Below are 53,515 nucleotides of genomic sequence, written 5' to 3'. Positions count from 1 at the left end.
ACAATAAGAACAACTGAAGGCACCATCTTAGGCATGTATGCACAGAGCAGAGCAGAGCTGGCTGACTAGGTATTCCCATTTCTGTCAAAGCTGCTTCAAAAGAATGAGTTGTCATGGGACCTGATGTCCTGAACGTCCTCTGAGTTTCTGGAGGAGGGATGTTGAGGAATGACTTGTGATCTAAACTCACTGAGGAAGAAAAAAATTAACTTCAAAAACAGCAGTGTATAAATATTTAACCAGTTATCTTTATTTAGTGTGATTGGGGGCTCTGTTGTATGATGGCTGGCAAATATTAAGATAGTATGTTTATAATCTGAATTAGGTAAACTGAAGGAAGCCAGCCTAGGGTCTACTAATTGGAAATCAGTGTAAATTGTCTGTGACTTGCCCAAGTTCACACATGAAATAAGTGGCTGAGAAGAAATATAGCACAGGTCACCCAACCCACTACTTTAACCACAAAACTGTCTTTAAATCAGTTTGTACAGCCTTTCATGAATTCCCACCCCCCACGCCCCCCCCACACTTTCTAATCAGAAGAGAGGAAGAAGTTTGTTTAGATGTGGAAACAACCTTTTGGTACATGAAACCATCCTGGTACTGGAAAAAGTCATACTCCTGTTCTTAAATGTGGCATCTGGAACTGTTGAGGCCTTTGCTTCAGGTTTTACTGTCAAAGACTGTTTCAGACTTCCCTCCTTGAGTTTTGTGAACCTAATTTTCTGATTAAGTGTTTTTGTGGCCAATTTATATCCCCCTTAGTTTTAAGAAAGTATTAGACTTTTGCTTAAATAGCTTTTATATATGCGATGAGGCATCTAACAGTCTATTATACTCATTCCTTCTGTTATGCCTGTAAAAAATAATAATAATAAAGTTTCCACACTTGTGGAGTACATGCATCTGACCAAGAGTTTGTGTGGCCTCTTACTTTCAAATAAATGTCAGGCTACTTCTCCAGAAATTTTCATTTTGTAGATGCAGTGGCACCTGCATAGCAAGAAATGCATAGCATAGCTGAAATAATGTTACTGAGGCAGTTTTTCGAAGTTGCAGAGAGAATCTAAGCGAAGCAAAGATTTGTTGTGAATCTTTGGTATGAAATGGTCATATTAAATCCTCTAGGCACTGAGGTCATTATATCTACCGACTTGCAAGTAAAATAAGGGAAATGGGATATTGTCTTTACCACCTGTGTTAACAAAAAAAAAAATTCTTTATACAAAAATAAGTTCCACATACAAGGATCATGGCTTTTCTGGTTTTTTATCTCAAAACTTCTTTATATTCAGGCACTATCCTTTGAAGCTGTCTCAGGCTTTACTTTATTAATACGTCTCACTTCAATTTTTGACAGCTCTGCTTAATGAATTGTGCTGGACTCCACAGTACATGCCTTCAGTTGTGCTTTCACTCAAAAGAGCAACTTAGGCGTGGGGAATAGCATGTGCCATTTTATAATTCCTTTTGTTGAAGTAGAAGAGATGCATGAAAACAGGGGAAGCTTAGGAAATGGTTTGCTGAGGTGGCGCTGGGAGCAGATAGTGCACGTTGGTCTCTTCCAGCAATGGCTCGTGTTGCCAGTTTCTGCAGGTGGCTCTCCTTAGTGCTCACACTGGGAACTGGATGATGGGGAAGGCACTCGGGCAGTACTCTTGTCCACAGCTTGCTCACAGCTGTACAGATCAAAGCCTTGCGCACTGACGTCAGTCTAGGGTAGGTCCCCGTAAAGATGGCTTGCTGTTTTTCATTCATTCTGGTGTGGAGATAGCATGCAAGCCATTAGGTGGTTTTGGCTTGCTTTCACAGAACGTGTGAGGTATGTGAGTACAGTCTGAAGGTAAGAAGCCTCTACAAGAAAATTTGGCTTCCCAAATAGTGAAAGGAAACTGCTGCTTCCCCTGCCCTTTGCTACAGGTTCTAACTGCATGATGCAAGTGATGAATACGGCAGGGCTCGGAGACTTCAGGAGGATGTGCTTCAGTGCCTGCAGGGCACACCTGTGGTTTCTGGCAGTTCTCTCTGCTTTTCTTTCTGCTATTGGTGCCTGCCTAGGGGCAGGTGAGAAAATGACAACTAGTTGTCCCCTGTCCCTGGGCTGTAGCATTACCTGCACTGTGTTAACAAGGTTCTGAATGCATTGATTAGTAGGTGTAACCCACGTCTTAATGTCATCCACAGTAACTGAAGGGAAAATGGGAGTGTCAGAGTGTATTTTGCAGCATTTTGGCACACACCATTAGAGCAGTTGCCTAACATGACCCTCTGGGAAAGCTAATAGAGTGAGTAAAGCCAATTTAAAGAGTCTTCTTCCATCTGTGTGAGGTAGGTGAGTCAGCAACACCTAATGACAGGTTGTTAACAATGTGCACAGATGTTCTTGGTCATCGTATCAGTCTAATTGTGCCATTTCCATGTCACCCAAGTGTAAACTGCAAATTTGCCAGATGATAAAAGGACACACTTAAAACATTATGTATTTTGTCTATGTATTGTCAAATGGCACTGGATACAGCTTTGTCAAAGTGTTTGTGTGTGTGTGAGAGATTTGAAAATGGCGTGTGCAAGAGAAATAAAGCCGGAGTACAGAGATACCATAGCATTCATGAAAGACCAAAACGTAGAAGATCTTTTATAGCAGGAATCGTTATTATAGTGCTGATTGTTACCCATTCAACACAATGGATGGTAATAGCTTCTGCTAAATATTTTCCAAATGCAGTTGTTGGAATTAAATGCAGGAATATCCAGTATAATCCTGTTAGGAGCTTAATGCTACCTCCTGACCTAGTAACTTCTAAAATGATGGGCAGGAGATGTTGGGGGGGTGGGGGGGGAAATACCTCCTGGTTTTTTTGTGGGCTTTTTTGTTGTTGTTTTTAAGTTTTATAACACAGTACAAAGATGCCCTGAAAGGCTTTTGTTTTTCTCTCAAAGATTTCTGTTTGCTTTTTCTTCTAGAAATTCAGGCTCTAAGTAGTGCTGCAAAACGTGACTGTATTGTAGAAAACTTTTTTCCTCCCCCTCATCCCCCAGAAAATTCCTTCCCTTGGCGAGAGCTCTGGCATCAGGGCTGCTCTCAAAACAGTGAGACTTGATGACAAGGTTTATAAAGCACAGCAGTAAAAATCCCAATAGTGATCAGTGTCTTCTGTCAACTGGCAGGCTCATTGTTGCCACTCTTAGCTGAGCATTAACATCTAACCCTTGGAGCAAGGGGAGCTTAGCTGAAGTACGGAAAAAGTATTAGTATCATTAACATGTCATTGCTCATCCAAGCTTGCAAGGTCTGGTTCATGTCAGGCCTTCTTTTACATGGTGGTGATGTTTTTAATAAAGGGAAAAATGTACAAGGTTTAATGCTGTGTAGTTTGTCTTTGATATGGCAAAGGTGATTTCTGTTGCTTTTTGTTGTTAGTTTTAGTGTTGTGCCTATACTCTTTTGCATCTATCTACTGTAGTTGCTTTGTTTCATGCTATGCAGTGCAAAAAGCTCTCACTAAAGTGTCTTAGGCCCTTTGGGGGTTAGGTGGAAGGCAGACTCTTTTAACAGTCTTTCAAAATGACCTGGAAAATGGGGTGGAAATGCCTGCTAGGCTTCATCTTTTTTTTTTCTTCCCCCCCCCCTTTCCCCCCCCCTTTCCCCCCCCCTTCCCCCCCCTTCCCCCCCCTTCCCCCCCCTTCCCCCCCTTCCCCCCCTTCCCCCCCTTCCCCCCCTTCCCCCCCTTCCCCCCCTTCCCCCCCCTTCCCCCCCCTTCCCCCCCTTCCCCCCCTTCCCCCCCTTCCCCCCCTTCCCCCCCCTTCCCCCCCTTCCCCCCCCTTCCCCCCCTTCTTCTTCCTTCTTCTTCCTTCTTCTTCCTTCTTCTTCCTTCTTCTTCCTTCTTCTTCCTTCTTCTTCCTTCTTCTTCCTTCTTCTTCCTTCTTCTTCCTTCTTCTTCCTTCTTCTTCCTTCTTCTTCCTTCTTCTTCCTTCTTCTTCCTTCTTCTTCCTTCTTCTTCCTTCTTCTTCCTTCTTCTTCCTTCTTTCTTTTTTTTAAACTGTTATAACATTTCTATCTTGTACATAGAAAGCCCAGAGGGAATTTGTAAAGGATTTTACTTGGTTTGTTTTTTCTCCTAGAAACTCACTTTTTTTTTTCCTCTTAAGCACAAGGGCAACATTGATTTTTGAATTGTTTAATAACATGACCTATATCCAGCTCCTCTCAACCTGCCTGCTGGAGTGCCCCAGTCTGCTGAGTCCCTTTATTAGCAAATTAAGAACACAAATTAAAAACTCTATTCCATTTCCCAACATACATACTGCTGTGTGCTGCAGAACTCCTGGTTTCAGCTAGATGACATTCCCAGAGTACTTTTAAAGAGATGCAAACAGGTAGGCAAACCAGTCCATTTTGCATCACATATTGACTTTGCCTAGACTAAGATAGGCTGGTAATTTGCCTTGAAATTCACTTTGAGTTTTCATGTTTGAAATAAAAATTGAATTTTGGTCAGTATAGGCTTTGACAATAGTAACTTGTAAAAACACTACCTGTCTCTAACACATGCAAATAATCTGGTCTGCAAACATTAAGGGGCTTGTGGCTTATGAAGTGATCTCCATGCTTAGACTATTTCTTGATGCAAACAGCTTTAAACTCCACCCTTGTGCAGAGACCAAAGGAGACTACACAAGCAAAACCACCTCCTTGGCTTGCAGGAGGAGTTCAGTTAGGACTGTGTTAGAGGGCAGACCAAGAAAAGGACTTGATGTGGTAACGAGCTTCCACTTTCAGTTCAGCTGGTTGGCTTACCCCATCGCACAGCTGTCTGGGTGACAACAGTGAGACCTTGACCTTCAGGCAAAACCCTGTGAGCATTTCCTTCAACCTGTCAGGAAGAGTGCCAGAGACCAGGAGGAGCTTCCGTACAGGGCTTTTTTTTGTTTTTTCTTTTTTTTTCTTTTTGTCTTGTCCCTTAGTGTCCCTCCTTGTCTCACCTTTGCAATAGTTTGGCTTAAGTATAGGACAGCTTGCTGTGCTGTCCTATGTGCACCTAGAAAGGGGGTGAAGAGGAAAGTGTTTTGACAGGGTGCTGAGTGACTACAGGGCCCTCCAGCACCGCGGGACAGTTCAGCAAGATGCCGCTCTCTTCAGGGAGGAAGACGGACACAATGCTGGGGGCCCGTCTCAAGAAATTACAGCCCAGGACTGCGACTGTGGGGCAATCCTTCGGCCCCCGCTGTAGCCCATGGCGCCGGTGCCACCCAGCAGCACAGCGGCTGCTCCCGGCCCCCTCGCCCTGCCGGGCCGCGGCCGCCGCGCTCCGCCGTCCGCCCTTGGCCGCGCAGCCGGCTACCCCTGGCGCGGGCGAGCGGCGCCCTCCCCGGGCGGCCGTTACCGGCCGTTCCTCGCGGCCCGGCCCCGCCCCGCCCCGCCCCCCGCGGCGCGCCCCTGCGCAGGCGCCGCCGGCCCGGCGCGCGCCTCGCCCGCGAGCGCCGGCGCCGGCCCCGCGCGGCAGCGCCGCCTCGCGCAAGGCCCCGTCTCCTCCCCCACAATGCACCGCGCCAGGCAGCCTTTGAAAAAGCGGCGCGGCTCGTTCAAGATGGCGGAGCTGGATCAGCTGCCTGACGAGAGTGAGTAGCCGCCCGTGCCGCCGCCGCGGCCGCCGCCGCCCGGCCCCGCCGCCGCCCCCCGCTGCCGCCCGGCCCCGCCGCCGCGCCCCGCCTCCGCCCCGCGGCGGGCGCTGTGCGGGGCCGCAGCCCGAGCCGCCTCCCTGGCAACCGGGCCGGCCCGGCCCCCCCTGCCGCCGCCCCTCCCGGGCGAGGCCCCGGCCCAGCCGGCGGCGGCGGGAGGCGAGTGCCGCCGCCGCGGGGTGCTGGGCTGCCCCGTCGCGCCCGGGCGAGGCGGCGGGGGGGCCGGGCGGCACCTGCCGGGCGCGGGGCGGCGGCCGCGGCGCGGGCGGCGGGAGCCCCGCGGGGAGGGCGCGGGCTGGGGCGGGCTGCCCTGGCCCGGGAAGGGGGCGAGCGGGAGGGCGCCCCGCTGTCCTCGGGCGGGGGGAGAGCGGGTGGGTCCCCGCGCGCACTCCGGGCAGCGCCGTCGCCGCGGGGGGGCGGGGGGTGCTCGCTGCGTCTGGGGGGCACTGGCACATGCAGAGGGAAGAGCTCGGAGACCCCGTGGGGGGGGTCCTTGTACAGGAAGAGAGTGCGAAAATACATGTTTGTACACGTACAGACCTATATATCCATGTAGGTTTTGTGTGAACACAGTTTTTAACATGCCGGGTGCACACAGGGGTTAGGTGAAAACTCGTTTACAGTTGAGGCAAAAATACACTTGCTGTATATGTGGATTCATGCGCAACATACTTGAGTATTGTAAAGGGGGAAATGATTCAATGTAAAATATACCTGTAAGAAGGCATGTTAATACAGTGAGTAACAGATGCAAAAGAACTTGGGAAGACATTAAAAGTTTCACAAGTAAATTGATGAAGATGCAAGTATATCAAAGTGAAAACGGGAGACCGTAAAGGGGATGTAAAGGAGAAGCTGATCGTGGTCTAATGGACATGCTTTGTGCCACTCTTCAGTGGCATTGGAAGTAATCAATGGGGCAGTTTCTGTGTGCCGTGAATTCCACCTTGACTGTAACCATGTGCCACAAGACACCTAAGCCACTTGCTGAAAGAGAAAAGTGAGAATTCCTTGATACCCAGCAGTGGCTGACCAAAGTCCTAAGCTGAATTAAAAGGAAAAAAAAAAATGGTTTCAGCCCTTTCCATACTGCAGTCTTTCCTCCACCCTGTTACAGGCGTTTTGGAACCCTTTTGCTTCTAGCAATGCTATAAGCAGGAGTTGTGATTCTCAGTCTGAGGAACTGCAGGACAGAGAAAGCATGAAATCAACAATCAGTGTTTCTCCTGGGCTCTCATAATCGTTGCTATGTTTTAAGTTCTGGCAATCAAAGCTGAAGATGGACTGAAAGTAATGGAGATTCAGAGCATGACAGAAAAAAGGATTTGAAGGTTTTTGAGGAAGGCCTTTTGGAAGGCTAAGACTGCTTATCTTAAAATGGTACATAAGATGGAAATAATGAATAAGGTGGAAAGAATTAAGCAAGTGTGAAGGCATCACTTAGAATGTAGGTGCACAACTGCACAGCAATACGTCATGCATATGGATACTTGCAGAAGTTACTTGTATACTATTGTTTACACAAATATTTGACCAATATTTTGGTTTGTTTACATGATATGGCATCGCTGTTACAGGTTTCTGTGTAGCACCTTCATCTGCTCCAAAACATGCGCATCTGTGTAGCATTCACTTACAAGATACTCATGTAATATCTTTGCAGGCTTACATGTCATATTCATGACAGTATATACAGGAGGATTCATGTACAGATCAGTCACTACATGGTGCATTTTACAATATACTGTACATCTGCAGTCACTTATTCACATGGAACACAGCCCTATATATATTCCATTAAAACTGAACAAGTACATATTGCAAATAAATCACTTAATATGGCAAAATAAATGCTACATCAAATAGCTCCTGTTAATACCAAATGGCAGTCATTTTGACCTGCATTGGTTCTATGAATTCACTGTGGTTATTTGGCCAGCTATTTCAGTAAGAAAAAGGCAGTGTGTGAATACGCACCTGTATATTCACAAGAGTTCTCTGGAGAGCTATACCTCTTGTCAGAAGTGACTTATGGAGTAGGGTAAGATCTGGTAGAAAAATGCCCCTCTATTAGCTGTTGGCCTCTGTTCTTCTGAGAGGAGAAAATACATTTTATTGTTGTCGCATGAAGACTTCACTTTAACGATTTGTGCGTAGAATCCATTGTCATTCACTTAATTAGGATGTAAAAGGATTTTATTGGGCAAGGGGATTCTCCTCAATGGTTTGACCCTGTAATCTTGTAGATTACATTGAAAATTATCTTAACATAGTTAAATTTTTATAACGGTTCTCAGCTTAATAGTGTTAAGTCTTTATAGAAGGGATTACATGAAATTATCCACAGTGATTGAAAAAAAATATAGACTAATAAGCATTTCTTTGTAAAAGGTAGTCTGATTGTTGGTTTTCCTAAAACTCATTTTCTGGACTTCCAAGAAGTTTAAAATTTCTTTCCAAATCTGTCAGTATCTGTTGTTTTGTATGCCAGCTGTAGCAGAGCAGTGCTGAAGTGAAGCACTGTAAAACTTCAGGGGAAACTGCAAATAAGGGCCAAGCTGAAACTAGTGCATTTAGTAGCCTCAGTAAACCTACATACAAAAGGGTAGATTTTTGCTCTTAGTGACACTGTTTGACACTATTTTGTGCGTCATTATGCAAGTTCATGAACATACTAACCACTTCTGTAACGGAAGATTATCAGAAAGAGGTGACTTTGAATTTGAATCTTGCTTCTAACTACTGCATATAGATCTTTATTACAGCTCTGACAGCTGTCAGGTGAAAAACTAGTTAATATCCCTATATATCCAGCACTATTGTTTTAACCAAAGATATTTATGAAGGCTCATCGTAAATTAAAGATAGAACTGACACTCAATTTGGTACAGTTTAGTCATGTCCACTGTGCCATGTTAGACACTGATTAATACAAGTCACGGACGAACTGAGAGAACTCTAATTAATTAGAAGCATTTTATTGCTTACTGGATCTATGCTCCCCATTCATAAGAATGGACAGTGTGTAAGTTACTGTTCCTACTTTTGCCTTACCAGAGAAGGCACCTGTGCTCCAGAAGTTACCTTTAAGTATGAAAAATAAATTTTTTTTCTACTCTTTGCCACCTTCATACTGCCTACAAGGATGTAAGTAAGATTGAACAGGTCTCTTTCTTCTCCTGTAACAGATACTAGAACACAATATGTTACTGAGTTTTACTCAGGCTTGTGCTGTAATGCCAACTCTTGCTAGTAGTGTCATTGTTCCAGTATCTGCTTGACTCACAAAGCAGACCCACCTTGCGGGTATTTATGGAGGTGGTATGCTTCTGCTGTGCTGACATGGCCCCTAGGGTTTGTATTTATTTAAGTTTGGTGCAAGTAGGGGATGTTTTGTTTCTTTCATCAAATAGGGAATAACAAGTTTTATGTAGTGTTGGTGAACTGCTGGAAATGTGAAAGTTTCAAAAAGTTTGTCTTGTGCTCCCATGCCTATTCTTTCCGGTTTTGGTGAACTGGATATGTTGTAATTACACTGCAACCATCACCATATGTAGTTTATTCTAAGTATAGGACTGGAAATGAAAAAAGATATAAACTTAGACTTGATTGACACTGACTTCATGTGGATTTTTGTCTGCAACTTAATTTATAAGGGGGAGTAACAGTAAGCTTTGCAAAATTATTGTTGGAATCTTCTATAGTGGTGTAAGAATAAGTTTATAAAAAAGTTGGACTAGCTCTTGACTACCAGACTTTCAGACTTATACATAATCTCTGCGAATTTTCTCTAATATAGCATATAGTAAATTAGTAGACCATAACTCAGTTATCACATTAAAAAGTTTGTAATTAAACATAATATACTCAGTGGCAAAATAACTGAAACTTTGTAGTATGGTAGGAACTATACAGTAGTTTCACTTTCAAATTTGAAATTTGAAGAAATGGAATTTGCGTCCGAGTAGTTTGACAGTACCTGCTTGCCCTCTGACAACTTCAGTAATGCAACTGGGCAGTGAATATTCCTCAGCCTGGGAAGGAGATGAGTGTAAGGCACACGATTGCCCCTCAGAATATGTGCTTATTGTGTCTGCTAAATTTATTATTGTTACATTCTTCTGTAAAGTTGGTGTACCATCCTGTTGAAATGAAGAAGGGAGTTCACAATGACAACCTAAAATATCAAAGAGATGGCAGTATCTAGGTTTATATGCATTTCCTATAGTTAGGGCCTTTTCCCACTAGTGTTGGAAGGGAAGAGGGATATCGTCGTCTTGTATGGAGCAAAACTCGGTGAAGAGAGAGCCAGTCCATGGCAAATCCTGTAACCAAAAAATCACGGAGTATTAAAGGTCCCAGTTGCAGAAGTTTTTTAAACACTAATCATTGGATTTCTATTCTGGAGACAAAATTGTTTATGCAGACTTCACACCCAATGCGTGACTAATTTTAGTTGATGCATTCCCCACCTCCCCCCTTATCTCCTGGTAATTCTGCAGCGGAGGTAAATGGTGGGCTGTTTTACTGCTGTAAACCAGATGGCTGTTTTTCCCTGTCTCAGAAGGGAAAAACAGTTGATTGCATTGAAGTGTGCATAGTGCTGTCTTGTCGCTTCCTACTAGTAATAGCAATCTTATTTGTGGATTATTTGGTTGTAAAGTACATGGAGTAAAGCTGAGGTGAGACTTTGATAAAAACAGATGGCATGCAAATTAAACCAGAAGACTGTCATTGCAGGCATGGGCAAAGCTAAATCTATGTATTAGTGTGTTCTTTTGCACAAGTAACTCTCAGTGAGGAGGACCAGTGGAGTCAGTTACAGGGAAAACGGAGTGCAATCCCACCTTTGATCGAAGTGAAAGCATGCTTAGCTAGTTAAAAGTTCAGCAGCATGGGACCACCAGCAGGAGTAAAGCACTGAGCTACTAGTGAATGGATTATTTCCATGTTATATGTAGGCATCTATCACATGTATCAACAAGTGACAGGTGAATCAGGGAAAGAAGCTGGAATGTAGTAGTGATAGGTGGCAAAGTGTTAACCTTTTACAATACAGATAACCAGCAATATGCTACGCTTTTTAGTATTGTATATTGGTAGATCTTGCTAATGCTTTTTCTAGGGATTTGTTGTGTTTTGGGACAGGCAGAAGAAGGGAAAGGGGATGAAGAACCTTCTGCGTGCACTTTCGTCCCATTGATGGAGGCAGCAGCGTAAGGAAGGCACTTCAGGCAGAAATCATCTTCCTTACCCCTAGCACAGTCCCTGCTACGGTTCACAGGCACCCTCCCCTTGCATAACCAGTTGCTCTGCTCTGACGCTTCACTCAGTAGATGGAGGGGAGATGTGGCCCACCTCTAGCTGCTGTGGTTTTCCACTGCAAGCACAAAGGGGCCATGGCCATAGCACTGCCCTGCTCTGGACGTTTGAGGCGAAAGGTCGGCAGAACCATATGAGATTCAGCACACAAGACAGTACTCAGTCTTAATTTCATGGGTGCTAAAGAGTACTCACAGTGAATACTTCTGGCATCATTTGTACTGCGTACCTTTAAGACTGTAGTGTTACTACAGTATTAGTATATTGTCCATCATGAGAATGTAGTGTTAGAAAAAGAGCATTTCATTATTTTGGTTATTGTCTGCACAAGTCCTGTAGCAGAAATCATAAAAATGAAAAAATCGACTTCTATCCAGTAGTTAAATCAGGATTTGGATTTACATGAATATCAGTCCATTAGTGGGTTCATAACATAAGGGAAATGCTGATCCATGCTTGAAGTTAAAAGTTATTGTTCTCTCTCTTTCTGTTTGTTTGTTTGTTTAACTCTTCAGCAAGCCCAAAAGTTTTGAGGGAGCTTAAATGCTGCCGCTCAGTTTTTCCTATGATGCATGCTGTTCTCTTTCTAAGTTTCCCTGAATTAGCTGTCCTTTTAATGGCCAGTCATTTGAGATGCTTCCTCTCTGCTAAAGCAACTTGTGCCATGCTTGTGCAGATGAGTGATCTCTAGCAGGGTTAATGACTCAATATGTAATAAAGGCTTATGTTTCTCCTTCCTTCTCCACGAGTTTGCTCTGTCATGCCATTTTAGAGCCATCCGTGTAGTTAATTACATATGTTTTTGAGGTGTAGCGCAACCAGTGTTAAAGTAACTGATGATCTGTGCAGAATTTAGATAAAATAGTGTAATGATCTGGAGAAGAAAGGTTTTATTATTACTCATCTGAATTATACAATTTCCTATATTGATTTCGATATGCTCTTATGACACCTGTTTGTGCTCACACATTAGTAAAGTCAGTAGCTATGGAACTCCCCTTTAGTTATTTGTAACCTTCATTTTCAAAATTGTGATTAGTTGTTACAAATTTTTTATTTAAAAAAACTGAAAAATCTTTCACAATTATAATGTGTGTGTCGGTATTCCTGTTTAAATTTTAAGATCAGCTGTTGAGAAGCTGTGTTTGATTTTAAACTGCTTTGTTTCATGTTAACACTGAAAATATACATCAGGGCATCCATAACTGCCCATGTTGAACCGCAGTAACACTATCTCTCTTTTGTTCAGTTATGGTATTTTCAGATGGGGAGGAGGAAATGGATGCTTATTTTTGAACTTATATGTGACTTTAATTTTTTTGAATAGAAGAAAAGATTTTGAATTATTTTTCCTGCGCCTCAAAGCCTTTCTCCACATAAGAAATACTTTTTAGAGAAAGAAATAGCAGCGTTTCTTTTCAAGTCTGTTCGTGTTGCTCACAAAGCAGTTGTTGTAGCTCATCTTCCTGGTGAGGCTCTACAAGCACTCTCCTGCGCTAGGAGAAGGCGACCGGGGCTGGAGAGGCAGCGGTGCTGGAGGCTGCGCCGGTGCTGCCGGGGCAGGAGTTCAGGACTAGCGGAGCTGTCCAGCCGCCACCCCGCGAGGAGCGGCAGCTGCAGCAGAGCAGATTTCTGCCTAGTCTAGCCTGAGAAAGTCGTAGTCCTCACTGTGTGTGACTTGGCCCACTGAACAGTATGTTAATGCTGAATTTTTTTAGTTCAGTTTTACATGCACCCCTTGAAAATCACTCCTTGGTAATGTTATAAAACATATAAATACGCTTATTCCTGTCCCCTAGGTACTAACAGGCTTCCTCTTATCATGCTAGTAAATGCCTCACAATCTCTAACACAGTTTTTTTACTGCTCGTGTTGCATGTATTTTACAGATTTTAAGGCTAGAAAAGGCCCTTATAATCCTCTTACCTGACATTCCGCTTTAAGCATGCGACAGTACTTGTATCTGTGGAATTTCTGTACATCAGTTCCACATTTCCTGTTTCAGCTATAGTTTTCTCTTTAAAAGCATATGTGAGCTTGATTTGACTTTGAATGATAGGGAGCTTGTCATGCCCTTTCTTAGTATAATTAATATAAAAAATACTGTTAAACTCTTGCATTCCTTGCTAACCTGAACTTAGCCAGTATCATCTTCAAACAATTAGATCATGTTTTACCTTCTACCTTGTAAAAAAAAACAGATGCAGAGCTATTTACTATCTAAATTATCTTCCTTTGTAGATACTTGTGATCAATGCAGATCTTGACCTTCTTTGGGAAGAACAAGATTGGAGTGTCTTGACTTTCTCGTAATAAGGCATGTTTTTAGATCTTCAAATCTTTCTCCTAGCTCTGCTCTGAACTTTCTCCCAGTTTTTCAAACTTTTGGTCCAGTGTGAACACTGTGTTGAAGTAATTTATTTACTAACACTATACAAAAAGTGGAGCCCAATAGATACTAAAACAAGACTAAGCCGCTTGTACAGTTCACTTCGGAATACTGTGACAGAGCAGGTCCCAGTATACTATATATATTGCAATAGCAAGTAGGCCTTGTAATTCCTGAGCCACTGCTGTAGTGACTAGGCTGTACTTCCCCAAGTCGAGCTTTTTACTCTTAGTTTTAAGAAAGTCACCTCAATGACCCTCTGAATCTTGAAGCAGATTTTGGTTGTAACATCCTAAGTGATGCGCAGACCCTGTATTTCTTCCTTTCCATCCGTTCCTTTTAATGTGTTTGATGTCTGTAGCAATGAAATCTGTGTCATTGTCATAATAGGTATTTACATTCAAGCATGTGTATATATTTTGCTTTAATCTCTTTGTTTATAATTAAAATGCTGGTTAAAAAGGCTGTCTATGATTATATGTTTGTTGGTCCGAATGAAAGTTGTATACAAAATTACTGGTATTTGATGTGAGGCTGGGATACTAGTAAACCAATAATTATTTTAATTAAAAATTAGGATAGTTGTAATAGACTTAATCTATCCTGAATCACTTTGCAATTTTTTATAGTTTTTCAAATACTTTTATCTGTATTAAAACTTGGTTGTTTTTTATTTTAACCCATTATTTCTCAGAAGATCATTCTAGCTTCCATTTATGTGGCCCTGGCTGTACATAAAGTAGTGCCAAATTAAACAGAACAAGTGAAATGTTCTATTTTTCTTAAGGTTTGCTGTTCTTACAAGTAGCACCTATGATCAATTTAATTGAACTTGACAAGAAAACCCATGATATTGTTGCCTTTAAGGTAAAATTAAGTTTATATACATCTCCATTGTCATTTTAATATCCTACATATATTCTAATGTTTTAGACTACAGAAATATAAGTTCTGGTAATTTCCTGCAACTTATTACATTAAAATAGCTTAGTTTCACTACGGACATGCCTGGACAGGAGTTTCCTATTTGAACACTGATATTCCTGAATAAAGATGCTCTTTTCTGGTTATGTTACCTTAGTTGCAGGTTAAGTGAAAATAAATGAGCACTCTTATTCTGGCATGCGTGTTGAGGATTGTGGTTTGGGGGAAACTTACTGATTCATAACTACCCCATGCAGACAATACCTTAGCAGCTAAGGCTGTTTTGGAGTGTTAATTTTACAAAACTAGAAGGTAGCGCAGTAACACTGCTATCCATCGCTTCTCTCTAACCGGTGTTTCTGTTGCCAGTCATTTAATAGGCTGCTCTGCTGCCCCATCAGCAGTCTCGCAGATGAAGCATCCGAGTTCGATGGTGAGCAAAGCATCTCGGGCACTTCACCTATGAAACTAAACCCCCAATATAATGCTTTGCGGCCTCTTGCTGAATCGTTAGGTTTTCGTTGTTGTCATGTTCACCCTTGAATGAGTTCATTGAACTTGATTTATCTGAGAAAGAGGGACAGCAAAAGAGGGCGTTGTTCAGTGTTATAGATGGCGTGCCTGAGATCTTTCAGGATAGCGATCCATTCTGGAAAGCCAGCGTTTCCTCCATTTGACAGTCCTCATGATACTGCTTCTGCCTGTCCATCTTCCCCATATTTTTAAATTGTGTGTACTTGTTAATCTTGGCACACGTCTCACTATCCCTTACATTAATCTTTGAGGGAGAAACATTGCTTCACTGGCCATCACATGCCTGTTTCACTTTTCAGGACTGCACTTTTGGTGGATAGCAGGGACCCCATGTATTTATGCAAACGCAGTATACAGTATCTGTATTTGCGATATCGGAGAACTTTGAATTGGTTTCAGTCACAAAAGAGAGCTCATTACAGTTTCATAGTAAGTTGTATAATATATTTGCAACTGCATCAAACAAGCAACTGTGTGGAAGTATGCAGTTTGGAAATAAAGCTTGTTCGGAGCTGACTGCATTAAACAAAAGCGCTCAGGATCTGAAACGGTTTTGTGAATGTGAAACTAAAAGCAGAAAAAAGAAAGTGAATACGCTTTCAAGGTTTACTGGGTCATAGCCATGTAATGCTATACCTACTGCCATGGAGAGCGTACAGGGTTCATTCATTCAGCTGTGAAAGATTTGATATTAAATTGTCCTTTCTGCCAAAGAATTAATTAAGAATACATAGACTCTGCATAGGTTGTGTATTTTGAAATATCTTATGATTTATGTGGACTTTCTGATATATTACAGGTTCTTCAGCAAAAGCACTTGTGAGCTTGAAAGGTAAGAAACTAATGTCTTAATTTACTGTTGTAAATCTGAAAGTCCAATTATCCCTTTCATTTGTACTTGAGTTTCTGGCCTCAAAAGCTTCAACAAAATAACATTTATTAAAGAGGGTTTTTTGTTAATTTTTTTTTTTTTTTTTGTGGATATCTGTTATTTCAGTTGACTGATGCTCAGAGATTGAAACCACATATGTTGTGGTGTATTTAGACACTGTTCTTTTGGGTGGCATTTCTGAAACGTGTTTTTTCTTTTCAAGTACTGCTTAGGTGTCAGGTTTGATGAGAAAATTGAGTTAATCTTTCCTTTCTTGAGGATGAGATAGGAGAACGATTCTTCATGCAACCTGTACATGTGACAAATTACAATAGGAAGGAAATTCATAATCTCATTGTGTCTTCTATCAGCAAGTAGAGGGAGAACTAAAAAATCTGTTTCCTATATTCTTTCTTTGAAATTATTTTCATGAATATTACATAAAAATTTTGAATGCTTTTACTCTGCCAAATAGTAGAAGTTTCTTTATAAATTGCATTAAACAACAAAGAAGAAATGGTCTGCTGAACGTGTTTTAACCATTGTAGGTTTGGTTCAGTTAAATTTGATTTTTTTTTTTCTTTCTTTCTGTTGGAGTACATCCCCTTAAATCATTTTTTAGAGCCAGAAGGAGGCCAGGACTTCTAGAGCTTTACCTTCTTCAAGATTCAGTTACAGCCATGCTACAGCTGTCTAGGTGTTTGTCACCTTGGCAATGGAAGTAATAGATTCCAGCAAAGAGGGATTTCATGAAATCTAAACTTTGTGTCATGAAAAAAAGCTTTGTTCTTGGTCTCCCTTTTTCTGAAAGCCTCTTTCAGTTTTTTTTTATGAGTGTTCAGAACAATTTAATAAAAATACTGGTATCTAAAATCCATTCATAGTTGACTCAAAAGAAACCATTGCAAGTAACAAAAATATATTAGTATTTGACAGTATTATGCTAACTTTTGGATAGTAGTTATATTTACAAAAATAATATTAATGACATGAACTCTTCACAACAGAGGGAAGTTTATCCAGTACATGGAATGAAAAGTACAATTCTCTACAGAAAACACCTATTTGGAAAAGCAAGAATGCCAGTTCTGCTGTGGAAATGGTAAGAAGCACATATGTTTCAAGAAGCAAAAAAAGACACAATTTTAGGATGAGTAAAATACCATAAAGTGAACCAAATTTAAGTATTGAATAATTTGCCTGAAATTTATAGTTTCACATTTTCAGAGCATTAAACTATATCCTTCACAAGTACTCTACTCAGTTCCAGTGTGAAATGAAGGCATATTTTATAAATGAAGAAACAAACAAATTAAATTTATGACTTTGTTCAAGATAGCTCTTAGTCATTTTCTCTCTTTTTTGTAAAGCAAGTGCTGTGTGGAATATTTGTATTGTATCTACCATGATGAATATAGGAATCATCATTTCTTATGAACTGTTTGGTCTATCTCATGAAATATCTCATTTCGAATTTTGGCTAAGAATTGATGCATAAGGAAAAGGAAGGAAAAATGTCATAATACACTTCCATCCTTGTGCCTTCTGAGGGGGGAATATTTTATTAAAAGGGAAGGAATGGCAATGAGGTGTCCTGCAGTATTCTGAGAGCGCTCATAGGAGACCTTAAGTTAAAGAACTGCTCTGGGGCGGGGGAGTGAAAAGTAGGCACCCCGCAGCCTCCAAGATCATGTTTCTGTTCTTTGGTTTGACCATTGCTCTCTCGCTCTCTCTCTTTGAAACATTCTGTTGTCCTTTCTTTCCTTATCACATTCAAGCTTTTCTTCATTATTCTCAACCTCCTCTGCCTGTACGTAACTATTTTTGTTTTGTTTATGCTGCCAGCTGTATCACGCCCAGTGCCTTGTTTGTCCGCATCTGTAATACTGTGTGTTCTTTTCTAATACACCCTGGTAGATGGCATACTCTGGATTGCTATGCAGACCTTCTCTCCCACACTCTTCTGATGCCACCTTCTTCCACAGTAATTGCAGCCAACTTTCTAACTAGTCACCTGTTTTGTATTCAAATCATTATTTGTTTATTTGTAGTAAGCGCATTGTTTATTTTCAGGGAAGTGTTATGTTTGAAAACTCTTGCACTTGCCTGCTCTGCACATAATCAAAATATCTGAGCAGCATCCAGTAGCGCTTTAAGCAATGTGACTAACATCTGTCATATGTAATTTTTCTGTGATCTTCTCCCTGTAGAGAGAAATGTACACAGAAAGGGGCCTTATTTTGGTAGGATTCATGCAGATGTAGGTACACATGTTGCTAGTGCTTTTGCTAGAGAAGACAAGGTCTACAAAATGCAGTTCTAGACAGTAGTGATCTTTGTGATGGCCCTTAGTTTCTGTGGGGGTTCGAGTCACAGTTTCCAACTGCTCACTAGGGAAATTCATCTTCTCACAAAAAAAAGCTCTAGCAGTAATTTAGAAGATTGCATGTGCCAGAGGATAGAAATCACTAACCGTAATATTTATGCCAAAACTTTAAGTATGCTGACTTTAAGTATTGAAAATAAGTAGTGAGACTCTGAATTTGATTCAGTATTCTGTGGGAAGCTGGGGTAAAGAACAGAGGATAGACTGATATGTGTGCAGAAGCCCATGCTGCTGATAAGTGGCATGGTCTTCTATACTAGTTTGAGTTTCCTAAACACCATAAGTTTTGAATGTATGTTGTACTGCTGATTGAAAAATCTTCCAAAAATGCCCAACCTTTTTAGCGAAGTTGGATGACGCCTCTTTGCAATACTTCTTACTTTTTTCTGGTGCAAGGCATAGGCAATCCAAATTGATGAAGCCGTTTATCAGTTTGGATAGTTCCTTGGAATAGGTTTTGGCAGCTTCTGTTGAGGCTTATAAATCAGTCTTCTTGGCCTGTAATATAGCCTCGGCGTAAGGTTGAAGGAATTATGTAAGTTTTGTCTTGTTTGTTTGAGCATTTGTGTTCCTGTGTTGGCATGTGCTCTTCATCTAGTACAGTGTCAGAAAATCAAGCAGACCTATGTAGACATTTGGGAGAAAGAAGTTATTCTGGAACCAGCACCTCAAATATCAAATTTAGGATATAATTATGGAAATTCAGTAGGAACCTGACTGTTTTCCCTGTGAGCGGAATGCTGTGATAAAAACAAATTTGGGGAATTTAGCGATATAAGAGTCTTTATTGTTGAGGCAGGAATGTGGATCTGCTTTCTTGCTCAAAAGTTAGAAACATTCTCACCTTTTCTTTTTAAGATAATGGTTTGTCCAGGACATCAGAGAGGGTATAAAAGAGCATAAAGACACCGTAATTGAAATTTAAATTTGCTCTTGAGGCAGTGTAGTGAATTGGAACATGGGGAAAAAAAGAACTCTATATCTTGCTGAAGAGAGAAAAACATCCAGAACAATTAATATGATAAACTAGTTACTGTGTTAATATGGTATGGGCACCATTTGACTACCGTTCTAATATATAGTTCCTCTATTCAGTGTGTCTCTTTTTCCTGGTTTGTAATCTCTTCAAAGAATGGGCATTTTCTTCTTGTGTGTGTTGAATATACCTGGGTGTCCAGCACCACTGTTACTTAACAGCGCACTTGTTGTGTAGTTATGGTTATAAATATATATAATGTTGAGTAAGAAAGACACACTTCCTCAGAAAAGTTCCAGCTGGTCTCATGAAATGGAATAGACAGATTTTATTTTTTCTATCACTAATTAATTCTATAGGGACTAGTTTTTTCAAACATATTAGATGTTTTGATCAGCCACAAACTTATTTAATATCTTTCTTAAATGTAAATACTTATTAGTGAAGTTATATTTCACTTTGTTGATTTATTTTGTTTCCAACTGCTATGAAGGACTTCTCTTTGTCATTAGTATTCATCACTTTGTGGGTGTCATAGATTTCATACCCATGTCAATTAGTAGCTTTTCCCCCATCTGTAATGACAGAAGCGAAATCTGCATTTGTTCTGCCTTTCTTCGTCACCTTTGTAAATAGTTTGACTTACAAGGAGTGCTGCAGGATGCAGTCTTGGGGCTCCACAAAGGAGAGATTTCGGTTGTGGCTGGCTCCTGTGCTGGGCCGCAGTGTTCATGGAAGGAAGACTTCTTGCTGTCAGCTCTAATAGCCAGTCGTAGGTTGCTGTTTTGTCCTCAGGCTTTGTGCAAGCTTTTAGTCATAGGGTAAAATCTTGAGGTATAACTAAGCAGAAGTATTTGAAAGGGATTTTTTTCATGCTGTATATTTGCAATATGATTTTTCATTTTTGGTCAGCTTTTTAATTCTCTTTGAGCCATAACATCTTAGCATACAAATAAATTTTAATCAGCATAAATTCTAAATTCGTCTCTTATCTGATATTTTTCCGTAACTTGTTAGAGTTTTAGTTTCATCGGACTTTAGCTTCTTAGCATTTTGCAATATAGGCACTTTCAGCAAGTTTAAAAAAAAAATAAAACACTTTAGATTCATAAGAGATCCTTGCAAGAAATTTTATATCCAGCTAATTTTTTTCTATTGAGAACATACCCAAATAAGCACAGTTTGAATAAACCTTTTTAAAAAAAAAAAAAAAAACAGAACAAACTGTTTAACAGATGTGCTTATAACCCAAATAAATACTACATTTAGCTTAGATACACAAGTGTTTAGACACCTAGCTCCCCTGGAAACAAGTGGGAGTTAGGTTCTAAATACTTCTGTGGATCTGGGCCAGCAGTGTAGTACTGGGTTATAGTTAGCATTGGAAAGCCTGGAATCTTAAATTCCTTCCTCTCTTCTCTCAGCCCTTAGATTTGTAACTGCTAGGAGGCTCTATTTATTGTGTACCATCTGTCTTAAACCAATAGGTGGCCAGGGAGGAAAAGGCATTCCGTTTCTCTCGCTGTCAATTCTGTGCATGAACAGAGAAATCAGGGTTTTTTGTAATTCATTGTTAATTTTGATACATGCAGCCCTTCAGAAATTCAAAACGGAGTCGACTCTTCTGTGAAGAAGATGACAGACAAATAAACACAAGGTCACCCAAAAGAAATCAGAAGGTTGCGATGGTTCCACAGGTACCTACATGTATGCAGATATTTTTACCAGAAAGGGGAGCAAGCCTATCTGTGTTAGTTGAAAATTAGGATCCATTTGCTTTTCAAGTTGCATTATCAATTTAGGAATATTTTTGTGAGGAAAGCTGTTACTAGGGATAAGCCACATTTCAAAATACATTTATATTTTCTTCTCACAACTGGGTTCCTCAGCTTGCTTATGAGAGTACCTGTTCATTTTGATCCTGGACATAAGCATACAGAACTAGGAAGGATTCCAGAGTAGTTGACTATCTTGCTACTGCAAACAGTCATGTCCTCTAAACTGCCTAAATTTGTTTAGTTTCAGTTAAAAACTAACTAGGTTTCTTGCACTGACTATCTAATTTAGAAGACTGTTACAAGACGTTGCCATATTCCAGTAGTTAGGAACTTGCTCTTGTTTCCTAGCCTAAATGTATTCGTGGCCAGCTATACCTACTTATTCCTGTAATGATACTCTTCTCTAATTCAAATGACTTCTTTTTCTACTCCTCCCCTTGAGTATCTACTCCTTGTTATATCACAAAATAGCAGCAATAATTTCCCTCAGCCTTTATTTGCTCTGCCAGACAGGACAGCATTTCTTAGTCTCTGATAATTGGCTCTCTATTCCTTTTGCCATCCAAATCACTTTTCTGTACGTCACTGTTGGAGCCTGTGATATGCATTTGCATTACTACTTTTGAATTTGCCGTACTGAAGAAGTAGATATGTTTGAATACTGCTCTTATTTGCTTTCTCAGCTGTACTGTGCAGTGTAGTATGGGGAAGACTTGGCAATTTCCATTTTTCTGGATCCATTTTGTCAGAGATAAGGGCCATGACATCTCTCTCTATTCATTGCCATGATTTCTTAACAGTAGAAAGTCCTGAATAATGTTCTAGGTCCAGCTGGTTTGTACTTACATGTCTGGTTCAGGAGATGCTGTGATTACTGGGTAAACATTTGTGAGGGACTCCAGCTGCTGTTGCTCACAGATCTTGCCGTCCTGCTAGGCCTTGTTTCCTGGAGTTCGAGTGGAAGAAAGGGGACCTGTGTCTAGAAGGTAGTGGTTAAGCCCAGCAGGAGCCAGCAAGGTGCCTACCTTACGCTTTATCCTATTGCTGCTACTAAAGGTCAAAATTGTGTTGAGCATTTGGGGAGGATAACAACTAGTTATGGCTTGGGGACCCAGTTAAACTAATATTCTCACAAAGCTGAAATCTTTTGTAAGCAACTTTCTCCTTGTCAGTTAAGACAGCCATCCCTGGAACAAAATTACGGAATTATCTTTCTTCAGTCTTGTTTAAACACAGTTCTATGTATTATGCATGGGATCTAAGACAGTGTCTTTTCTGCGGTTTATAAAATAGTTTTCAAACATAGGTAAAACTTGATTGCTTATGTCCGTGCTAGGTACTCTTGCAGTTTGTTAAAAAAGAAACACTCTGCTCAAGGCTTTGACTGTATTACATTACTGTGCTAATTTCATCTTAAGTTTAAGAAGAGTTAGCAAGAGCAGAAGAACTAGTGCAAATGAGGCAGTTGGTGTTGCTGGCATTTGAGCCTCCATGTCATGTATGCCAGTCTGAGATAAAGTTCAGTAGTGCCTCAAATTTTTAAGGTCTGTGTATGCTTTAGAGCCCGTACTGTTGTTACCAATAATTTAGTTTCAGTGTTGGAAAATGTTCCTATTAGAAGAGCCTTGTATGGAGATAATTTGTGGCACTGATCCCACTAAAGTTTGCCATCTGCTGTTTGATTTCATTGTTAATATAACATGGTAAGATTTATTATACATCTGCAACAAAAAAAATTATCATGAAACAATGTATGTGATTAAAACATAGCAATTATTAATGTACAAATTTTTATCAAGAAAATGAAGTTTAATTATTTGAACATTGAAGAACCTTAGAGGGCTGTGTTTAATCATTCCTTTATTTTACTGTATAGAAGTTTACTGCAACAATGCCGACACCAGACAAGAAAGCATCGCAGAAGATTGGTTTACGGCTTCGTAACCTGCTCAAACTTCCCAAAGCTCACAAGTGGTGCATATATGAATGGTTCTATTCAAATATAGATAAGTATGTATTTTTTTAATGTAATTATCACTTATTAGCATAGAAACAAGCATTTTCAGAAATCGAGCTGCAAATTTCCATGTATTGGTTAGACACTCTTAGGTTTAGTCTTAAACTTTTAGAGCTTCAAAATTATTTTATTTTATTTTTTTTCTTTTTGTCTTTTTTTCTTCTTTATGATGAGCAGCCTACTTGGGTATCGTCTTTAGTCTTCTATGGAATGCTTTCCTTCATGGAAATAGTTTTCTTTTCTCTGACCTCTGCCTCTACCAGATACAAGATTTTATTCATATGTTTTAACATTTTAAGTATGAAATTATCAGAACATCTGGACTTTTTTGAACCTTTGGATTGATGTTGCACACTGGAGATGGGAAGGAGACTCTTTACTACATAAGCCATTACTTACATAAAAAATGTAAATGTTGGTTTCTGATATTTCTTCCCCATCACCCTGTTTTTGCTGTGATCACTAACAGAACTGTGGGTTGTAACTATTCACCTCTTCCCTGGATACTGGCATCCTTCCTGTATCACCTAATCTACCATCCAGACTGTTTTGGCAATCTGTGCTTCAGGATAGTTGGCCCTTGTTTTGTTAATACCACTAGTAAGGTGGGATGAATCATTTAAAAGAACCATTTTTAATTAAGTCCCTAATCATGAAGAACTAAAACTTCTAAAATGTAAAAATCATTATTAATACATGTAATCTTAAAGCTACACTGATTGGCTAATGTATGAAACATTTTAGCATTTAGTGTTCTAAAGGATGGCTTAAGAGTTGACAAGTACTCTTTTCTAGTATTTATTCATAACAAAATAATTATGGGCTTTTTTTCTTTTTTGATCAGGGCTGTTTTCCTTAAACTGAGCAGGCAGTTCTAGCAATAAAAAACACATTTTAGGATATGCCTGTCACAAGTAGAAGAATTACATATTCACTTTAGTTTGTTTGGACTTCCTTGTTTGTAGGATTTAGTTCTTTTGAAAGAAGTAGTCTTTGCATGCTTTTCTGATTTTGCTGAAAACAACTACTTATTCATAGTAATAATTTTAATGTGTGACATACGTGACAATAATTAGCATTTTTACAGCTGTCCAAGAATTTTTAGTTTATTCCCAAATAATTGTCTGTATAGCTTTTGGTCGGTCAGTAAACTAGAATTCAGTTTTAGTAGATAATTCTGAAAAATTCTTTGATATAGTTTTCAAGTGTATGTTTGTAATACTAGTAAGATATGATCATGTTAAGATATCATAAAATAGTTTACTAAGAAATTACAGAACTTTGAAAGATAAATTTTGATTTATGTGGTTTTGAATGATGTGATCTAGACTTAATGTGAAGCATAAAAAAGTTTAAATAAGAGCTAACTCCATCAGCTGAAAAAAATCTCACTTTACAAGTCTCAAAATATTTTAATCAAATTGTTTTATTTTAAATTGGCTTCATCTATGTAAATGTTATAATTTTACTGTAAGTTTTAAAAATATTTTTCTCTGCAGCTATCATCTGTGATTATTAGAAAATTATTGAAGTTGTTTCGGTTAGATTCTCACTAGACTGCTATACATGGGACTGTTTTCTGTAAAGTCCCCTTTTTCCTGAGTAGATCGTGGTACAGTCTGCTCTGACATCTGACACACTTCAATGGTTCTAGGTATCTACTTATCCAGTTGCAGTTGTAACTTGCTCACACTGGTTCCCAGAGCTTCTCGTCTTGTGGGTGCTGTAGTTTTACAGTTTGCCCATTTAGTGATAGTAAAAGGAATCACCTACCAAGTCTCTTTCTCCAAAAGACAGTTGTTCTTTGCTGTAGCTAACATAAGATATCTATGCGTATCTGGATAAAACAAAACTCTTTTATGCACTTCCTTGCCTGTTTCCTGCCCACCATTGTTCATCCTTTGCACATTTGGTCAGGGTCCTCAGCAACTCCTGAACCCCGTCCTAATCTCTGTTTTCCTCCTCTGCAGTTTCCTTTTAGTTCATCCCACAGTCGCAGATCCGTCTACTGCAAAAATATTCTATTCCGTTCTTGCCTAAGTTTCCTTATCCCTGTGAACCTTCCCTTTCTCCTGCCACCCCGTACTCCTAGTCGAAAGCTATGTTGTTTCCAAGATCCTTTGTTATGTGCTCAGGGAGTTTCCCCTATAAACCTTAGCACCCTGCAGAGTTTGGGGGAAAAAAAAGTGGCTTTATCTAGGATGCAGTTATTCTTTTGTTCTCACCAGGTGAGATCTGGTTCAGTTGCACGTAGTCTTTAATGATTAACCTGCCATTAGACAGGCATATCCATTGCTGGTCCCTTGTCTTCTCAGCACAAGAAGAATGTGGTACTACAAAGTAAAGGGCAGTCATAAAACATAAGGATACAGACAGGTCACAGCATCAAACAGAAATTCATAATAAGTAGGTTCTCTGAACTGTCACTGCTGTGACGCTCATCCTCTACTTTCTCATGGAGTCGTGGAATGATATAATAAAAGTTTCTCTTGTATAACTATAGAGAATGATAAGTTGGTTCAATCTACTGCATTTTTGGAACCTTTTGTTGAGAATCTGGGTTATAATTGAATGAACTGGTGAAAAAGGTACAATTTTTTTCTATGTCTTGCTGGCACATTGCATACGATTATTGTCCCTTGCTTTGCTCTTAATACCTCACTGCGCCCTTATGGTTTCCTTCAGTGAGCTGCAGTATCTTCATGGCGCTTCACTGGTTTTACTGAGGTTTCATTTGGTTACGACAGTGCCTTTGCATACATTGCAAAGCAGGATGAGTGTTTCCGTGTATTAACAGGAGAGGTGAAAATTGCTAAACATTATAGACTTTAAAATCACACAGATTGATAGTAAGGCTCAAATACAACAGTAGTCCCGGAAACTTTCTTTGTTTTTTAATGGAATTGATTTCAGGTTAAGTTTTCCCTTTGAATATAAATATCTTGTTTTTATGGCTTATCCATACTTTTCCTTTTTAGTATATTTTTTACACGCTGATGAATGCTTTTTAGAACTTTGTGACGAAAGTTTACTAAGTGTATTTAATAGAGGACCAATTATGTTTTAACAGACCACTATTTGAAGGAGATAATGATTTCTGTGTATGCCTGAAAGAATCCTTCCCAAATCTGAAAACTAGAAAATTGACAAGAGTAGAGTGGGGAAAAATCAGACGACTAATGGGAAAGCCACGAAGGTAATTTTTTTTTTTCCTTTACAATTAATAACTACATGTACAGTTTTATGACTTTATGGATTGTTCTTACTAAAATCACTTTGTATGCCAGTAGTAAAGCAAAATAATAGCTGAGAGCAGAACAATTTTTTGTCGTTTTTGAAATGTTTTCTGCACTTAATCCCCTTCCACCTTGCTATTACTTATTTGGGTATGTCCAGTCCATATGATTCTCGTGAGCCTTTACTTGAAATGTTCTCTTCCCACTCGTGATAACTGATCCTCCAAGCTAGGATATGTTGAAATTATATTAGTATCTTCCATGCTACAGTGCTGCCTGGCATGGAAGACAGGCCAGCTTTCCACTGAAGTTTTTTCTGGATTTAACTACCCCTTGACACAGGAAAGCAAATGCATCTTATGGTCTCATTTGTTTATTTATCTTTAACCATTTTATAGATCCTCAACTTTTCCTGGCTTGGCTGCCAAAAAGGAGACAGGTGAAAGTCATCCATAGAATATTGGACATTGTAGGCAAGAATCCAGAATTGAATCAAGGGCATAGTTTTTCCTTCAATTTAGAATTCTTAACTTCTAAAATCACTGATTCAATTCAGTCTTTTTACAGAACCAATACAGTCCTGTAAGATCAAGGAGAAAAATGTGTAAGGAGCATTGCAGAAATAACTCTGTTATTTTTAGAGTTTAAATACTGAATATGAGAACTAAAGCACTGAATACATTTCATAGGTTACTGTATTGAGTCAGATTAGATTTAGTCTGATGTAGGCTATTTCATCTTCTGTACCTGTAAACAGATTTTCATAAAGAAAAATTGCCAGTCCAGGCATGGCATCAGAGCCTCCTTAAAATAGTTCCTTCTGGGAAGGTGTTAGTATCATCTGAACTTTACTGTAACATAACTTTTTAGTTCCTCTGTCATCGTGCTTCCTACTGAGAGGGAGTAAGTGTCTTTGGAGGTTCAGTCATCACTTAGTCTTCATGCTTATTCATTTGACTTTTGCCAAAAGTGGGTATCACTAGAAAAGATCAACTCACCTCAGTGTGCTGCACCATTGATATAACCATTTCTCCCACTTGTGCGTGCTCTCTCTCTCTCTTTCTTTTTTTTTTTTAAACTATCATATCATTAGTTTTTTCAAAAGAGAGACTTGTGCCTAAAGATACACAATTCTAAACAGGCAGGAGGTTGTTTTATCTGAATTCTAAAGTACAGTCTTTTGACTGAATATTGAGTCTTTGTTTTTTTGTTAAGGTTTTGTTTGAAGTCTGTTTTGTTTTTGGGTTTTTTTTTCAACTTAAAACGGGCGTTCCTGTTTGCTTTTTATTTATTTAATTTAAAAAAAAATAGTAACATTTTTCAGTGCCCTTTGGGCTCGGTTCCAACAGATTTTGAATGATTCTAAGTCATTTGAATGCTTTTCAAGACAATTTTCATCTACCTCTAGAACAAAATTTTTTGTTGTTACCATTCTATTAAAAACATCTTCTCTCTGTCCTTATTATATGCAAGTAAGATAAATACCATAGCAATACCGATATCTCCACATGAAGGAGGAGAAAAAATAAAATATTTTGCATCCACAGTGTTGATGGCAGAGGATAATAACATCTCTGTGTGATAGCTGTGCACATGGTTGTCTTTTTTTTTTCATATTGCTTTAACTATATTGTAATATTTTCTTATGTCTGCTGCTACTTTAAATTAAATGTCCTATCACACCATCAACAGTGTGGTTGATTGACACAACAGTATTCTTCCTGGGAGCCTGCAAAACTTGTAAGATTCCAGTAGACTCTGGGGGAAAGATATGCTCCAAGAAAAGGAAGAGGTAATAGTTAGTCTTGTGTACTCTATTATATAAACTTCTCTGGGGTTGTGAAATAGCAGTGGATATGAATTAAATCAGATATGCTTGTCCTGCCATGATATGATGATGATGATGATTGACATATGTTAGTTTAAATTCTCATGACCAAGGTAGAAACCGATTAGCCTGCAACCTCATTACTTTTCTATAGAGGCTTTTTAAGAGGTTGAACAATGTGATCTATCTAGTGCTGTTTTCACCTTTCCTTTTTCACGAGAATGGCACAAAGATCGGACAACTTTTATTAGTTCCATTTTGGGGGGAGGGGTTAGAGTTTTCCTGTAACAGAAGCTAGAAACACACTGCAAATACTTTCTATGTCCATGACCCACTGCATTCTGAAGAGAGTCTTTTTAGTGAAATGTTCTTGCTGTTGTAGGGACCTCCAAGTTTGGCGATTACTGCATTAGCCTTTGAACTTGTATTTAAGACCATGAGTCAAAGAACATCAGACGGTATCTGATGCTCCTGATGCGAGACCTTGGACCTGTCAGAAGGACTGATATTAAAGTCTATTCTTGGTCTGTTTTTTCCTTTTTTGTCTTACTGTGAATAGTCACCCTGTTGTTTACCTCAATGGCATTGAAGAGTTCTGACCTGCATTTTGTTATTTCATATTTACAGCCCATAGCAAGCATTATTTCACACTTGTTTCCCCCCAGCGGTAAATGTGACACAAAAAACATATCTAAATAAGAATTTCTAAACAAATTTTGCATAAATCTCCCAACCACTCTCTACCTCTCTGCCATATCCCTTTCCGGATGTTTTTGAATTCCTAGTGAGGATCACTTAAGCAATATACAACTCCAGGTAAATACATTCCGCTCTTCTGTAAGCGGTGAACTGGTGAGTGGGACATACACATACAATTGCTCTATCTGCAATACGGTTTATACACGATACAAACAGCAGTTATAACTTCTGCAGTGATATTGATTTAAAAGCCTAGTAAAGGATCCTTCAGTGCACTACTCCTCTGATCTGACAGAAATCCATCACAGCCTCAGTTCATTCCTATAGTACCTTTTTTTTTTTTTAATGTCTAGGACTAAGATCTCATTGTTTTTAATGCTTTACACACTGAGCAAAAAGATGGTCCATGCCCCGTATAACTTGTAAACCATGTATAAGACAGAAAACGATTGATGTTTACAGATAGACAAAGGACTATGAAACTGCTGATCAGCATAAAAGGAAATGGTCTCAGCACCCTGGCTGCTTAGTTGTTATCAACTTCTTATATCCATCACAACACAGAGAAGATTTGGAGAAGAATATTGAAATGGTTTTAAGGAACTCTTTCCAAGTGCGGAGTATACAGAAGAAAACATAAGAGTGCTTATTTCAACATATAATAAGAGAGTAGTAGAAGCAGGCTTGGAAATAGGAGTTGACTGCTCAATACTGAATGAGAGATAAATAAGTGAGCGAAATCTTGAAGGGTTTTAAAATAGAAAATAAATAGTTTGCTGCAGTACAGAAAGGGGAACCAGCAGAGGAATTATCAGTGCATGCCTTCTAAAATAACCTCATAAAATAGCAGTTTTAATTGATCAGTATTCAATATATAACTGTGTGAGTTCTACAGGAAATGTTTAAATTGCACCTAACTGCAGTAAAACAATTAACAAAAGTAGTAAATTATTTGATAAATAACTGCTTCTGCAATTAGAGACCTACAGTAGCATCTGTATTCCTCTTTTAAAGGACTTCTTTCATTGACACAAGAATGATGTAACAACTTTTTTTATTTTCCTGATAAGGAACAACAGATAGGATAGAGTCCTACTGGCTCTCTTTGCTTTCAGTATCTTCCTCATGCATCCAACCTATTCAGTAGAGTAAAGGCAAAAATGAGTAAAACCAAGTAAGGGCCTTGGGAGTAAGTCTGCTGTCTTAGATTAGGTATAAGACTCTTTAATAAAAAAAATAAAATAAAATAAATATAAAAAAAAACCCTGTTCCGAGTCTGATGCCTATTTATACCAGTTGGCTTAGTTCTGCTAATAAGCGCATTTAAAAGGGATCTACTATGTGTCAATAAGTGGTGGCAGCCAGGGACCTCGTACAGTAAGCCCTGATCACACGCATTGAACTGACATTCAGGATATGCTGGATGTGGGACCTGCTTTAGCTTTGGTGGGTCCCTATAAGCAGCAAAAGTCCTTTAAAAAAAAAAAAGTACTCTTCTAATATACTCATGCAAACAGCTAGCATTCCTGAATATTATTTTTAAATAAAACTTATCTCAGGAATGGTAATTTGGGGGAGTAAAACTGTCTGAATCTGTTCACTGAAATGCTTCTCTCTTGAACACTTCACCCCAAGCTTTTTTATTTTCTTTTTCTTTCATTGTGTTGTAGAATATGCCTATTTATTTGATGTGTCTTCATATATGTATGTTCTCAGTACTGAATTTAAGTATAGTTTTATTTAATTGTGTTATAGATGTTCCTCTGCATTCTTTGAGGAAGAGAGGTCAGCGTTAAAACAGAAACGGCAGAAAATAAGACTTTTGCAGCAGCGGAAGGTTGCAGATATTTCACAGTTCAAAGATCTTCCAGAAGAAATTCCATTACCACTCGTCATAGGAACAAAAGTTACAGGTAACTTCTTAAAAAAAAGACGTGTTTTGCAAAGATTTTAGTAAACCACAATATGCTTACTGCCATAGGTTAAAATAAACTTTAAACGTTAAAAGCTGTATGTTTTTATTGTTAGCTTATTGAGGAAGTACTTGCATGGGTTAGCTAATATTTTTCAAATAGTGACACGATTCAGAGATACAAATTTAATGTGGTTTATTATTGCTGCTGTTCCAATTGTAGATTTATTCTTTAAAAAATCTAATATATCTAAAAGATTTTGGAGAGCGAGATTCTCAAATACAGGCAGCTGAGTGCTGTCTGAAAGTTTAAAATCCAAACTAACATAAAACTTAAGCTTTAGTTTTCCATAAATATAAAAATACCTCTTTTGAAACAGATGTAGAATGGATATGGCAGAATATTTGGACATGTATATGAAACATGACATTATCTTATTCAAAAACTTGCACATAATTGAGGAAGGAATATTGTTAAAAATATTCCATAAGTTGTATTTAATTTTTTAAAATCTTGAATTCACCTGATCCTCTCTGCTTGTGATCTAGATGTTTTTCACTATGCGCAGTATCTCCTGCTCAAGCCATTACTGTTCATTGCTTTTTGAGTTCTTCAGCGTCACTGTCTGAAATTTCCCTGAAGAGCAAGCATGCAGTCTCTCACACATTTACATCATCTCCTCACACTTCTACAGCAGTATCTTTGAGCTGCTTTCTTCACTGTCTTTTATTGAACATGCAGTCATCAGTGGTAGTGATCAAAGAGAACTGGTGCACAAAAGCACACGTAAATTGATTTTGTCCACAAAGTCTGACTGTCAGAAGCTATTGGATATTAAATAGTATTTTGTTTAGACATAAGTGTAGTGCAAAGGATTAGGTTTAGGAAGTACTTGACTTGCAAAAATAAATTTGTCAAAAATTGGGTTGTATTTCTGTTACATACAGTTCTTTTTCTGGGTTTACAATGTTTTTCATTTAAGATATATTTTCTTCTATTGGATGGTGCCAGGCTTACTTGGAAGAGAAATCTATTTTCCTCATTGGTGACAAGACATTGTAATATTTGGGGCTTTTTTCTTTTTTTAGCACGGTTGCGGGGTGTCCATGATGGACTGTTCACTGGACAGATAGACGCTGTAGACACTCTTAATGCTACATACAGAGTGACTTTTGACAGAGCAGGTCTTGGAACACATACAGTCCCAGATTATGAAGTTCTTGTAAGTATTAATAACCCATTTCTTAAAATAGCTGGAATGCAAAACAAAACAAAAATCTGCAGTTGTATGCTTTAGTCAAAGAGAAGATGATTCAGAATAAAGTCTGGGTGTGTTGTCATAAAGTAGAAGTAAGAATAACAGATATATGTTACATTTACCTTTGTAGATGAGTGCATGTATTTATGAAGCTCTATGTAACTCTTCAGGGAGATGCATCTGAGGGCTGCATTTGACTTACTAGTTTTAGCCCCCTGCTTTCAATTTGTAGTTTCCCGGGGGAATGAGCATCCACTGTTTATGGTTTTACGTAACAGGATAATCTTTTTTGATAACAATATAATCACTCAGGCTGGAATAGTTTACTGGAGCTACTATTATAGGTTATTATAATAGCTTGAGTTTAATATAAAGAGATATAATGACTACTGTAAGATCCCAAAGGAAATTCTACAGTTGGATTCTGGCAGGATTTGTGGAAAATGTTCAAACAAGCCTGTCCCTTTGTAATTTGCCAAAGTCTGGAAAAGCCTGTGATAGCTGGAAGCATTATGAGTTGAATGAATCTCATTTTGAATCTTTTTATGGTAGTGAAACTACCTGTAAGGAAATCTTCTTGGTCAGATAATAATTTGGGTTTATTTCCTATTTGATATGCTTGTGTACCAGTTTATGATCTCCAGGAATTGTTCCTGATGAACAGTTTGCTTTAGATAGCGAACTTTTTAGAGGGGCATGTGTTCTTTTGTATCTCGTGTAGTATTGAATCTACTAAGGGCTCGTAACATGTCTAAGAACTAACCTCTTTTTTGATTCAAGTTTGGAGCTCTGCCAAACTCCTGTACAACCTTCCAGTACAAGTTTTGGAAACATTCTTGCAGTTTTTTGGATGTTGTGCTGTAACGCTTTGCAAACTGCAGCAATGGAACGTGATTTTTGAAGCTCATGCTGGCCTCAAAGCAAATGAAAATTGGAAAGGAAGTCTTAAAATGTAGTCTTTCAGAAAGTTCTGCATTGCTCTAAGCTAGTAGGCCGTTACTCTTCTAATGTTGTTTGGGTTTGGAGGCGTGGAGGGGGAGGGTTAGCCTAGAAATAAATATGTATTCCAAAGGCGCTTAAACTTTTAATTAGACTGACACCTGAAGTATGTTTTTTCCTTTTCCTGTCTTAAAGAGCAACGAGCCCCATGAAACCATGCCAATTGCTGCCTTTGGACAGAAACAACGGCCTTCTAGGTTCTTTATGACCCCTCCCCGATTGCATTATACACCGTCACTCCAGTCTCCAATTACAGTAAGTTATTTATTTTGTCTAATTTTGTAATATTACTCGGTGAAACATTTTATGATACGTGTTGAAGCTGTTACCTTACACAGTTTTGAGATTAATTTTCTGCAGTTATTCAGTAAGATAAAAATTAGAGCAAAACCCTTTAGAAATAAGCTATTAAATAAATCGTTCTTTCTTGTATAGGACAGCGATCCTTTATTAGGACAATCTTCATGGAAAAGCAAAATTTCAGGCACAGATAGTGAAACACTAGGTGGCTTTCCAGTAGAATTCCTAATTCAAGTGGTAAGTGTCAACTACAACTCTTAATTTTGTGTATTGTTCTTTTATATTTATTCTGTCAATTCTTCTGTAGTTAAATGACCTGTTGATTTATGAGAGGTTTGGTGATATCAAAAATGAGCTTTTCATAAGATGCTAGTAATATATTTTGAGAATTTTTTTTTATGCTTATTTTTCTTGCTTGTCCTTAGCTTTGAAATCTGCTGCTCTTATTTCAGACCTCAGGAAGAGGTTATGTCTCCAAAATTGTGTCTCATTTTTCCAACCCTGCCAGTTGGCCTAAAAAAAGATATTATTTCAACCTACAAATGTTGTGCTCTTTTAAAGACACTATTATTTTTTCCACATTTAAAATATATTTGTATTATGCAAAGAACATTTGCCCATGCATGTTATCATACATTGTATGATATTGTATTTTATGTTGTGCCATGTGCCCTGCTCCCTTGGAGAAGAGAAGAAGCACCCTGTATTCCCTGCATACAAGCATATTTGTTATAGATGACAAAACTATCTCTTTCCTTCTTCTTTAAGAAATAATTCCTCAGTGATTTTTTGTACACCAGTTCAGAAGCACGGGCAAGTAATGCTAAGAAGTTGAGATTCATTGAATATCAGAAGTAATCTAAGCAAGTTATTCTTCAGGATGATGAAATCATCGAATTGCTCATATCAGCTTAGCTTAAAATCTTTGGTTGAATTCTTTAGCAATAAAAGCTGTTTTGAACATGCTAAAGGAAATTGTAATGATCTATGTTTAAAGTATTAAGAACTGAGAAATAATCTTGTTAAACTTTTTGAGTTTTAAAGTGTATATAATAGGCAAAAGAATCAAGTTCTGTCTTCAGTTAACATGGGATACACTGATATTCTGGCCATTCAATATAAATTGATTATTTTGATAGTACAACTCATTAATTTTTTAGGGAGAAATTTACTGTGTGAAGCTAATTTAAAAAATGTATATTGGCATCTAGTTTAGCCAAGAAGTTTTAAAATAGATGTAGTTGCTTTAAGGTTGAGTATGTTAAAAATCAAAATCCACAAAAGATATAGGATTTATGTTGCTAAACTGGATCTGCTGCTATTACAAGAGTCACTGGTCAGTGAAACTGTGATTAAAAACAAACTGGGTAACTATGTTTGTTGAGTTTTACAATTTTTTTAGTCAATCAAGCTGATCTATTTGTGATATTTTTTCCTGTGTTTTAAATCTGAAAATTAAGAGATTTCTCAGTCATGATTGGTACTATATTGTTACTCATTATAAGTAAATCTGAGTTTTAAAAGTATAGGCCCCTTGCTTGTATTAGAAATGGTGGCATTTTATGGGATACTGCGTTAATAAGTACTTTTGCTTGAAGATTGCCAAGAGATTTTGCCTGAATAAATTAGGCCACAATTTTTTAGATTTGTTTATGGGAGCATCTTAATACTTTATCCAGGTTTCTGATAAAGGAATTAAAAAGTTTAAAACAACATTTATTGAAGGTCTGTGCATTATTTTTAACCCTAAAGCATCAACATTTTTATTTGAAGTGAAGGATAGTACTGAACTTTGGTTATGAAATACTTGAGATCGGTGATACTATTTATGGATTGCAGAGCTTTCACTAATCCAGGGGTAGTTTTGTGTTAAAGGTGACAGTTAAAGATGTTCTATACATCTTTTTATGCATTGATACAGTAACAAAGTCATTTTTTATACATTGGCGCAGTAACAAAGTCATAGCCATCATTTTGATTTAATAATGATTCAGGAAGTAAATGATCAGAAACTGTTTCAAAGAAAACCTTCTGGTAAGTTAGGCAATTATTTGTATCATGAATAAAGAGTTTCATGGAAAAAGCTTTGTTTTGGACAAAACAGAAAAAAATTGCACCACACCTTGAATAAGGTTTCCACTCAACCTCTTAATTTTATGTTACAGGTTCTGAAATTTATTGGGAACAAAAGGAAGTGTAGCCAGAATCCTTTGGTACAGATGAATAAATGTCAAGGATATTCTGTTTATGTATAACTTGCAGTTGGAAGCAAACATTAGGGCTTGTAAGAACTACTTTAATTACAGTCTTAGACTGGTGGTTCCTAGTTTTTCTAAATCCTTATATAAGCTTATATATGTCTTTGCTTTGGCATCAGAAACTGCTATCCTTTCTGATTTTTATTGTGTACAAAGATACGCTCATTAGAAGAATGGCTCAAAAACGAACCTTACACTATTAAGTTGACTTCATCTTCTGTATTAGGACCTGGAATAAAATCAACAGGAAAAAAATAATAAATATAATAAACTAACAAAAAGAAAAATCTTTCATCCTTACATACAATATGCATCATTAAATATTTCATAGGCTACACTGCAGGTGAAAATTGATAGATCACATTCTTTTCAGAGAGGTCTCTACTTCTAGGCAGTATTAAAATTTGAAGGATATTCTTCCTCCAGAGGAAAGCCTCCAAAGGCTGTTTAGCCACAGCCTTTTTTGTTTGTTTTGTTCTGTTTTGGAAAAGCTTAAATTTAGATTGCAAAGGAAACAATCCAAGACAAAAATGATTTTTTGCAGTGTTGCTGCATGTCCAGTAGAGGGAGTAGGTTAATGCAGCACATTCAGAAAAGGGAATTAGTCTTCCTGATTGATGTGGAAAAGGGAAAATCGTCTCATCTTAAATGCAGGAAGAAAAATCTAAAAATGGATGCTGGGTTTCTGTCCTCTGCTTGTGAAAAGTTTGGAAAATAGTCCATATTAAGAAGTTGTTGCACACTTTACTTTGAAATGCTTTTGTTCTTATAAATACTCTATTGACTCAAAAAGGAAATATAAAGTAAACATACTAAACATACTGGTTGGGCTGTTCCTTCATCTTTACCTTTTGGGGGAATTTTTACATGTGGAAAAGTGTTGTACTAAAAACTCCTTTCCAGTTTAACAAGAAGTATAAACTGTAGGAACTGATGACAGTAAAGAGGATGAGTTGTGCTGAAAATAGAGCTGCTAAGTTACAATTTCTCAAAGAAATTAGAAGTGATCTGATTTAAAGCATTCACTACAGATACTGGTGGAAGAAAATGGAAGTCTATGTATAAGAAGTACCAATGAGAGGAATTTGGTAGACATCATAAATACAGTGGAAGGTCTGAGTTTCATGTAGAAAGAATCAAATTATCTTATCGCTGGAGTATTCCTAGGAATAGGGTGAATATAATATAAAGTCCAAGGTCATGGATTTGAGAACCAGGGCGCACATATCATGAAAGATATATGGACATCAAAGTAGCAAATACCTTGCAAGTTTAGGGGACAAATAAGACACTTCTGCATTGAGTTGAGTGCTCACTGGTTTCATCAAGGAGAAGGACTTAGGTGTATTAGTCAGCTGCAGGATGGTGAGGAGGATATAGCCTGACAAATAACTCTTTGGCAGCAGTGTCAGATGGCATACAATGCTTTCCTTCCTGCCAGCTGGTTTTTGCCAACACTAGCATTTGTGTGGCTGCAGTAGTAAATTAGATCAGGGAGATGATCCAGCTCAAAAGTAACCATTTTTAAACATTTTTTTCTTCCTTTTCTGGATTTGTTGTTCATCGTGATCAGTCCCTGATTGGGTTCTCCATGTAGCTGCAAAAATGTATGTGCTGGCTAAACATATGGGCACTGGGGGACAGCACAAGGACAGAAATGAGCCCAGAGAATTGGAAGAGTGATAACCCCTGCAGTGCCGCCTCTGTGTGTCTGACCATCGCTTGGTATCGGTTCATAAGATGTATCTGGCAAAGTGTTTCTGGTAGAAAGAGGGAAGTGTCGAAACAGTTTTACAGGTCTGGTAAAAATGCTGTCTTGAATACAGATGTGGGCTTCCTGTCACCATCAAGAAAGATGACAGTGAATGAAAAAGGTGCAGAAAGGGCCACAGAAGTTTAGGAAATCAAGAGACTTTTATGGGAGAGGAGACTTGAAGGGCTTGGGTTGATTAGTCTAGTGAAAGAATGGCCAAGAAGAGATACCTTCCCTGTCTGTGAATGAACAGGGAAAAATACAAGGAGAGAAGAATGTATTTTTAAACTGAAGGACAGCTTTGGCAGAAGAACAAATCGCTGTGAAGCGAACAAGAATGCATTTAACCTGAAAATTAGAAGAAGATTCATAGTTAGTTGAATGAGGTCCTGGAACAACTTTCCATTAGGATTTGCGAGGGCAAGAAACATGGCTGCTTTTAAGTCTGAGCTTGAAAAATTGACAAAGGGAATTACATATAAGCAGCTATATATTGAACTAGGAGCTCCTGTCTCCCAGCCTGTGTCATGTTTCTAGGATGCAGCTAACCTCTTTGAAAGGTATAAAACCTGAAATCTGGGCTCTGTTTAAAACAGTAATAAAACTGTTGCTGGTTGTAGTGGAGCTAGAATTTCTCCCAGGGGCCCTAGAGAGTATGAACAGTTTTAAGAGTTATGTGCATGTTGAGAGAGTATTTCCAGTGATTTCTTCTTCAGTCTGCTAGATCCCAAAAGCAGCAGAAACAGGGTACTCTCATTACGAAAGAGACAGGGAAATGGAAAGCCCAGAGTTCTTCCGTATAAAATAGATCCAGCCTCTGTAGCAGCTTTCATTACAAGAGTGTACAAAAAGGACTGGTGCTCCGTCTAGCACACAGCTGTGAACAGGCTTAGAACTGTGTGTGAATGATACAGTACAACAAGTGATATTAATTGTAGGATGTGATGATAATATCCTTAGCTTTCCTTTAGGCTGGAAAAAAGAAGATTCTTTATTTCTTCAGCCTCTTATTGTCCATAAATTATATTAGTCTTCCTGTAGGGTATTTCAGCTATTGGTTTTAGCCTTCTCCAGTCTAGGACACTTGAAAATGCTTTAAAAATCTCTTTAAAAATCCATAGTTTATTTTTACTTAATTTTTATTTCTGCATCTTAATTTGATGAACAACTGAGAAATGTGTTTTAAAATACTGAAAAAAAACAGGCACTTTATTATCTTGCATTTCTATGGCATTTCAAAACTGCTTAAGGACTTGTTCATCCTAAAAATAGCTCCTTTGTTTTAGACCAGGTTATCAAAAATCCTCATGATCAAGAAAGAACACATCAAGCAATTGAGAGAGATGAATACAGAAGCAGAAAAGCTGGTGAGAATGTTCTCTTTTCAGTTCTTAAGACAGCATATGTGTTAACAGTCATATTGCAAATAGATGTAATGAATGATATACCAAAAAAAACGGAGTCTGGATAAAATCTATTTTTATGGCTCGCTCTATATATATTTTTAGACGAGTTAGAGAGGTCAGTTACTTCAAATACAGTTTCACTTTTGAAAGTGTTATGCTTTGAAAGCAGATATTTAAGTTAACATTGGGATAGTGTTTCCTTACTTTGCATGTCAACTGATGATGCTATGTGCTTTGGAAATCTTGGGTAGAAGCTTAAATGGTAAAGCATTTGTCATAATTTTATTTTGCAGATGGTAAGTACTTATTTATTTAGCTTTCTATCTAAAACAATAACTCAACTCAGAGGTTTTTGTATTTAAAGCTCTGAGTGCCCTTGACCTGCATTTAAAATTACAATACTAGAGCAGTTACAGCATAAGTAGTAGCAGCAGCAGCAGAGGGTTTTTTGCTAGGCTTTATCTAATCATCAGTCAGTAAATCAAAATGATAATGTCCCTTCTACTACTCCGGCTATCAATCAACTGCAAGTGGAAAGCTATCAGTCCCAACCTCCTGCCAGCGACTGTTCAGGCAATTGTCTCTACAGTGCACAGAAGGAAGGGTACAGGTTTGTGGAGAGGAAAAGGCATTCTTTTTACTTCTTGAAACCAAAAATGCTGAATTGTTCAGGTAAATATTTGAATGGCGAATGATTTATTGTGGTAAGACTTCCCTCTTTGTCCCTTCAGTCACTGTGTGCACGTGTGCATTCTGTCACTCTGCTTCCTACCGCAAATGGAAGCAAGATTAAAACACACTATGGCAGCCTGTAACTCTGATACTGAAAAATTACCAACTCTTCTTAAAACAAACTAAAAAACTTCTTGTTTTTACTGAGCTATTAGTACTTTTGCATAGACAAAAACAGACCATAGGAAAGGCAGATGTTTCAGAAGCCTTCCTCTGACAGGAATCCAGATATTAACATGGCTCTCAGCTACGGAGTCATAAACTAACTTTATTGTGGAATAAGAACATCAAGAATAACAAAATTGTGAGAGCAAAGAAGCGATAGGGAAGTAGGGGATCCAGGAATAAATGTTAAATTTGATACATTTGAGCTCAGTTGTAGCCTAGATAAGGACTTTGAGATACCTTTGAAACTCTTCCCTCACCTGTTTGCTTTGTAGAGAAGCCATTATAAGCAACTTGTGTTATTCCTCTAGGCTGCCCTGATGAAATGGGGGGACAGGATACCTTTCGAGTGGGTCATATTCTTAGCCTATCTTCTAACCTTTGTCCCTTTCATAATTCCATCTACATTTGTGCCATTGAGTATATGTTGTTTCTCTTTTAAAATGTATTTTCTTTAAACGCAGTCTTTTTCCTGGCACTGATTATACTTGAACATAAATAAAACAGTAGACTCCTTTGAGTTCATGTGTGTATGTTTTAAATATCAGACTTTGATAATCATTCATCAAATTCTGATTTGGTAATTGTTAGAGAAATACTATTGTTTGGTTTAAAGAAATCCTTTATGGTGATGTTTTTAATGACTGATCTAACGTAGAAATAAATGGAGCTGACCAAAATTGGAAGTGTTACTGAATGAAGTCCATTATTATCTGGCAATTAGAGTAAATTCAAAATTATATGGCATAGGGGATGCCTTCAAAAGAACTATTAATACATGAAATTGCACATTTTCTATTTCATTTTTCTAAGAGAACACTTACTAACTGTTGCTTGTTAAGCATTGTGACATGAATATACTAGTCTTGGTTGCAGGCTGTAAACAAGTTACCATGTACATAAAATAGTAAACAGTTTTCTGATAGCCTTTTGGAAAACAAATTCTAAATAAAAAGGAGGATGGATAGTTCATTTTTTCACTTGACCTGTGATAAAGACGATTTAAAGGTGACGATGATCATTCAAGAGAAGCATGTAGATGCTCAGTGACAGAGGTGTTACCTGCTTCCATTTACTGAAAGAGCCAACCATCTTTTATCTGCGAGTTGTGCTGTTTGTCCATGTTTCCAGATCTTCGATAACTCCTGGATCATAAATAGAGCTGATGCTCAGAAGTCCTTCTTTCATCTTCATTGACGCAGAATGCCCTCAAACACCTCTGTCTGATGTGGAATTCACAATTGTCTGTGGCTTTCACGTCTGAGCTGGATTATTGCAGTATGCTCTAGAGGGGCTGCTCACTGAAGAACAGCTGAAAGTTGCAATCATTCCCTTACATTACAGAGTTACAGGAAGTATGTTCAAAATTTATGCTGGTTTCCAGTTTACGTTTAGGTGAATGTTTAAGTTATTGTGTTAGCTTAAAGCCCTATTATTTTGGTATTCAGACACTTAAATCCCTAGAAACCATTTCAGTGGTTAAGTTTAAAGGGGAACTTAATCTAACAGTATAACTGAAACCTTAATTTGGGTTTTTTTAACCTGGATCTTCCTGATGGCAGCTCTTGACTTTGAAACGTGCTTCATGTCTTGATGTAAAATCTGTGGCCACAGGATTGATTGTACAAGGTACCTGTATCTCAGACTTTTGTTGAAAGGGCAGTGGAAACATGTCTAGCTTATCTTGAAAGAGAGCATTTGTGGGGGAAAAATTACAGTATATCGTATGTTTTGTTTCCTTTTCCTATATATCACCCAGACAATGTAGAAACACATTCTGAAAGCAATGGAAGAAAAAAATAGTGAATTCAGGTATTTGTTATGGAAAGTTGTGCTTTCCAATAATATTTATGTTGCCAAATACAAAATCTGGTAACTATCTTTTTTGCCAAGCTCTTAGTTGGAGCAGAAGGTATGCAGCACAGCAGTTGTCCTCAGGTGACCCTCTAACCTGTTAAACAACTCTGCATCCCATCCTGCAGCTGAGGTAGTTGTGGCCGTGTTGTCCCATACAGTTCTCCTACTACAGGATAATTCTGTACACACAGCAGAGAGAAGCCAGTGAGGGGTGCTATAAGGTCTTTTAAAGACCCAGCTACTGGAGAAATTAGCAGGTCTGACCACAGGCCTATGTAGGATTTAGCACTGCTGATCATCATGGCGCTTTATGAAAGAGAATAAAAGCATGGTAGTTACTATACAGTTGTCAATTGGAGTTTTAAATAGTGATGCCAGGTTTTAATATTTTGTATGTTAAACTATTTTTATTAAACATTGAGATTTCAAATACCTCACTACTATTTTCAAATGAAAATTCTTTCTGGTGACTTCAAAAGATACATATGTACAGTATTGCATTAACTTTAATATGCTCTATCTTTTCCACAGAAATCCTATTCTATGCCAATCAGCATTGAGTTTCAGAGGAGATACGCAACTATTGTTCTAGATCTAGAACAACTAAACAAAGACTTAAACAAAGTTTTGCATAAGGTTCAACAGTATTGTTATGAGGTAAGATTTTGCTAGAACCTATATGTTTTTGGTGTTCCTGCTTAAGTACAAATAAATCAGAATTTCCTGGGGGATAGGGAGGGTGCTTGGAAATGAAACTTTCAGCAGCAGCTGTATCAGGTTCCTTTTCTCTCTCAGTTTCTCTCTCAGAATGCAGAAGCTTTTGCTGATGCCAGTGGCCAGTTTTGGAATAGGTGTGCATGTACATAAATGAAGAAAAGATACTGCACGCTATATATCTCTGAACTCTCTTTTGAAATCATTTGTCATTTCATGCATACATCAATTGCAAAGGAGAGCTTTAATCTTTATTTCTCTTTATTATATCTATGCAGCTTGCTCCAGACCAAGGCCTCCAGCCTGCAGACCAACCAACAGATCTGAGACGTAGGTGTGAAGAGGAGGCTCAGGAGATTGTCAGGCAAGCAAATTCCTCAACAACAGGACAGCTTTGTGTTGAAAATGAAAACTTAACTGATCTTATCTCTAGACTTACAGCAATATTACTGCAGATTAAGGTAAAATGTTTGCAAAAAAATGCAGTTTCTCACATAAAATACATGTTATTGAAGTTCTGTCAGTTTCTTTGTGCTGAATTGTCAGAACATTGTTTGTGTTTTCTTCTCCTACAGTGTCTAGCAGAAGGAGGTGACCTGAATTCCTTTGAATTTAAATCACTAACAGATTCATTAAATGACATTAAGAATTCAATAGATTCCTCAAATATCAGGTATTGCTTTTTGAATAATTAATTCTTAATTACATATTTCATACCAGCAAGCAATTCTTACTGTACTTTAGGGATGAACATTGATTATAATTAAGGGTTTTAATCCCATAATTTTTATTTATAGGAACGGTCCCATTTAAAAGGGATCTTCTTAAAGGGAGTTGGAAAGGGAGTTTTCTGTTTGATCCTATCAGCAAAGTAACCTGATATTTAAAAAAAATAAAAATAAAATCCAGCAACACTAAGTTGATAAAGCAACAACTAGATTCTTCCTTGCTCTTCTGTCTTTTACCTTACACTTGGACACCTAATAAGTTATCTTTAGAATATTTTCAGATTTGAACACCTGAAAGAGAGCTATCATTTTTTTCTGCTGGTAAAGGTATTATAAGTTCTTTAAGCCATAGAACAGTACAACTTCTGTATTCTTTTTAGCAGTTATTCAGCCTCTTGTCTGTAAACATCAAAAGCTGGTATATGAGACACTTACCGTTTGTGACCAGCGTGCTTTATCAATATTTTAAACGACCGTATTTGTGCCACATCAAAAGCCCATCTAGTCTAGTATCCTTTCTTTGAGAGTAATCAAAATCAGATGCCTTAGGAAGCATTAAAAAAATAACAAGACTGTAGTGATGCTTTCTTTGAGGATACTGCAGCCTCCAATAATCTCTGAACAGGAATTTTTTATAATTATATAGCTGCTAAAATGACATAATTTAAAAATCTTACCTAAATGCTAAGTGCTTTATTTATACCCTACATACTCTTACTGCTACCTAATTAATGGGAGGCTACAGACATGGATTTTTTTTTTCAAAGATGATAGAGTGTCCTCCAGATTTAAAAAAAAGGTTGAGAAATGCTGTTTTGTAGCACATTTTCATTTTGGTAAATACAAAAATAAAACCCAAACAGTAGTCAAACTTCTCTATAATCAACATTGCAAAAAGCAAGGTTGATAAACACTGCTAAAAAGGTGATAATCTATTTCACTGTGCTTATTTTGAGTATTTTAGCATCTCTTCACAATATATTTATTTTATTAACTCTGATCATGCAAGTCTGCTTTAAAGCACACAAGTCAATGACTTTGTACAGCTATTTGGGCAAATGCTATTTTCATATGTGTCTTTATCAAGTTGTATTAGTATACGCTACCCTCTGACAATCCTTCCAAATTTTTACATTGATTATGTTCATACTTTGACTTAAAAACAGCTGACTTGCACTGTAGCAGTATTCAGCTGTGACTCTTAAATATGGGGTTTTAACCTTTTTTCTTTTCTTTTTTTCTTCCCCTCTCCCTATAGTTGTTTTCAGAATAACGTTGAGATCCACGTTGCACACATTCAGAGTGGTCTGAGCCAGATGGGAAACCTACATGCCTTCGCAGCTAATAACACCAACCGAGACTGAAAACTTTATTTCAAGCATACAGCAAGTAGTTCTGGAAAATCCTCTTCCTTTACATAGGTTTCACCAAATATCCTAACTGCCAGAAGATAAGGGAAAAGAAGACCTCTTGGAAAGGACCCTTTTTAAATATATTATATCTTCTTCTTAAGAAAACCAGCATTACTGGCCAGCATTACATTAGATTTTTTCCATTTGTTATTCACATACAGTAGTTTTGCTAACGGATAATCTCTTAGTAACTGCATTTAGTATAATAAACTTGAAAACGTGCTTTCATATCATTTGAACTTAATTTTGAAAAGTTCAGATTCATTCTGCCCCCTCCTTGCTGTTGGCTCTCCTGGTATGTTAGAAATGATGAAGAGGAAATGGCTCAGCTCGGTCGCCATGTGCAGACCTTTGTCCTTTAAAGCTCCAGTTCTGCAGGCATCCCAGAGTCGCCGCTTCAGCCTTCAGGTAGGGTGGTGACAACACAGGCTGAGCGATCCTGACTACAGCAGCAGCAGCAGCAGCAGGATACGGACAGCGAACAGATGTTGTGAACTTGAGGATGCTGGGCTGGTCTATCAATGGTCACTATCTTGTTGGACCTTCTAATTTATCCTAACTTATATAAGGAGTCTAATGAAGGAATATAAAAACGTAACTGGTAACTTTCCAGGAACAGGTTGGTCACGGCTTTTTCCCTTCACGCAGGGCAAAAATGCTTTAGTTGGCATTTTATATAAATGACTGGTTAAACATTGTTTTTCCAGATTTTTGTTTGTTTTGCACAACTTTTAAATTAGATAGCTGATTATCCAACAATACCCAACATATATAAATATGAAGATTTTTATAATTAAAGATAACCAGTGAGGTAAACTGCAAAAATGAAATGTGGAAACCTGCCTAGGAGTACATTCTGGAATGTTAATCTTGTAAAAAGTGTGTATTGGTTTGTTTAAATAGTCTTGTAAAGCTTCTGTGTAATGAATTGTTTCCAGAATTTTCAGAGATAGCTGTAGAGATGTTTTGATTCCTTTAGATGCCTCATTAAATGAGGTCTTTTATATGTTAATGTATAAAGAATATGTAAACAGGATTATTTTCAATTTTAAAATTTTGTATAGTTTAAAGATGCTTCTGTATTCTGTGTTGGTATTGTGCCACTGCAAAACTTTAGTGCAGAGTTTATATTTAGCTAAACTTGTTCTGTTAATTAAGAAATGCATAAATCTTTTATTCTCAATGAAATTTGTAACTCTGAATAAATTGACCATGAGAGTTGATATATTTCACAAAAATGCAAACTTTTTTGCAGATGGTTTCAGGTCATTTTTTAAGAGAAGTTAATTTAATTCCCGAAAATGAAGTGTTATGGCCTGGAGGACAAGGTGAGTAGCAGTTTTAAAAGGCGTTTGGAAAATTTACAAGGGATATTACAAAATAATATTAAACACTAATTTTGCTGAGTCAGCCATGGAAATTCACCAGTTGTAACTTAATAGAACATTTTAGTGGTCCCTGCAATTCCTCTTGTAATAGTTGCCTGTTATTTTGTGATGTTACCGTCTGTTTGGCACATAGGTTTGGTTTGACAGTGTAACTGAGGCGATCCACAGCTAACTCTGGAAAAAGAAACAGCCCCCTTGCTGTTTGCTTACACCCCTGCCCTTGTGATCTGGTGCTCCTGAAACTGGCACCAGTGTCGCAGTTTGGGGAGCTGTGTTGCTGCAAAAACAATCCTCTTTTTGTGTCTCGTCTGCTTCCTGCGTAGCTCACTGACCTCGCTCGCTGCCCGCCGAGATGGGTGCCGGTGCCAGCCCAAAGGAAATTGCAAAGATGACCTTCTGCAGCAGCAGCTACCTGGCTTGCCGTCGGGACCTTTACACTGCCTTACGGCTTTGCCAGAACTCTGCCTGCACGCTCGGAAGTTAAGTACACACATGAATGCTTTTCCGGAACAGGACTTCCTGACACTGAACATCAGGCAGCCGAGGAGGCTGACTTTGCCCTACTGATAGCAGGGATCCCAAACTGCAGGAGGCAGAGGAGGAGGGAGGTGGTTGTAGATACCGCTACCAATAATGTTATCAGCCGGTATTTAGCAAAGAGAATTTGGGAACCTGTTTTTCATGATAAACATGACTCTTACTGAACACAAAATACATTACAATAATCACAGCACTCCAATCTTAACTCTGATTCCTTAGGTGTAATGGTTTCTACATGCTGATACTTAAATGTGCTCTTTCCAATATTTTTTTGTGTTGAAGTGTTTTTAATCATTGCAGGATAATGTAATATAATAGGAAGATGCACAATTTGTGATGAAAGTATTCATGTGCTTTCATGTGACATTTGGCCAATGCATGTATACATGCCTTTTTTCTTCAAGAGGCTACACATTTCTCTGTGATCACTGATACGTGGGGTCAGAGTTAATGTTGTTGAGTTCTGATGAAATACAGTCACAAATATTACTGTTTCTGCAGAATGTGGTCTAATTGTGGCAGGAATCTCAAGCGCTCACTACTATTACTGTAACTTCAGCTTGCAGGAATGGAACAAGTTAGTTCAGTTTCTTGCAGTCAGTAAACTCAAACTCACCCCCACCCCCAAGAAACAGTTGTCTCATCTTGTGTGTCCTCCTGTAAGTACTTTTCTTCTGGCGGTCTTCCTGACCCCCTAAGGCAGCAGCTCCTCGGGCACCCACTGGAGACCAAGGGAGGTGTTCTGGTTTGGGGGGCAGGGGGGTGGTTTGGGGGGCTCTTTTGCTTTATAGTTTTCTCAAAACAGCCCTGTCTTTGGAGAAGTGCATCTCAATCAACCGTCCTCCACTGCTGCTTAGCCTTGTAAGCTTGCAGTTCAAGCATGGTTCAGCTGCCTCAGATCTTGCAAGCATAGGTATGTTATGAGCAATACTGAAAGATTTTTGTACTGGTAACCTTATTCTGTCAGGTGTGATTCCCACTACAGGTTACTTTGACCAGCTCTACACTGGTCAGTTTTCTTCCAGTGCATCCAAAATAGCAGAGCCTCATGGCGTTCAGCTGCTCTTTCCTAAGTGCAGTCCTACAGCTTGCTCTACAGGGCTCTGCAGCCTCGTAGGCAGAAAAAATTGGCCTCCCCTTCAAAATGGGCATATGCTAATATATCATTCTTTCATAAATTGATGAATTATAACAGAAGCTTCTATTACTACTAACTTTAGTGCTCTCAGAGTTCTGTTTAATCCAAAACCATTTAGCCTACTACTGATCACACAAACAGCTCCAGTGTAGCCCCTACAATTCAAATGCTGGAAAGCCAGAGCGCCTTTACAGTGTTCTCGAAATACTAGTAATTTAATCTAGTTTAACGTTAACAGGGGCCAGAGCAGCAGAGTTGAGGTTTTTGTCCAACTGAGCCCACAGACAGGCTGAGGAGTTTGCTTTTTCTTGTGTAGGCCATAAATTTGTATTTTCATTCAGGGGAAAAGGGCAGTTGTTAAGAACTTAAGCTATGCCCTAACCAGTGATGCTGCAGGGATGGAGGCAGCCTTCGTAACCTGTCCTCGCAGCCCATGAGGGCTCTCGCTCACCCTGAGCTGCAGCTAGGGCTCTCCAGGACAGCCCCCGAGGTGCTGCAACTCCCAGTCACAGTTCCTCCTCTTACTCCCTACCCCATGTTGTCCAAGGTACTAAACCCCTTCCCAGGCATATATGCAACTCTCGGCTCGCGTGAGGGCAGAGTAGAGCAAGAATGTAAACTTTTATTTCTTCTCCTCTCTCAAGAAACCCAACAGACCAGCCAACCGTTCTACTTTTCTAAGACACACAGTTAGATTCAGTTAGGTTAAATAGAAATACAAAATGTGCTAATGGAAAACTTTAAATACACGGTAAAAATATGCCCTGGAGCTGACCCGTATCTCACTTAAATAAATAGGCAGGAGTAGTCGCTACAGGATAAAGTGCAGTAGTCGCAGCAGGTGTGAGGTAGCACGTCGGTGCCTGCAGTCCCGGGCGGAGCGGGAGTCTCCCCTTCGCCCGTCGCGGGTGTCGCTTCGGCTCGCCGGGGCCGCTCAGAGGGCGCGGAAGGCGCCCAGCGCCGTTTCCTCCCACTCGGGGCCGGGCTCGGAGAAGCCGCCGGCGTCCTCGGCGTCCGACACGGGCGAGTACTGCCCGCAGCGGGCGCGGGGCGGCGGGCAGGGCCCGGGCGGCGGCGGCGGCCACTCGTAGGGGCCCGGGCCCTGCTCCGCCCGGCGCAGGAGCCGCGCCGCGCCGCAGAGCGCGTAGCCGGGCGCCGCCGGGGCCGGGGCCGGCGGGCAGCCGGGCGGGGGCGGCGGCGGGGGCGCGGCGGGGCCGGGGCCGGGCCGGGCCGGGCCGCGCTGGCGGCGGGACTTGGCGCGGCGGTTCTGGAACCAGACCTGGGGGAGAGCGGAGCCGGGCGGGAGCGGGGCGGGAGCCGGAGCCGGGAGCCGGAGCGGGAGCCGGCGCGGCCCTGGCGGCAGCCGCCTCACCTGGATGCGGGACTCGGGGATGCGGGTGGCGTCGGCCAGGCGCTCGCGCAGGTGGATGTCGGGGTACATGGTGTCCTGGAAGACCAGCTCCAGCGTCTCCAGCTGCGCCGCCGTGAAGCTGGTCCGCTTGCGCCGCTGCGAGGCGGCGGCGGCCGGCGCCCCCTCGGGCGGCTCCGCGGACCGGGCGGCCGGCGCCAGCGGCGGGCGGCCCCGCTCTGCGCCGGGCGCGGGGCGGCGGAGGGAGACAGGGAGCGAGGGAGGGAGAGCGGCCGTGAGGCGACGCCGGGCCGCGGCCGCCATCCCTCCCTCCCTCCCTCCCTCCCTCCTCCCACCCACCCACCTACCTACCTACCTACCTGCGGGGAAGGCGGGCGGCGGCGGCGGCTCCCCGAAGCGCAGCGCGGCCATGGCCGGGGCCGAGCAGGGCCTGGGCGCCGCCGCCGCCCCCCTTATAGCCGGGCCGGGCCGGGGGCGGGGGGCGGCGGCCCGGGGGTCCCGCGGCGGGGGGGTCCCTCCCTCCCCTCCCCTCCCCCGCTGCTCGCCCGGCGGGGCCGAGAGCTGGCCCTAAGCCCTGATTTCCAATGCGACGTTTGGCGTGATGCTGCCGCGGAGTTTGCTCGCCCTCTCCGCTGGCAGCATGCGTTTTCCAGCTCGCTCTGGCGGCAGAAGGGTCCCGCGGGCAGCGGGACTGGCGCTAAGCACAAGTTACGTCTCCCACCTGCAGCTGCTGCCTTGGCGGTGCCGCGCGGCGAGCCCGGCCAGGCAACCGGCGGCTCCCCGCTGGCTCCGCCGCCCCTGCTGCAGGAGCATCTCTTTCCTTTGAAGGTGCAAGTTAACCGTGCCCTAGACGTTCGCGCAGTGCCATCGCCTTCTCCACCCGCTCGCCCGTGCCCCCATGCTGCTGCGCACACTTGCTCGGAGCGGGCGCTCCCGTGGGAAGTGTTTCCCAGCCGGAGGGGCCTAACGCTCCCACACCGCCTGCTCGCTCCCACAGGGTACATTGGCCGTCATCGGGGCATTTTAAAAACAGTTCGCCCACGTTTTGCTTTACAGGGCAATCTCCTGTGAAAAGTTACTCCGTGTGAAAGACTGGTGTTTTGAGCCATTCTGAAAGAGGCTTGTTCATAAAGCGTTTGCACCTTGGTGCTTTTACCCGCGCAGTGGTCCGGGTGCTTTGGTTAACAACATCCCTCGGCCATTTGTGCACAGAGTCGTGGCTTGTGCCGTAGGCCGCAGGTGGTGGCCAGAAACAGAAGTCTTTTGCTTTCGGTTAGCAGTGTGATGGCAGGGCACAGCAGTGAGAAAGGTGAGCAGCGATGCGGCAAGTGTGGAGGTCGCTGTTTTAGATCATTCGTCGGTGGATTGGCCCTCCCAGGCTTGGGCAAGGGTGAGTTGGCCTGCAGATTTAGAAGGTGCCACTGGTGGCACCAAAAGGGAATTATTCCATATTACATTTATGTGATGAGCATTTAACCGTAATTTACAGCAAATAACATTTGCTAAAAAATGTAAGTAAAGACTCCTTTAGCGTGTAATGCAGAATAAAGATTGACATTCCTTAGCTTTTTGATAAATTTAATCTTGCTTTGAATTAGGCCCTTACAGGGACATCGATTTTAGTTTGATAGGATTTGCCTCAGGCTTGACTTTGGTGGTGGATTAAGTAAACCAGAAAAAGAAAACGCTTCTTTCAGGAAAAGGGCCTGGATACAGGCAGGTGTATTTGCTGCAGCAGCAGCGCAGGCTCAGGTAGCGTCTGCCACCACGGGCGCCCCCCGCTCTTCACTCCCGTCCTTGTGTTACCCCCTTAGCGGAGGGGGCTGCTCAGTCGCACGTGGGTGCACACAGTAATCGAGGAACCGATCCAAGGTTAAAACAGCTGTATGGGCACAGCAGGGTTTTTCATGCCACTCGATTCCCCGAGCCCCGTTCACCCAGGGATGGCTGTGTAAGCGCGAGGGCGCTGCCGGGGCAGCAGGCAGGGTCCCAGGGAGACCAGGGAGACCACTGGAGATGCTTAAACTGAGATGAGCGCCAAAGGATGCACACGTGGCCTGAGGACAGCCACGTACGGCTTCGCTGCGGACTGGTCCAGCCTTTCAAATTCACCTCTTCCCCCCGAAGTCACCCCCGAGGCAGGGCCGAATCCTTCGGGCAGGGGGCAGCCGCTCAGCCAGGAAGGGGTTGTGGGAGGTGAGGTGTTTTGGGGACTCCTGCCAAAGAGGGTGATGGAGAGCTTGTTGCCACTGCTCTTACTAACCCCCAGGCATGAACTGGCCCCAGCTGTGCCGTCAGGAGAGATGACGCATGTTGTTGAGGAGAGAAATGAGGGGATCCCGTCTGGGGCTGCTTCTAGGACTGCCAGCACCTGAATCAGGCACTGAGGTAGATGAGGGTAAAGCTGGGGCAGGCTGACCAGGAGCGTGGTGGTTTCCAGCGTCAGACTTCCCATTAAGACAACTATTTTATCAATGTATATTGCATACGTCCTCAGGAAAGAGCAAGTACTGGGAGCTAATAGACCTATTCCCAACTCATAAATCTGGAAATGGGCTCGCTCTTTGATCTCTGAGCACCGCTTTTGTAGGCGGTCTCTGCTGTGATATCCTTAGGGCCCAAAGACTTCTCGGTTCCCTTGCACTTTACCGTATCAGAGGTGTTCCAATAACTGTCTCGTAACAGCAACTAATGTGCTTCCCAGATGGGAAAATGACTAAAGACATTTCCCAGGCCTGAAGGCTTTCATTAAGAGGCATAGATAGAGTATTTATAGACTATAAAAAAAAGGAAAGTCAACTTTATTACAGTAGAAGAAAGATAACTGGTACATACTAAATTTTGTTTGTAATAGAGCTTGTAATATGAATGATGTTTGACTGCTAGTTCTGCGATACTTGATGGGAAGTCTGTGTTTTGCAGCTTTATAAAACAGGATACATGTGTGTCATGACTGAATCAAGGCAATGGGCAAAACTGCCCGTGTCCTTAATATGGCCCAGTATCACAAATATAGACTCCAGGGTATGCGTTTCATGCTCAGCCACTGAATTATCCGTTTGCAGATGGCTGAGTTTCTAGTACACGTTGACCCAGCTCATCGTGAGCGGCCGACACAGCGGTAGATAGGCTTTGTCTGCAGCGAGTGCTTATGCACCTTTGACGCAGACCACTGTTTGCTTCCAGTCTCCGTGTCCCGGTTCCCTTTCCTGCTCTGTCTGACCAGCATCAGCATTTTGACATATCTCAGTAAGAAGTCCTCTTACACCTACCGACAGTATGTGCTGGACACCAAAGCCCAGTGATTTTGAGGCAAGAGCAGAACCCAGGAATCCTGTTTCGCGGTCCTGGCGCTCAAAGCGTTAAATACAAATTCTTCTGCTCTGTAGGATTCTGGTGGCTGCCCTTATGTATTGGCTTGGTTTGAAAGGGATCTAAGTCTGACGAAAAGCAAGAGGCACTTAGTGCTCTAATTGTAGCAGAGTGTGCTGTTGCATGAGATCAGGGTATGAGTCTTTCGCTGCCTCCGAGGCAAGCCGGATGGCATGAAAGCCAGCTCTTTGTTTCTTCTGCCAGGTTTTTCCCCTCCCAATGTTGGCACACCTCACCTCAGCTCCTGCAGAGTTTCATCCCACCAATGTGCTAAGAGTGATGCCTGCGAGGTGTTGCAGTGTGCCTCCTGCAGGGAGAGAAAGCACTGTGTCTGGATTTGGCGGTGTTTCCTCTCCCCGACAAGGAGTTTTGCATCCAGCTGTGCCCCCTTAGTCTGACAAGGGTGTTTTCAATGCCGCGTAGGTGCCAGCATCAACGTGGAATTATTCTAGGTTAGGGTTGGAAGTATTTAGGAAGTCATTCACACTTTCGTCCCCTCCACTTTTATGTATTTGCTTTTATTTTTGTCCTGTTGAGGCAGGAAGAGGGATTTTACTTCTTGAGATGCAGAAACTATGACACAAGTCCAAAAGTGGCTTGGTTTTTGAAATTAAGATGGCTAAAATTGAGATAGCTGTCTCTAAGGGAACAGCACAAGTGGTTTTTACTACCTTGTGTAGGTGACAATGATTGCGGTCCATTCTGGAGGCCGATTATCTATCTATCTATTATCGATGTATCTATCAAGAGAGAAACTTCCTATGCTTTTGTCAGTGCTGGGCTGCTGCGCTGAGGTATCTGTGCTGAGGGAACTCTCGCATTAGGGAATGCACCGGTGTCTGCTATGAAAGCACAGTTTTAAGCTTCAGGTGGAGAACGTGCTGTCGTGTCACTGCTGACAACTCCAAGCATTCGGCGATGAGAAGACAAGCTCTGAAACACGGAGATTTTGGAGAGGAAGGGGCTTTGGAGAGGAGCGCTCCATTCACCGGCCTGCAGCTTTGAGCTTTTGCGTATCGAGCTGTTGAGGTTCCCTCTGGCTGTTGAGGGCCACAAACTCGTCTTTTCAAGAAGGCAAATGAAGATCCTGCCTTACTTGACTTTAGGAGCTGGAGCTTGGCAGCAGTGTGACACTCAGTCATGTCTTCACTGCAGAACAGATGCAGCCCTTGGATAACCAACACACATGAGCAGTTTTGCTGTTAAATCTTAGGGGGGGTGAGACACAATAGATTTTGCCATGCAGTGGTTAGGTAACCCCTGGTATACCCCTTCCTGTGTTTGAGCTCTTCTAGTTTATCACGGCACTTTGTGTCTGCTAGCATTCTGCATGGAGGTAGCTCCTGCGCAGTATTTATTCGTTCCGGCAAAAATTACAAAATATTTTTTGTGTGTGTTCTCTTTAATTAAATACTCTAATGTCTAAAAATAATATCGAACTTTTTAGTAGTGCAAATTTAGGTCTCTTCCCTCTACCTGACTTGTTGCACTAAGCTTGCAAAGGCTTGTTATCTTGGACATCTCAGTTTGTATATCAGTTTTAACTGAAATTGGCCAACAGGTTCAAAAGCTCA

At 40.3% G+C, this 53,515-nt stretch overlaps 2 protein-coding genes across 5 annotated transcripts; one reads left to right on the top strand and one right to left on the bottom strand.

Moving 5' to 3' along the window:
* The first annotated feature begins 5,540 nt into the window (after positions 1-5,540).
* On the top strand, positions 5,541-45,372 carry LIN9 (lin-9 DREAM MuvB core complex component). Of its 4 annotated transcripts, XM_067292940.1 has the most exons (15): positions 5,541-5,619; positions 15,648-15,680; positions 16,727-16,821; positions 20,674-20,778; positions 22,736-22,869; positions 25,947-26,072; positions 30,395-30,552; positions 31,641-31,774; positions 32,945-33,064; positions 33,245-33,346; positions 38,407-38,487; positions 41,812-41,937; positions 42,273-42,455; positions 42,570-42,667; positions 43,981-45,372. In XM_067292940.1, the coding sequence occupies exons 1-15, from the start codon at positions 5,541-5,543 to the stop codon at positions 44,084-44,086; spliced, it is 1,680 nt and encodes a 559-aa protein (XP_067149041.1). In that variant the 3' UTR covers positions 44,087-45,372. The 4 variants fall into 4 exon arrangements, with proteins under 4 accessions (XP_067149041.1, XP_067149042.1, XP_067149045.1 ...); XM_067292941.1 differs by lacking the exon at positions 20,674-20,778; XM_067292944.1 differs by lacking the exons at positions 15,648-15,680; positions 16,727-16,821; positions 20,674-20,778 and having other exon boundaries at positions 5,599-5,619.
* A 2,756-nt stretch (positions 45,373-48,128) lies between these two features.
* MIXL1 (Mix paired-like homeobox) lies at positions 48,129-48,980 on the bottom strand. The gene is given in 2 exon segments (XM_067294680.1): positions 48,129-48,479; positions 48,573-48,980. Coding segments are annotated over 2 exon segments (753 nt in total). The 3' UTR covers positions 48,129-48,134.
* Between the last annotated feature and the right edge of the window lie 4,535 nt (positions 48,981-53,515).

The sequence above is a fragment of the Apteryx mantelli genome, chromosome 3 (assembly GCF_036417845.1).
Source record: "Apteryx mantelli isolate bAptMan1 chromosome 3, bAptMan1.hap1, whole genome shotgun sequence".
Classification (NCBI taxonomy): domain Eukaryota; kingdom Metazoa; phylum Chordata; class Aves; order Apterygiformes; family Apterygidae; genus Apteryx; species Apteryx mantelli.
Note: the sequence above shows the minus strand (reverse complement) of the source record. Positions and strands in the feature narration are given on the sequence as shown.

Bases quoted from the DNA above. Each gene is read 5' to 3' on its own strand.
- LIN9 (XM_067292940.1), top strand. From the start codon at position 5,541: ATGCACCGCGCCAGGCAGCCTTTGAAAAAGCGGCGCGGCTCGTTCAAG. The intron at 16,822-20,673 runs GTAAGAAGCACA...TGATACATGCAG, and splicing joins CCAGTTCTGCTGTGGAAATG to CCCTTCAGAAATTCAAAACG. The intron at 33,065-33,244 runs GTAAGTTATTTA...TTTCTTGTATAG, and splicing joins CACTCCAGTCTCCAATTACA to GACAGCGATCCTTTATTAGG.